Below are 72,089 nucleotides of genomic sequence, written 5' to 3'. Positions count from 1 at the left end.
ACCATACATTATTTATCCAATTGTCTTATTGTTGTTTAATGTTTGTTTCTCCTTTAGACTATAAACTTTCTCAGTGCTGGGACTGTGTCTACTTTATTCACCATTGAATCCTCAGTGGCTAGAAGAGTCAACCAATACATAATCTTGAATGAATAAATTGATGAATCTACTGATATTTAATATATAAAGCACACATTTCATCTAATTCAAAGTCATTTTTTTGTTATTGTTGCTTTTTTGATATTTAAGGTTATATATATATTATAATAATATATATAGATGCTTGTACCTTAGAGAAAAAAAATCTCTCTAAATCTGTCTTTATATTCCCAGAAACTAACAAAATACTTGGAATGTGGTGCTATTATCATGCTCATCATAATCAAGATCAATTGAACCTATTTCTTGTAGAATTTATCTAAAAACTCTTTACCAGCAACCCTACCACATAACCGCATTCTGAGCATGGCTCTGATACTGATGGAGTTCAGTTGCTTGGCAACTGAAAACACACAACTCCCAAGAAAAAACAAAACAAAACAAAACCAGTTTACTGAAGCAAAGGCAGAGTGGACAAGAATGAAAGGATTGGAGTGGGGGAGGAGGTGAATACAGAAGATAGATGTATATACTTGACAATATTGTGCAAATGTTCCCGACCAGAAGCTATATTCTAGGTACACATTTCTACATAAGATAAACTGCTCATCTTACAATTTTACCTTTGTCTTTTGCATGTTCTCTCCCAGATTCTCAAAACCACACTCCTCTCCTCTGTCCATTCTGGCTCTTATTTGACGTTTAGTATATGACATTCATTCCATGGCAAACTGACTTTGTAAAATAGGAGAGGTAAGAGGAAATGTATTTTACTAATGGAAGACCATGTTGAGATGAATAATAAATAATCTATAAAAATAATGACTCATGCTTGGGGAGGCAGCTGGGGCTCTGGAAACACACTGATGTGGGTTCAAATTCTGGTGGTAACTCACTAATTGTGAAAAAAAAATAAGCATATTAATTCTGATCTCCAATTTCCTTCTTTATATGACTGGAGATAATAGCAGATAATACCTATTTCACATGGTGATTAAGAAGAAATAACTATACAGAGTGTCAAATAGATACTCAGTTAAGAGTGTATTGAATTCCTTTGAATTAAAAGAAAAATTGTATGACCTTCCATACTTATCTCATTCCATTCAAGTAATATTCCATTTCAAAATTTTAGGAAACTTAACTTTAAATAAGTAAATTAACCTGTCTGAGGTTGCCAAGTTAATAACTAGTACAATCAGGATTACAATGCAGAAAGAACAAAAGAAAAGGCATTTAAAAAGATATAACAAGTGGCATGCAAAAAAATATTGAGAAGATAGACAATATTACAATATGACATATGAAGAAAAACTTATTTTGCACTCTGTAAATAGTGATTAATAAACAATTAATAAAAATGTCCTGAATAACAAATCATGCTTGATTGAAAACTGAAGACCAACTGCTTTCTGTTTAATCACCTATATTAATATAAATACTGTTTACACTCAAATGGCATTGTCACTGATAAAAGTTTAAGGACCTGGGTGCAATTGCTAATTATGTGCAAAGGGGGAATGCATCTCTTTGAAAGCTCTGTGTGGATTTTGGGGAGGAGAGACTTTTTTAAAATGTATGTATTTTTAAATTATAGATAGTATTACAGATGTCTCCCATTTATCTCTCTTTATCCCCCTCCTCCAAGCCCCTATCCACTTCCTCAGGTCTTTACCACCCTATTGCACATGTCCATGAGCTATGCATATCCTATCTAATAATAGACAAACATGGTAATTGACCATACCTCCGCTATGCCTCCCATTGGCTAATCAGCATGATATGCAAATTAGCCGCCAACAAAGATGGCGGCTAATTTGCATACTGCAGGCGGGGCTGACAGCACGATGCTGCCCACGGGACCTGGAACCCAGATCCCTGACCCGGCAAGGCGGGGCCGGTAGTGCCCGATGTTTCTCGGGGGATCCAGGCCTTGGATCCGTGACCTGGTGAGGGAGCAAAGTGGTGGAGAAGGGAGAGAGCACAGGTGGCAGAGAAGGGAGGGAGCTTAGGGCTAAGTGGGGAAAGGAGGGAGCGAGGCAGCAGAGAAGGGAGCAAAGTCCACCTTGGTGAGCTTCACTCCCTTCTCTGCTTCGCTGTGGTCTCAGGAAGCCCTATTTTTGCAGGAATAGGCCTTAGGAAGCCTGATTCTTGCAGGAATCTTCCTGCAACAGGCCTCTAGTCTGTATATAAAGGGCTAACTGACTGACTGTTCATCCATCCAATCATCTGACCAACTGACCAGCCGGTACATATGACGCACACTCTAGCAATTTAAAAATAAACTTGACTCTCACATGTGCAATACATCGAAAGCTCTCACTGGCACCAATAGAACACGTGTGTTTCTATCTGTCATTGTTGATTGTGAATTTGGTTGTTTGTGTTGACATTCTGAATGTGAGATTCTTTCAATGTGCATGAATCTGTGCACTAGTAAGTATGTAAGTTCTTTTGTTTATCTCTTCTTGGGACCTGGGAGGAGAAACTTGATGAAGCTTTGTGACAATCCTGGATCTAGAAAACTAATTTTTAAGAAAGATGACCTCAAACTGAAGTGAAGGTGGCTTCAGGATTCCATCCCCTCAACAGCAGCTTTTCCCTAATACTCATTAGCAACCTGAACTTTTCAGGGCAGGTAAAATTTTATTCTGGAAAGTGACTCCCACCTCCATTTATTGTGGAACTATTCTCAGGAGCCTGGGTGCTGATGGAGCTGCATTCCTGGAAGATTTTGCAGATGGGACTCTTTTCTCCCCTTCCCTTCTCCAGTAAGGAAAGCCTGAGGCAAAAGCTGCTTCGGGCAATCCTTAAGGGCCTGTCTTTCTGCTGTGAGTACCCAGCTAAGAGGGGGTGCAGTAGGAGGTGGTAAACCTGGAAAAGGTGAAAAGCATGGCCATTGCAGGCCCACTTTATTTTTTTTCTTTATTGATTAAGATATTACAAATGTGTCCTTATCCCCCCACTGTCCTCTCATCCCCCAAATCCTGCCCTCACCCTCACCCCCTGTTGTCCGCATCCATCACTTATGCTTATATGCATGCTTACAAGTCCTTTGGTTGATCTCTCCCTTTCACCCCCACCCTCCCCTACTTTCCCTCTGAGTTTTGAGCATCTGATCGATGCAGGCCTACTTTAGCTCTCATTCAAGCCCCGAACAGCTAGTAAACAACAGTCAGAACACACAGGCCCTATTGTCACCTTGCGATCAGAGGTTCAAGCACTGGTGACCCCTAATGGTACTCAGCCATGGGAAAACTGCACTTGAGGCAGAATCAGCCCACCTTTGTCCAAGCAGAAAAGGCTCTTCCTGTTCTGGGACCTGTCAGGGTGGAACCAGGTACTGAGATCTCAGGACACAGTGATAATCAGCTCATGGATTTACAAATCGGACCTGGCAAGTGTTGAGGGGATTCTCAGCTCACTCTGCTCCCTGCACTTCTGGGGGTGACTTTTATGTGTCCAAGTTCCAGTTTTCAGAGTCTGAATGATAAGCACAATTAAGATCTTTGGTACAAATCACTGCCCCTCAGAACAAAATAAAATAAATGACATTTGAGACACATTGTTCATTTCCAATTACCTAAACTTTTCAGTGCCTGTTATTGATAAAGCCACACCCCAGTTTTCATAAAGAGCCAACTCAGTGCTTGTCTGGATAAGTAGGGGGCCCAGAAAAAAAACATGTAAAATCTCCAGCAATTGTGCTCTTAGAGGCTATGCTGATCTGGGGACAGTAATGCCTAATTATTAAAGTGTAAAAGATAACACGTGAAAAGTATCTAGCTAATAGGGCAATGTCTGGTACATCCTTGGTATTTAATAATAATAACAGAATGTATAGGGTATTTATTTTTTTAATATATTTTATTGATTTTTTTACAGAGAGGAAGGGAGAAGGATAGAGAGTTAGAAACATCAATCAGCTTTCTCCTGCACACCCCCTACTGGGGATGTGCCTGCAACCAAGGTACATGCCCTTAACCGGAATCGAACCTGGGGCCCTTCAGTCCCCAGGCTGATGTTCTATCCACTGAGCCAAACCAGTTAGGGCTAGGGCATTCCTTTTGCAATAGTATTGGTTCCTTTGGCCATGCCTTGTTCTTTCACTGTCCAGGCTGAGAGGACTCTATTACCCCTTTCAAGTGTAACTATTGCAAATGTGCCCTTGTTGAGCCCCTTCCCAGATAAATAGAAATCCAGTTTCTAGGAGTGTCCTTAACCTTCCCCTAATCCCTTCTATGTGGATGCATGTACATACCTCTCTGCATCCCTTTTAAAATTCTGTGGCCTTTTCGTTTTAGGAACCTGAAGTTGCTCAAACAAATAATTACCATAAACATGTGGTGAGATGATTCCTGTTTCACCATCAAATGTACTTATTTTTAATTAAAGTCTAAAGCCTGACAAGCTCTAAAAATATGTATTGAGAGACAAGAACATGAGTATATTATCAAAACTGGCAAACAAAAAATATTTCTGCCACTGAAAAAAAGAAAGTTGTGAAAACATATGTCAGAGGAAGGAGTATTTTTTGCTGAAAGCCTGAGTTAGTCCTGGCTCTTCCATATCCTAGTTAAGTGAAGGAGGGGACAGACTAGCACAATTCATTTCTCAGGCAATGCACCCTCCCCTGTGAAATGAGGTTAACCTCCCAGACCTGAAGGAAGGAGTTATTAGCAAAGATATATTAATGACAAATGTTCAAATTTGTGAGCCTTTAGTGTATACCAGCATGATGAGCACTTTGCATGACACTTGATGAAAGAGAGAATATTTATAAACCCATTTTATGGAGGACAAACTGACACTCAGATGTGGAGCTATATGGATCAATTACTTTTTAATCAAAGAATGCCCTGGGATGTCATTTATAGTTTATTATTATTATTTTCTTTTTAAATGTAAGTGAATACAGGATGCGCAAAAAGCCATGTCTGTTTTCAATCAGGGAGATGAAGCTGTCATTCTGGGCCCACCCCTTTCCTTCCATCGCCAGGCTTTGCAGATATACTGTCTACACTTGCTGACTCTATCTGGTCATTACGCTTTCCCTCTTTATCCTCCCACAATCTCCATCTCCTCCCCATGACTCAGGAAAACAGAATGACAAGAGAAATAATGTTTTCATTAAAACAATAAGGGGACATCATTTCTTAATTAATTGGGAGACATCTCTTTCTCTCCTCCCCTAATTACATGCTTCTTTTTCATTTTTCCACTCATGATATGGAAATCTATCTTCTTAAATCAATAAAAAATAAATTGAGTTGAATGGTTGTATTAATTTCATCCTGGGTGGGAAATGACATTAGTTCATGGCAACAACTCACAAAAGAACTTCAGGTTATGAGAATTAAGTTAGCTTTTTCTTGATTTACTCTGCACATCTTTATTGAGCAATGCTAAGTTCTGGGCATATATCTACACTAATAAAAGACAAACATGCAAATTGACCATACCTTCACTATGCCTTAAGCCACTCCCACCAGTCAATAAGAGCAACTATATGCAAATTAACCCAACCAAGACGGTGCCAGCAGCCATGGAGCTGGAGCAAGCAGGAGGCTTGGTTGTCCCAGTGATGGAGGGAGTCAAGCTTCCTGCCTGCTGCGGCAGGCTCTGAGCTCCATTCAAGGCAACAAAGTTTCAATTATAGAAGATAAATAAACCCTAGATACCTGCTTTCAGCCGGCTGTGGCCATGGAGCTGGAGCGAGCAGGAGGCTTGGGTTGTCCCTGGCAATGGAGGAAGCCCAGCTTCCCACTCGCCCTGGCTAGCTCTGAGCTCCACTCAAGGCTACAAAGTTTCAATTATAGAAGGTAAATAAGTCCCAGAATAAAAAAAAGAAAAAAAGGAGAGGCTGGGAGCTTCCGTTGCCCACGGGCTTGGCCAAGCTGAAATAGGCCCTCAACCCCTCACCCAGACTGGCCAGGCACCCCAGTGGGTACCCCCCACCCTAAAGGGGTGTGGCCAGCCTGAAAACAGCCATCAGCCCCTCACCCAGGATAGCCAAACCTCCATGGGGTGAGGGTCCCCACTTCGGGGGGGGGGGAGGGCTTGGCCAGCCTGCAAACAGCCATTGGCCCCTCACCCAGGCTGGCCAGGCACCCCAGTGGGGACCCCCACCCTGATGTGGGACACCCTTCAGGGCAAACCAGCTGACTCCCACCCGTTTACCAGGCCTCTATCCTATGTAATAAAAGGGTAATATGAAAATTGACCCTAACAGCAGAACGACTGGAAATGACTGGTCACTATGACACACACTGACCACCAGGGGGCAGATGCTCAAGGCAGGAGTTGTCCCCTGGTAGTCAGTGCGCTCCTGCAGGGGAAGCTCTGCTCAGCCACAAGCCAGGCTTATGGCTGCCAGCACAGTGGTGGTGGCGGGAGTCTCTCCCGCCTCCTCAGCAGCACTAAGGATGTCCGACAGCAGCCTAGGTCCACTCCCTGCTGTTAAGTGGACATACCCCAAGGGCTGCCAGGCTGCCAGAGGGATGTCTGACTGTCAGCATGGGTCCGATCCCCCAGGGAGTGGGCCTAAGCCAGCAGGTGGACTTCCCCCGAGTGGTCCCAGACTGCAAGAGGGCATAGGCCGGGCTGAGGGACCACCCGAGTGCACAAATTTTTGTGCACCGGGCCTCTAGTCAGTCAATATGAGAGACACACTTTATGTTCTCCTGGGGTCACATTAGCAGAGGAGATAGAACTTGTCTATGTCATTTAGGGTGGGGATGGAAGTGTGGGTCTGTGTCTTGTTTCACCAACTTGGTAGTAATGATGCATCAAAAGTTGTGGGTGTTACAGTAATAGCTCACCTTTATTGATGCTAACTATATTCCATATATTGTTCTATACACCTCATAGGTATGACCTCATTTAATGACTGTTCTTACCTATAAGACTAGTCATATCCCTTCTCTATTTCACTGGCTCCTTGCAGATTCACATTAATGGGTAATCCAGCAGAGCACAGAAAGAGAATTAGAGTATCTTAAGGCACTAAAACATCAGTGAAAATAAAAGTTGTTAGAGAAGCCGAAACCGGTTTGGCTCAGTGGATAGAGCGTCGGCCTGCGGACTGAAAGGTCCCAGGTTCGATTCCGGTCAAGGGCATGTACCTGGGTTGCGGGCATATCCCCAGTGGGAGATGTGCAGGAGGCGGCTGATCGATGTTTCTCTCTCATCGATGTTTCTAACTCTCTATCTCTCTCCCTTCCTCTCTGTAAAAAATCAATAAAATATATTTTAAAAAAAAATTAAAAAAAAAAAGTTGTTAGAGAAAACCATATTTACCAGAACTCTCTTCAGGCAGCAGGAAAAAAAAAATTTGTTGGAAAAATCAATTCAATAGCTGCTGGGCAGAAGGAAAAGACTCTTCAGTAGGGATGCTCATGTTCCAAGAGCTACTCTCTACAATGCCTCCAAGAGAAGGGGGTCCTGTTAACTTCCACCTTTGTTTCCTTTGTCAGATGGAGTGGGAATGATGGATCAAAAATGGGTTGCTCTCCATAACTGATTAGAGATTGAGTATTGCCATCAGTGTCCTCTATGAGTCCTTCAAGCAATCCTCAGAGCTTCCTCTAAAGGTATGTTAGGCCCTGGCCAAATAGCAAAATTGATTATAGCATCATCCAGATACTACAAGGTTTTGGATTTGATCCCCGATCAGGACACATACTAGAATCATCCAGTGACTATGGAAAGAAATGAAACAACAAGTAGATTCTCTCTCTCTCTCTCTCTCTCTCTCTCTCTCTCTCTCTCTCTCTCTCTCCCTCTCTCTCTCTCACTCTCTCTCTCTCTCAGTAAAAAATAATAAAAATAATAAATAAATGTATGTCCGAGAGAACTCAAAAACTCTGATTCAAACAAGCACAAGTCATTATAACCCTAAGTCATTTTTATTTTTTAGACATGCCCTGAACTTCACAATGATGTCAAAAAAAATTCAGTTTACAAATGCTCCCTATTCTGGCATCTATCTTGGTATCCTGAACTACTATATTTATGGCTCTGTATATATTATATATGCATGCACACCACCCCCATTGCCTCCCCAATTCCTTTCTAAATATTTGCTTATCTGACTCATCTATCAAGTATGAGTTCCATAAACACAATAACTTTCTTAGGTATTTCTGCACTCCATTGCTAGTATTCTGAATATGTAATAAACATTTGCTAAATAATTTTCTACTGAAGAAAAATTTCTAGAGACTTGTTTAGTAAGTTACATCTATTGCATCCAAAAATATCATATGCATAGGTAAGATATCCAATAAATATTTGTTGAATATCTGTGTAATCATCTACTACCTTGTTCCTCTAAATATTTTTTATTTTCTCCAACAAGAGCTAATAATTTCTTTCACTTTCTTTGAATAGGTTTTTGTTTTATAGTTTTTTCTATCTCAGAACACTCAGAAGTGGTTTAGTTTTTCAAATCTCTAAGTATGTTCAACAATGAGTTATTTATAGATTAACTGGCAAAACCATATAATGCAATGACAGCAGCTCAATTTCTGGATACAGCCTTGTTTGGTTCATCATAATTTGATAAGTTGGCATGCTTGAGGGTAATGAGAAAATTTATTTTAACTGACATACTAGACATTTAACAGAGGGACAGTCACACTAATAAGAAATTTCATTTTACACATATTGCATAGTCTTTTCAATTTTTCTTAAAAAATATAAGGAGTGGTTTGCTCTGCTGAACTCTAGATAAGAAGAGAAAGAAATGGCAACACCCAGGACTTTCACAGATTAGCAGCATGTCTTAATAACTTCATGTGGGTGATTGAAGTTCAAGGTGATAGCCCAGGTGGACAAACATGGAACTAGCCTCCTGCCTGGTATGGAAGCACACAGTGAATTGAATGATTGTCCATATTATTCTGAAAATAATTGTTTACAATCATATCAGAAAAATGTCACTAGCCCTTATAAATATCCTTTTAAGTAAGCTAAAAACTCTGAATATTGAGAAGCAACCCTTTCCCCAAAGACAATAAATAGAGATCCAAATAGCATTCAACCAATGATCATCCTATCTAATAAAGAGACAATATGCAAATTGACCATCACTCCAACACACAAGATGGCCACCCCCATATGGTCAAAGATGGCCACCCCTGTGTGGACACAAGATGGCCACCGCAAGATGGAGAGCAGGGGAGGACAGTTGGGGGTGACCAGGCTGGCAGGGGAGCAGTTAGGTGTTGATCAGGCTGGCAGGGGAGTGGTTTGGGGGTGATCAGACTGACAGGCAGGTGAGCGGTTGGGAGCCAGCAGTCCTGGATTGTGAGAGGGATGTCCAACTGCCCGTTTAGGCCCAATCCCACCAGGATCTGGCCTCAACGGGCAGTCGGACATCCCTCAAAGGGTCCCAGACTGGAGAGGGTGCAGACTGGTCTGAGGGACCACCCCCTCCCCATGCACGACTTTTGTGCACCGGGCCTCTAGTTTACTAAATACACATGTGTTGCCATCTATTATATGGCAAGAGCCATACAAGGCTAGGGAAACAGCAGTGAATGGTAGTCCCTCTAGGAGCACACAATCTAGTGGAAAGAGTATACAGTTGTAGTAGTTTTAAGGTTAATACATTCCCAGGTTGGAAACTGTGCAGTCAAGACTACAGTAAAGAAATGTTGTCAAGAAGAGGCAAATATGTTTCTTTCTGAGTAAACTAGCAGTTAAGGAACAACTGAGACACTACCACTACTTTAAGCATTATTTTCCCAATTCCACAAAAGCTTTTCAAAAGCCCAACAATTGTACTTATCATGAATGGTCTTGCTTGCCACTTGCCACTTCTACCTAGAGTGTGTGGACACACTTGGGAAAAAAAAAAGTACTTGTCAGGGGCTTTGAGATCATTGTATTTAAGCATTAAATTTTTAAGCAGTAATAGCAATATCTAACATTTGTATTGCAATTGCTGTTTACAATGTGCTTTGAATAGACATTATCTTAACGGCTCTCAACCCTGGTTGTGCCTCCGAATTGCTTTGTGAAGACTGTTAAAATCACCAGCACCTAGACCGAGCAGCAGATTCGGACTCAGGAGGTCAGGGGGTGGTATTTATAAGCAGCTTTATGGATGATTTTGAATTGCTATCGGGATTGAGAACCATGGTTTCATGAATTTCTTTTTCCACCGTGTCTCCGGAAAACAGGCTTTATTCCTACTGTAGGAGCTTTCAATGCTCTGCGTTTAGAATGATTTTCCTGAGGCACCTTCTCAGGGAAGCTTTCCCTAACTACTCCCCCCTCTCACCCCGTCACCACCCAGGCAGATCTAAATCACAAACAAGTATATGCCTCAGATTTGTCATCCTATTATGTTGCATTTTGGTGGGGTTTTTTTGTTTATTTATTGCTGTTGCTTATCTGGCTCTGTCTCCTACTTTCTGTGACCTCCTTTTTTTAAAATTAAATCTTTATTGTTCAGATTATTACATTTGTTCCTCTTTTTTTCCCCCAATAGCTCCCCTCCACCTAGTTCCCACCCCACCCTCTGCCCTTACCCCCCCCCCCCCACTGTCCTCATCCCTAGGTGCACAATTTCTGTCCAGTCTGTGACCGACTTAAGGACATGGACTTAACTAGTCACCTTTGTCTCTTAAGAATGCATTATCTTACCTAGACACTGTAGGGTTAACATTAATAATGACAGTAATAACATATTGTGTTTGCTATGTGCCAGGCGCTGTCTCCCGCACTGTATATGCATGAATTAATTTAGTTTCCATGACACCTACTTGAGGTAGGTGAGCTCAATACTGTTATTACCCTCATTTTACAGATGAGAAAACCAGGGAGCAAAGAAAGTAATCAACATAAGGTCAGACTGCCTGTTTAATGAAGGTGTTAATCGCATGTCCATATCACAGGACGAGAAAGTTCTTTTCATTTTACAGATGAGGAAATTGAAACATTCAGTCACACCAGTCCTTTAGGTGTGGACGGACCATTGATACTGCAGTTTGGATACTTGCTCTTTATTGCAAAACCATCTGGCATTTGGGGGATCTTTTGGGTTCACTGTATCCTGTACCTGATAAGTCTACACTGTGCTATGTTCTCTTATGTGGTGTGGGCAAGAGACACACCAGAGCCACTGCAGTGCCTGCATTCCCCTGGAAAATAGATGACTGGAAAGAGCCATCTGTTGACATACTGATTTGACACCGAAAAAAATGGAGTGTATTTGCTCCCATTGCCAGATTATTTAAAAATAAGGAGCAATGGGAGTTATTAAGTTGGGCAATCTGAGTTCTAAGTAGCATTTATACTCTTTTTTTTTTCCTGGATGCCTTCTTTAAAATTAAATTTTTAATAACCTTTAAGCCTGCAGCCTTGAGGGAATAATTTCTTTCACAGTAGTTCAAAGGTTTAATTTCACAGTAAAGCGTTTGAAATATGGCATTATCCCTTTTGTTCTAGAAAATTACTGTTTTAAAAAATCATATTTCAAAGTAATGATTGTAATGAGAAAAAGATATGAGACCTAACTTCAAAAGGAAAAAATGATAACCTCGCCTGTGATGTCCTCTAGTGAGCCTTTCCCTCGTGGATTCTAATTTGTAACAGTTCAGAAAAGTCTCTGGAATGGCGCAGTCCCTGCCTGGAAATTCAGCTGGGTCTAAGAGGGTGGAGGAGGGGTTGATAGAGACATAGCGGAGGCAGTTAACTGTCTTCTATAAGTAAAATGCAATACGTCTTCCGTCCTGCTGCACGTGTGTTTCCTGTAATGCTAAAAGATTGATATGAAGGAGACTGGAGGAGATCGCAGAATGCATGCATGTCATTTACGGGCAGTGAAATCTTGAACACATCGCTGTCATTCTCTTAGCCTCAATTTCTGCATCTGAGAAATAGGTGCACAAAGACTTAAAATATTCCCGTTTAGTGATAAAAAAAGATAAGGATAGGAAAAACATTTCTGGAATGTACAAATCTCATGCTAAATACATTCATGGTGATTCACTTTGTGGCTCTGTGAATGTGTATGTGTAATCATTGATATTTAGATGTTCCCAACAGTGTATTTATCATACTTTATTGCATTGATTTTTTAGATACTTTCCCAGAAACACACTCTAAGATCTTCAGTGTATAGATTGTATTCTTTTCATCATTATATTCATGACATATACTCAGCTACTTGTTTGTTAAACTTTAATACCACATTTTTATTTATGCATTCACACATTCATCCAATTAGCATGAATATTTACTAAGTGCAAGATAATCGTTAGAACGGACTTGATTTAATCTAGGAGCTTTCATGAAATATCATGTTGAATGGTTTATGGAAATGTGGGCCATAGATCCTAAATTATAAACTTTATTCCTGTTATTCATTCTGTGCCCTTTAAACTTGGATAAACATTGTAATAATAGCTAACTTTTATTGAATTCATACTATTTGGCATGTTGTATGATGAGTACTCTGCATGCATTATTACACTAAAACTCCCAATAATTAAAAAAGTTAGTGTTATCATTATAAATATTTAGGAAACTGAGACTTGGAAAGTTTGAGTAGTTTGTTCAAGGTCACAGAAATATTGAGGTTAAGGTTTAAAACTAGTTATGATTCATTCATTCAGAAACTTTGTATTCAGTTCTTACCACATGTCACATGCTATGCTAGCAATTGGTAACACATTGGTGAATATATACACAGCAATCACATTTATAGACTTACTGCCTAGCAGTAAAAAATATATATATTAAGCATACAAATATATGATTAATCATTTATAATTCTTATGAGTTTTCTTTCAGTGTTTAACTGGTAGCTACAGAATCCAAGCTCAGAATGTTCTTGTTATGTTCTAAACATATGGAGAAAGTTTCTCCTTTCTGATAGGCACCTTATGGAGATGAGGTGGATGGTGGACTTTTGCTCTCTTCAGGTTCACTAAGTCATTTAGAACAAGTAATCTCACACTTAGTTCTGATATTTTCAGTCAATAATTTAGATTTTCATGTTTTCCTTCAGTTTTATGGTAAATACCACAAACTATAATGTATTGGTTAAAAAATGTGGTCAGTGGACACAATCTCTCCAGTAGCCAAATGGTACTGACATTGGTCTCCAACATGCACTTGTCAGGAATAAGTGTCTGTGCTGGTACAAGCACTTGGTGACCCAAATTGATATATTTCATTCTTGCAACACCTAAACTTAGTTTGTTACATAATTTATTGTCTCTAAAATAAAAGGCCCTATTTGATTTATTTAAACATATAAATGGGAAAAGTTTCCCTGATTCTATTGAAAGAATGGGTGGTTGTAGTTTATATATATATACTAGAGGCCCGATGCACAAAAATTTGTGCACTCGGGGGGGAGGGGGGGTCCCTCAGCCCAGCCTGTGCCCTCTCGCAGTCTGGGACCCCTCGGGAGATAACGCCCTGCTGGCTTAGGCCTGCTCCTGGGTGGCAGAGGGCAGGCCCAATCCCTAGGTACAGCCCCTGGTCGGGCTCAGAGCAGGGCCAATTGGGGAGTTGGGGCGCCGCCCCCTGTCATGCACAGAGCAGGGTGGATTGGGAGGTTGCGGTGCCACCCTCAGTCATGCTTAGGGTAGGGCCGATTGGGGGGTTGTGGCCCCGCCCCCTGTCACACACAGAGCTGCAGGGCAATCAGGGGTTTGGGGATCTCCCCCCTGTCACACTGATCCCGGTGCTGGGAGGCATATTACCCTTTTACTATATAGGATAGAGGCCTGGTGCATGGGTGGGGCTGGCTGGTTTGCCCTGAAGGGTGTCCTGGATCAGGGTAGGGCTCCCCACTGGGGTGCCTGGCCAGCCTAGGTGAGGGGATGATGACTGTTTGCAGCTGGTCACACACCCTTCAAGGGTGGGGGTCCCCACTTGGATGCCTGGCCAGTCTGGGTGAGGGGCTGAGGGCTGTTTTCAGGCTGCCGGGTGACAGAAGCTCCCAACCACTCCTTTTTTTCTTTTTTTTCTTTTTTTATTCTGGGCCAGCTTTAGCTCTGAGGCTCCAGCTCTTAGTCCTCCGCTCCTGAAAGCAGGTATCTGGTTTGTTTCGGTTCTATAATCGAAACAATGTATAACTCCAGCTCTGAGATCCCGGCTCGCTGAAAGCAGGTTTCTAGGGTTTTGTTTAGCTTCTATATTCGTTACAATGTTTCTTAAACTGCAAGCGCAGAGGCCGGCAAGGCAGGCGGGGAACTTTGGAGTCCTCCGTCACTGAAGCAAGCAAGCCTCATGTTAGTTTCAAGCTGCCTGGCTGTCGGCCGCCATCTTGGCTGGAAGTTAATTTGCATATCTCGCTGATTAGCCAATGGGAAGGGTAGCGGTCGTACACTAATTACAATGTTTCTCTTTTATTAGATAGGCCATATATATATAGTCTTTGTACCTGGTTCCTAACACAGAGTTCCTAAAATCCTTGTAATTTTCTGAATGATAAGAGTATCATTTACTTTTCATAAGAAGCTCCTTTTGTTCATATCTGAGTATATGCTATTGAGGTGACTCTTGGTACACCTTGGATAGCTTCAAGATGGGTAATACAGAGGAACCCATCACATGATCAGAGGGTTAGAACTATCAGCTTTACTCCTACTCTCCCAACCTCTAGGGAGGGGATAGGGGCTGGAAATGAAATCCAGACACCAAAGGCCAACAATTTAATCAATCATGCCTATGTAATATAAAACTTTGATAAAAACTCTGAAACAATGAGGTTTGAGGGAGCTTCCAGGTTGAAGAACATTTGGGGATGCTGGGTGAGTGATGTGCTCAGAGAAGGCATGGGAGGTCTGTGTACAATTACCCATAGTTCCTCCCTCTCTCCATCCTTGTCCCATGCATCTCTTCCATTTAGCTGTTTTTTATCCTTTATAATAAAATTGTAATGGAAAGCATAGAATTTGTCTGAGTTCTGAGAGTCACTCTAGCAAATAATCCATCCCCTAAGTTTGTAGTCAGCCAGGCAGAATGTAGGTTGCCTAGGGACCCCATTTGCTGCTGACATCTGAAACACAGGGCAGTCCTCTTAACCTGTGGGTTCTGCACTAAGTCCAAGGAGTTACTGTTGAGTTTTTAAAAAAATTGAATTGTATGACACCCTGTTGGTGTTGAGTAATGGGGAATGGGTTGGTGTTGGAATTATATATTTGAATTGTTTGTTTGGGGGCGGGGGGGGGGTGGTGGGCAGGAACAGACAGTATTAGTAGGAGTTTAATTTAGTTTTACCAAAAGGCCATGACCGGGCTTATATTCTGATTTTGTCAGTTAGAATTTGTGTGACCTTGCACGAATTACTTAATTTCTTGAAGTTTCTATTTCCTCATTCATAAAACTGAAACATTCATAATAGGATTGTTAAAAAGATTGTTAGTTGCTGTAAATATTGGCTTTTTCTCAATAGCTGACATCTAGTAACTGTTTAGTCATCTTTCATTTCACCTTTGCCTCTTTCATGTTCTCAATTTAAGTTCTAGAACAGATTACTTAGAAATAGTTCAGAAATTCACTATGGTTCTAATTATACATGTTATACTCCAGGGATTCCAATATTTCTCTAACTATTAATGTCTCTCAGAATGCCTTGTGCTTACACACAGATTAAAAAAAAAAGTCTTATGTAAATTGTTCATTTCATGTTTATCTTCCTGATTTTCTAGATAAGCCTGTTATCCTAGGAATGAAGCAGTTTAGTTGATGTCATAGGACTAATTAGTGGTTGTTACGGCCTCTGGTTTTAGTCTGACTCAGTCTGCACATTTCTCCTTGCACAGTTTATAGCCCAGGGTGAGACCATGTGTCAAGCAACATGTCCCAATTTGGAGTTTGCAAAATATAGTCACCATCTTAGACTATATGGCAATTAAAATGCAGGAGATAGTACAAGAAATGATACTGAATTCATTAACATTTACAAGATATTAGCTATGGAATTTTTTTTCCAGGGGCAAGAAGCAGGAAAGAAGGGGTAAAGCATTTTCTTCTAATAGGAGGTAAAGGTACCTTTAAAGTTTAACCACTAAAGTTCTAACAAAACCAGCTTCTCTGATAAGGCAGACCAGCCAGCCACTGCGTGTTTTGCAATTTTCAATACACAGTTCCGTTTTCACACTTCAATAATTCATTTTCTAGCACTTAGAATCCAGAAACCTGCTTTCACTGATGTAGCTAAAATGTAAGGGACAGAGTTTGATAATAAACATCTACACTTATCTCACCCCATTCCCTAGTAAATTGTGTTGGGGAAAGCATGCGCACATAGTACCAAGCAAACAGGGCATTTACTATCTTCTTCAAAGTGTGTTCTATTTGAATTCTAGATTTAGTGACTTTTATAGAGGGGAAACATTTTTCACAACAAAACATTACAAAATTTTCTAAAACAAAAATTCTAATACTATCAAAGGATCATACCATCTTCAGACCTAAATGCGAATATGACTAACATACCAAGAATCTAATTTGTCTTTGTAGTGTTCTGAATGGTTTAGATCTCTGTGTGGTGGATATCATCACTTCCCTTTTAATTATTGTTATTTTTATTTTTTTATAATTTTTTTAAATTCATTTTTTAGAGAGAGACATAGAAAGGGAGTGGAGAGGGAGCGAGGGAGGGGAGAGAAGGAGAGAGGGAGAGAGAAGGGGAGAGAGAGAGAGAGAGAGAGAGAGAGAGAGAGAGAGAGAGAGACCGATTCCCCTTTTAGAGACAAGGTACCTTAGAGTAGTAGATGTTAAATTATTTTCCTGAGGTTGGGGTTGAAATAGAGCTTAGAGAAATCCAAATAGGCTTGAATTCTTTGAATACTTGCCATCATGAGAGATCAATTTTTAACTTTACTCTTTAGGAAATTAGTATGAAGGTTACAATTACCATTACATTTTGTAGAAGTTTTTCCACTACAAGGAGATAACATTCTTAGGACTTAGCCACAGTACCCATTTTACATACTTTCTCAAGTCACTTAATATATCAAAGCAAAAAGAAAACAAAACAATTCTCTAAAGAGGTCATCTTTCTAATGATCTTAAATATTAGAAAAAATAAATATCTGAGAGTGTATGAGGTGTTCTTCAAGTTCATGGTGGCAAATACACAATCACAAATATTTTGATTTTTCACAAAAACTGAAGATGATTTACTGAGTAATTTATTTAGTAATATTTAGATACTATAAGCAACAATGACAATTCAGTTTGATTGGTTGCCAACATAGCTCTAAACTAATCCAGGTGGAACCACACTACTGAGTGAAGAAATTAAAACTATCATCTAGAGAAGCTTGAACTCTGAACGCCTATGACAAACCCTTTATCAATGTGCCCTCAATGATTTAAAGCCAACGTTAAGGTGCATGTGCCATTTTATGAATATCAACAATGCTATTCATTATTCAGCCTTTTAAAATCATTACTTACTTGGTATTAATGCAAGTAACAATTGCAATAATAACAGCACCGTTTCTGTGCTAGACCCTCTGATAGCTAATTTGCATATTTTACATATTTTCTGTTCAGAGTTCATATAAATATTGGCAAGGTCTGCGGTATTCTCACAATTTTACAGATGAGGTAACCAGAACTCAGAAAATTCAAGGTACTCAGCTAATAAGAACCTGAGTGAGGACTCGAACCCAAGTCTGTTTGATACCAAAGGCAGGGCTTCATTCCTCACTGCCACTTCTGGGTATTTAAAAAGATCAGAGCAAACTTCAGTATAAGAAAGGAATGTGATTTACCCCTAGCCAAACAGTGCTCTTCATTGGATGATGAACAGATTAAAAACTTAAAATATGGACTGTGGCATCCACAGCAATCTGATCACCAAGATTTATGCTTCCTTTTTATGATGTAGAAATGTCAGTCAGCCAAAACCTGTATTTCGTGAGCCCCTTGGATTTAGATAGAACCATATCTGACTTTTGACCAAGTAATGTGAATAGAAGAAATCTACAACTCTTCTACCCCTGGTCCAACCTCCCGAGTGAGGCTTTCTTGTTTTGTGTGTGTTTGATTTTTCTCTATGCTAGTGGCTGTCAAATCCAAGGTGATTTTAGAAGGCCCATGTTGAAAGGACAGAATCTCTGTTGGCTAGGTCCCTCAAGCACAGTCACCCTTCTCTTTTTCCACCTATTCCTACTGGTCATCCGGCAAATGAGAAATAACATCTATTGTATCAAACCACTGAGACTTGGAAATTTCTCTGTTAGAGTACTTAGTGATAACTAACGCAGATTATTAGTTATGCATATTATTTTAAATAATGTGGTCAATCAAATCTACACAAGTGAAATCAATCATGTAGAACAAAAATAATTAGTATTAATTCCATTTCTCTTTTAGGAAAAAAGAGAATAAAGTTTTGTCAACAAATTAAAGAACAAAGTATCCCAGGATGCTGAATGACTGTGCTTTGGCTAGTGCCTCACAGAATCATTAACAAGAATATGACTAGTTTTCACAGTTCTTGATGACAGAAAGGAGTGTAGTCTCTTTTAGGGGTTGGCAATAAAGTAAAATGTCAAAATTAAATGATAATATGCCACAATAAGACTATGGTATCTTTAACAGCAAAAAAAAAAAAAAAAAAAAAAAAAAAAAAAAAAAAAGAGGCATATTTGAGGAAGACTTAAGAAGTCGAAGTTAACTATACAGTTGAATTGCTCTGTTCCATTTTCTCTCTCACCATCTTGATAGATTAAAAATGTTGACTTCCATAATATCTACCATTTATTATCTTACAAAATGTTGCTATAGACTTTAAATATTAATATCACAGTAACACTCAAAATAGCACCATAAAATAAGCATTATCTTAGTCATTACAGTCATGGAAAGACTCAGAAATATTGCATAAGCTGCCTGCCCCTGGTCAATTGATAGATATGGCTGGGGACCAGGACACATCCTGCCTAATTACCCTCCTTTTCCTATGAATTTCAGGTTTTCATCACCAACAACCTGATGACTCTATTCTCTGTGTTTTCACCTATGACAATTAAATAGTAAAGCTAATATGATTATCTAGTTGCCTTTGCTGACCCAATCTGCAGAATTTGACATTCCCTCTTGCGGTTTGCCTAGCTAGCCCCATCTTCATATCCTCTTCCTAACTGGAGCTAACCCTGGGCTTCCTTCACTCTGCCCTGTTCTAAAAGACTTGATCCACAGCTCTTCTTACTGGGAAATTTTCAGTTTCTCAGTTCCCCACATGATTGCTCAACACTTGGAAATATTTGCTCCAGTATAGTGTCTTTACTGAATTCATGTTCAAGGCTCATATATTCTTGGAGAATAAAACGCTTTTTATTCTTCCTGTAAGTCTGTATTTTATGTTGCACACTTATGCAAAGGACATGTTCCATATAAATCTTAGAAATGGAAATGTGAATGTGAACATGCAAATCTGGTAACAACTGTGAATTGAGATATAAATAGAGGAGTCAAATACATGAAACATTTCTCCAAGGCAGAAAAAATAGATCAAGGAAGACAGAAAAGATTTGCTTCAATACTTGGGACCTTGTTTTCTGCAGAACTCAAGGAATACAAACAACAATATTGACTTTGTAAGGTCAAAGTTACTGAGTTGTATACAAAATGATTGCAGTGGAAGGAATATTTTTTAATGTGCATCAAAAAGCAAAATCATCCTTCAGGAAAAGGCTGAAACTTTCCAGTCATTAGCATTTTAATCCTTAGTCACCTAAAACCACTTATTATTAAAAAGAATTCAGTAGGGTTACAAGAAAAAGGCAACTAGTATTTATTAAGAGCCTATAATATTTCAGGAATTAGAATTGAAGGACAAATAAAGAGCTTCCCAGACAAGAAAAAGCTAAAGGAGTTCCTCACCACCAAACCAGAATTAAATAACATATTAAAGGATATTTTATAAGAAGTTTAAGGAAAAAAGGTGAAAATATGAATAATAAATTGACAATAAATATATATCCACTAATAATTGAATCTAAAAAACAAAATAAACAAACAAGCAGAACAGAAACAGACTCATAGATACAGAAAACATTTTGAAAGTTGCCAGATGGGACAGGGGTTGGTGGAATGGGTGAAAAAGGTGAAGGGATTGAGAAATACCAATTGGTTATTACAGAATAGTCAAAGAAATATAAAATACAGCCTAGGGAATACAGTTAATAATATTCTAGTAACTATGTATGATGTCAGATGGGTATGACATTTATCAGGATGGCCGAAACCGGTTTGGCTCAGTGGATACAGCGTCGGCTTGCAGACTGAAAGGTCCCAGGTTCGATTCCAGTCAGGGGCATGTACCTGGGTTGCAGGCACATCCCCAGTAGGAGATGTGCAGGAGGCAGCTGATTGATGTTTCTCTCTCATCAATGTTTCTGACTCTCTATCTCTCTCCCTTCCTCTCTGTAAAAAATCAATAAAATATATTTTTTTTAAAAAAAGGAAATTTATCAGGATGAACACTTAGTAAGTTACATAATGTCTAATTACTGAGGTGTACACATGAAACTAATATAATATTGTATGTCAACAATAATTGAAAAAATTAAAAAATAACTTTCTAAAATTTAATCATCACAAAAACTCTTCAAATAAACACACACAGGCAGCTCCCCCCCCCCCCCCCCCCCCCACATTTTAAAGTATAGGGATTTGTGGCTGAGAAGTTAGGTGATCTACCTCAAATCTTAAAGTCAGTGAGAGGTAGTGCCATAATTTGAAATTAAGTCAACCTAACATGGTTAAACATAATTTTAGATAAAATCAGTCTTCAACATTCATAGATTAATAACTATACTTATGAAACTGATCATCTCCAAATTTTAAAGTGTACAATTTTAAAATCCTGCTGATGGACACTACATATGCCTAGATTTAAGATCCGTTGGTTTTATCATCCTTTCCTATGACATTTATATTCCCAATACACTTCTGATAACTTCTCCATCCACAGATCTTACCTGACTAAATAATTTAGTTTTCACCACTGATTTGCATCCAATTTGAATTATGATTTCCAAGGGTATATATCACCTTCAACATAATGAGAGAGTAGATCATGGGATTAGAACATGGCATGTGGAGCCAGACTCCTAGGTTAAAATCCTGGTTGAGTCACTTGTTTTAAATGTGATATTGGGCAAATCACTTGGTGCAACATTTGTAAAATGGAGAATAATCACAGTTCCAAACTCATAGAGCTGTTGTGAGAAACTAATGATAATATAAACTATATGTTTAGAACATTGGTCTTTTTGTAGCACGAATTAAGTAAAGGTTAATTATTCTTAGTACCTCATCTAGCCCTTTCTAATACCTCCCCCATGCTCAAACAGTATACTCCTGATCTACAAAATTACCTGTGGATTACTATAGACCCTGAGGTCTATAATACCTCTATGCCCTTGCAAAAGTTGTTTTCTCTGCCTTAAAATTTTCTCCACACTTTGGAGGCCTCAGAAGACTCTTACTTTTCTATCAGAATCAAGACCTGTCCTCAACTCATCTCAGAAGATTTCGTTTGTCATGTTTAGTTGCTCTAACTCCCACAGTACCCAGGTACTTCTCTACCATAATATTTGGCATTGTTAAAATGCTCAATTACAGATCTTTTTTCACTCCTAAGCAATGTGTTTTTAGAGGGCAGGAATAAAATTATTGTATCAACTTCTAGACCTTTGAGAAGTAGTCTCCCCATGGTAGATATCTAATAAATGCATATTGCGTGAATGAATGAATGAATGAATGAAAGAATGGAGATGGCAGTTTCTTTAAAAACAATGTAAGTACTGCTTTCATGCCAGGTTGTATCTTAACTATAATGTTTTGCTAAAGTTCTTTCAATGACTTAGCCTTTCATGTGATATAACATGATTAATTAGGTCCTTTTAATATGTTAGAAATTAACACTTTGGGTATAGTGGGGATCCTATTGTGCAATGAAGCATACTATAATGAGGTTTCAGGGTATCTGAAACAGGGTTGTGAAATATAAATCACATATTTTGTGAAGAATCAAATTCTCATTTTTGTGAAAGAATAGGAAAAGAGAAGGGAAAAAGCCAAGATTGACTGCTTCATAGATTATTAAATGTCATACTTGCTCCCAGGACCTTCACATTGGTTTTATCAATTTTCGTTTTAATCTTAGGTGAGGTTCAGTTATCTCCAACATCACAATGCAATAGGGATGTTTTTCCAATTTTACTTCTCCAATATTTTGCAAACATTATGCCTGTGTGTTTATGTGTGTGTGTGTGTGTGTGTGTGTGTGTGTGTGTATCTGTGTGTGTGTGTGTGTGTGTGTGTGTGTGTGTGTGTGTGTGTGTGTGTGTGTTTAGTCAGGCTTTTTGAGGTATAATTTACATGCTATAAAATGTTCCCCATCAATAGGATGGCCATACAACTCAGTTTGCCTAGTGTTTCAGGTAGGTTTCCCTGAGCAGCAGACTTGAAGATGAACAATGGAAGTTAGAGAGAAAGAAGTTAATTTAGAGAATACCCTGGGGATTTACATTGGAGGAAGGAGAGGGAAAGAAAGGATAGGGCTGAAATGCAGTCTCAGTATATGAGCTCTAGGCAATCCTACTAGGAGTTCTGAAGGTGAAGTGACTATACAGAATAGCCCTGAGTAGAGTTGAATGGGTCAAGCACTTATACCACCTTCCACATACACAGACAGGGCTGGTCACTGGGATAACATTTGCTCTGCTAAAGAGGCACCATTGAGTAAGTAAACCCTCCTCAGCTGATTCCATCTTCCCAAAGGGGTATATGGGTGGCACATCAAAATATCCATCATGCCTGGTTGTCCCTGGTTTACACCAGTTTTTTTTTTCAATGTAATTATGAATAATGCCCCCATTCTCACTCAAAATTATCCTAATTTGAACAACAAACCATACTATGACCCTATCCTTAAATCATGTCCCCTGGCCATTGTATAGCTAGAGAAAAGAAGGATACAAAGGAAGAGGAATATTCCAACATGAAAAGAAGTTTTAAATCTAACTCATTTCAAACATGGGGTAGAACTGGCAATAAAAAACAGACAGTGAAAGGTCAAAGAAAAGTGTGTCCCAACTTTCTCCCTCTTAGGGTGGAACCTAGGGGAGCAGAGAGTAATAGATACATTCAGAGAGGTATGGGGTCTGGGTATACCTGAGAATATCAGAGGTACAGAGACCCACTTTTCTATGTAATTTGCAGCATCAAGCCTCTAGGCTTCCAGTCTTCAGAATTTCAGTGTGTGGCATCATGGAGATGGCATGGGGCTATAGCATGAAGCAACAGCAATGTGGTATGTGTCTAGATAGGTGGACTGTGGTAGCTCTATTGCATCCCACAATGTGGAGTGAAGTGTGCAGAAAAAATGGGAATCCTTGCATATCCTGGTATAGGTATACCAGAATGCTATTAGACCCATAAAGACCCCCTGTGGAAGCAGGGGGACTTCCTAGGCTCCCATTCCATCATATTGAGGAAGCAGGCCAGATAAGCCGCTTTGCAGTAGAGACTAAGAAGATTCAGAGAATACAGAGTACAGTCATGAATCTCTTTTAACCTGCTCACCCAAAGGCAATATTAAATATGCTGCACTCAGTATCCACACAATGTTGTGGGGCAATCATTCTTCCCCATTCCTGTTGGATGGCTCTGTCCACATCCTCCCTTTGTGGCTTAGCTGATCTATTAATTTAAAAGTAGAAACTGGCTTGTGTAGCAGAGTCTTTTCTTCTTGCTATTGGCAGTGAGTTACTTGCCGGGCACATGCATGTCCAGACCAGGGACTCTGTGTGAGTAGCTCAGACCGTCTCTGTGTAGTATTGGAAAGATTACTTGCTCATAGGTATTAATCACATTCTTAAAAATATACTTCCTCAGTGGTAATTATGATGCCATATTTCAGTGATTCTAAGACTCACATCCTTTCAGAATTTTAAAATTTCTGAAATTGTTACAACCGATAGCTTCTGGGGCACTGTTGGCCCAGTGGCAGGCATTTCCTGCACAGTTGCTAATATCAAATGAGCCTGTGTCAAAACTTGCCGAATGAATATCAGAGACACTGGAGCCTTAGAAACCATATAGTGAGGAGCTAGATCACATATGTTTATAAACATCCTTGAAGCAGGAGTTAAAATTAGGCTAATTCTAAATTATTATAAAAAGTCCAGTACTAATGGTTTCCAGATGTTTTCTAATGGACTATTTTAATAATGCAGTGCCACTAAGACTTCTGATGGAACAAAGCACAACAAAATGCAGAAAAAGCTCATAAATTGACCCATCTGAGTGAAAAAAAATCAATCTCCCAATACAAAGAAGCGGTAGAAAAACTACCAGTTTAGTGGGTTCATATTTTTCTTATATTTGCATAAGGCTGCTGCCTGATAAAAATATATGAACGGTTAAGTGTAAATTTTCTTTTAATAAGTGTTAAAAATAAATTATAACAAAGTTCATTGTCAGTTACTAATTAGCAGTGTTTTGATCTTTCTAAAATATATAAAATAATGGTATGTCTTAAAGTAATGGTGCATTGCCTTGGTGGATTCAAAGAAATCGAGTATTTTGGTCATTTTATTTACTCCTTTGCTTTATTTCTTAATTGGTTCAAAGATTGACTGGTGCAAAAAGGTACTACTTATACCCTCTTCTTTAAGAGAAAGAGATGAAGATTTAACTCTAAGAGGCTGATCTTTTACACAGAAGCTAAAGTGACTTTTAAGTAAAAGGAGACCTTTGAAACCTAAAGAGACTGGGAGTTATGTTTAATTAACAAGGTTAAGCTGTCATAGTACCCAACAGCTTAAGTAGGTTCACGTAAGAAACATTCGATTATTATAGGATATGAGAAGCAATGCTTAATTCATGAATTTTAATCATACTCAGTAAATATACAGCCTGATTATACTAACAATGTTAGGAGATAAGGATGAAGTGCCCTAAAGTGTTTGAGTAACCTGCCGAAGATCACACAGGTAGTGTGATGAGACTCAGAGTTGAACCCCTAGGCCATTCCATTCCAAAGCCCTTTATCTTTATAACATACCAAACTGTTTTTCATTTCTACACACTATGCTATTATAGTGTGGAGTTTAATCCTGTCTCAACTTGGCAATTTTTATTTTTGGCTGCCTGAATTAGGTAAGGGTCTGGAAAGGACCAATGGAAGCAAGATGTCCTGAAAGGCATTTTTTTTTAATCAGTAATTTAAACTTTTCAGGTATAAGTGAATGTGTACATCTGAAACTATAAAGAAAACGTGAAAACGGAAAGTTCCTCTATACATGTTTGAAATAAATCCATGGTTAACAAAGCTCAGGTTTGAAATTAATGAATATTTAATTAAATGTTTGACTTTATCAAGGAGACTTAGTAAATTACTGTCAAAGTCCTTTGCTTATTAACATCCTTTCCAGCTCACAAATGTACCTAGAGCTCAAGTACAGACAAGATGATCAAGATTCAAAGGATGCTGAGCTGCCAAGGTCTTTAGAGATCACTCATCTGGTGCTTTCCAACAGGTGTTCTGCTAAACACAGTTCCTAGATATCATCTAAGAATAGGGGACCCTTTCATCAAATGAGCTGAAGGTAATCACCTGGGAGATTCACATTGCTCATCAACCTAGAAAAAACTTTTAAAAATCTTACAATTGCAAAACAACAACAAAATAAATAAATCCACTTAATTCCCAGCCTTTTCTAAAACTGATTTGGGCATTTAAAAATTGTCTTTGGGTATTTTAACACACATCCACAGCCCAAGGACCAGGTGATTCTAGTAACACATTTTAGGAAATGCTGATTTGATATGAATAACACCCCATTTCGGGTTCAAATAAGGAAAACAGGACCCAAAGAAGTTAATAACTTAGTCCAGGTTATCATCCAAATAATGATAGAGACACTGGTTCCACTAACCCAGGCCCACTTTTTACAAAGACCTGAGAACCTAATATTTGAGCAGGCTTCTTAAGTGTACCATCAGATTTAATGGTCTTTAGTGAGCTCACAAGTTTTATATTTTCCCTTCTTGTTTTAACATATACCTAAGAGACCAGGGGACTCTTCTACAATTATGAAAAGCCTCAGCCTCACTTCAACCTGTAATCAAATCTTGCTTAGTATTCCTCCCTCATCCACTCCTCAGAGGTGTTAATTGCTTTATATACATCTCTACCCTGAATATTTTTAATTGTGAAAGAGTTTGGATGGATACAGGATTTAAATTTGATTTAAAAAATCTCCTAAGTGGTCTTCATTGCCCTCAGTGGAAAGTATTTTTATTATTATTTTTTTTTGTTTGAAGAGGTGTTAATTAAATACTTTGAGTTAATTTAAAATTAACAGTGGATTTAATTTGATGTATATTGCATCAGCAAGTTCTAAATGAAAACTCTCAGGTCAACAGAGGTGTTTTAGGTGTGGTTAATCGAAGTGAATGGACCATTTTTGAGAATAAATCTCCTGTTCTATAATGATATTATGTGCAAAGGAAATTTAGTACAGAATTCATTCCAATTTGAAATGGAAAGAAAACTGGGTGTCTAGACTTAGGGGACATATACAAAAGAATAGGGTGGCCACTGGCTTTCTTTGGAGCTTGTCTTCTCATAGGACACCTGACAACTTCATAAAATTGTCTGAAATGAAAAATCCCTGCAGATCAAGTCATCCATTCCCTCCTGCGAAGACAAGAGCACTGATCCTTGTAGAAGGCAGTGATGAACCCATGGTCACCCAGGACATTAGCACCAGCGTTTGAAGTCTGAAAAGTTACCCTTAAATTATATCCCATGGAGACGTATGCAAGTGTCACAAACTTATAGGTCAAACAATTTTTTGTTGAATTGGTCTTGTGGAGGCAACCTTCATTGCAGCTCTGTGAATTTCAAAGGGTGGAATACCTAACTCCTCTTGCTCCTGATTCACTGATGTATTGTTTTTCTACTGCTGCATCACAAACTTAACAGGGTAAAACAACACATTTATTATTTCACAGTTTCTATGGGCGAGGAGTCCAGACACAGCTTTTTTGGGGTCTTGTGCACAGTCTCACAGAACTGCAATCTGTTAGCCACGTTGTTTCCTTCCATTCCAAACTCACATGGTGATGTACAGAATTCAATCTCTTGATGTTATATGGCTGAGTTCCCTATTTCCTGGCTGGATGTCAGCTCTTAATTCCTAGAATCTATTCACAGTTCATTGCTATATGGCCCTCTCACAATATGGCAGCTTGCTTCTTCAAGGCCAGCAGAAAAACCTTTCTGATACCTCTTTATGAGATCACCCTTATAATCTTCCTTTTGATGAACTCAAAGTCAACGTACTGGCTACTTTATTACATACGCAAAACCCTTCCACCTTTGCCACATACTATAATCTAATCATCTCTGACATCCATTGTGTTCATACACTGCATTCAAGGGGAAGGAGTACATGGAGCATGCTCACTGGGCAGGTGGGACCATCCTAGACTCCTATCTACATTCCAGACTAGCTTCACCTCCTTCCAGAGACAGATTTAAGATGAAGTTTATGTCAGTTACTTTTTCAGGTCATTTCACTTGCATGGGCCACTGAGTATGGAAAATGACTTAGAGTATTATAGGTTTATGGAAATATTTATGCATTTCCATCATAAATAGAAATAAGAAAACATTTCTATTTATGCATTTCTATATAAGAATTTCTGTTTCAGGAAGAAAGAGACCTAAATCTCCAAGAATCCACTTATTTATTATAATTTCTTTTCCCATTTTTAATAAATATGCACCAACTTACCTCATGTATATGTTTTTCTAAAAGAAGGCTCCTCAACTTTTGTAAGCTTCAGGTCTCAAAGTACGTGACCCTCCCACTTCCTCTTGCCACTCACCATAATTTCAATACAAATACTTGAAACTGTCCTAGAAGTCACCAGGATTTATCAGTTATACAGTTTTTAATAAGTTATTTATATCCATTAGAAGTCTTAATTTCTAATTACTCGTATCTGCTTAGTTGTCTCATACTATCTCCAAGAATCACCAATCACCTCTCACCTGGTTTGGGGGCTCACCTTAGTGATTACCCCTGTCATACCACATTTGTTTGTTTTACCTATATATCCCTTTCTATCCAGCCTCCTCATCTGAAACATTTCAACCTTCACTCTCCACCTAACCCAAGTTTGTCTTTAAAGATAGACAAGCAGGTTTCCCTTCCTAGTTCCTCAGGGCTTAGCCCCATTGAACATGTGACTGATATTTTTTAAATAAATAAAAATAAATGATTACAGTGGATGGTTAAATTTCAAATTATGATAGAAAGAATGAGGAAGAAGTTAATGAAATTATTTTTGGTCACAAAATATTCAATTTTGCTCAAAATTAACTTTCTCCTTTATACTATTATTTCAATGATTAATATTTTCTTTAACATTTTAATTCTTAGAACCATAAAATGTGAGGGCTCTGGGCTTAGTGAATAGACCTTACAGGTTGGAGTAAGATAAACCTTGGCTTGGGTTATAACTGAATTGGCTTGGGAAAACGTCTGGGTCTCCTTGAGATTTTGTGTTCTCATCTGTAAAATGGACTTAATTTCAAGTTTGGGGTTGTTATAAGAACTTAGTGAAGTGATATATTTTCAAGGATCTAAAAGACTTCCAGGCATACAGTTGGTGCCCTTAAATGTTAAAATCAAAAGCACAACAATGAAAACAACAAATAAACAAATAAAAAACTTTCCTAGGTATCAGATGAAACAGTTGCAATTAGTTTATGTTATAGCTGAGACTCAGAGACATTAAGTAATGGAGGAGAAATGTCACAGGTATATGAATTTAAACTATTCAATCTCTCTAAGGTTCAATGTTCCCATTACGAAAGTGGGCATAGCAAAAGAGAATGATTCTTAGATTACTGTGAGGATAAACTGTAATAGCATATGTGATAGTTATTAGGCAGTGCATAGCACAGAGAGAAAAAAAAATAATAAAAGCAACACAAGAAAAGGAAACAAAACCAAAAAGATAAGGGAAAGCCTGGCCAGTGTGGCTCAGGGGTTGAGAGTCGACCCATGAACCCAGAGGTTACAGTTCGATTATTCCTGGTCAGGGCACATGCCCAGGTTGCAGGCTCAATCCCCAGTAGGGGGTGTGCAGGAGGAGCCAATCAAGAGGAGAACACTTCTCTTTAGGGACTGGAGAAGTACTTACGTTTTTCATTTTACAATTGCAAAATCTAAGGCCCAAGATTCACAATGACCATGTCCAGCACCACACAACTTGCTGCTGACAAAATGGAACTACATTCAATTCTCCTCATGCAAAGTCTAGGCTCTTCCTATTGCTGAGCTCATCGGTGGCTCCTTACCAAATGCATATCCCATGAGACATCAATTCCCAGCTGCTCTGCAAAGGGCATGTCAGTGTTAGGAGCAAATCTGCATTCTAGGCGCACAGAGTGACTTGGTTCACAAATCCCATATTCAAATTCCAGATTGAGGGGATGTCAGGGTGTGCAGAGAGGCCAGTAGAGGTCACTTTCAGCTAATAATTGCTCTTAAACTATACCCATGTATATAATTTAATAAAAAATGAATAAAGACTCTGGCATATTAACTAAGAGGTCAATTTCTGAAGTCAGACTGACAAGGGCATGGGTCTGAGTCTACCTCTACCTCAGGCAGATCAAGTTAATTCCTTTTCTGTACAATGGAGATAATTTCCAACTCTGGAGATTGTTGCACAGGTTAAATGACATAATGCACGTCAAGGTCTCATGACAGTGTCTGGAAGAGCTCTTCATTAATGTTAACTATTGAGTGTCCCAAGCACCCCTGTGTCAAGTCTTCATTCCTATGCAACCTCATACAGGTGCTCCCTGGGTTGTGTAACACTCCACCTCAGCTCACACCTAAAATGAACAAGAATCTGTGCTGAAGTATTGTATTTGTAACTGTACTTATTGGAAGCATTAGGTTATATATCACAATGTACAAGTTGATACATTTTCACACCTAAACATACACATGTAACTAACATGCCAAAACAAGGCACGGAACCTTATCCCTGGTGTTCTCGTCCAGTCCACTATCCAGCCCCTTACCCAAGAGTAACTTTTATACTGAATTCCAGTAACATATGTTACTAGGTATGCCTGCTGTTAATCTATATATATGAAAGGCTAAGTGACCTACCATATATCTGTCGAACCATCTGACTGACCGGTACATATGACATGCACTGGCAATTTAAAAATGAACCTTGACTCACACATGCACGATACGTAAAATCTCTCGCTGGCACCAATCGCACAAGTGTGTTTCGATCTGTCATTGTCAATTGTGAATTTGGTTGTTTTTGTTGACATTCTGAAGCTGAAAATAAGTGACATCATTGACAGAATATGTCTGAAGTCCAACTACTGGCACAATGTACCTCTGAAGCCAAAAGAAGCTGGCGTCATTGACAGAATGTATTAAGAGTATTTTTACTCTTAATGTATATACAGGGAGATATTAGAATAAGTTTAATCAATTTATCAGTCATTGTTTTAATCAATGTTTTTATATCATGCTTTTGTTTTTATATAATTTTTTTTCATATCATGTCTTTGTTGTTGTTATATCATGTTATTATTGCTTATTTATTAACCAATTTATATATTATCGTCATATGTACTTTACTAATTTTCTTTCATCTATGACACTTCTATTATAAAGAAAGGGCTAATAGCAATATTAAAATATTTCTTCTAATTAATTTCCTTTCAATGTGTACGAATCTGTGCACTGGGGTCAGTAGTTTAATATAAAATGGATCTTCAGGGCTGGCAAGGCTGGGACCCTTACCCACACAGTTTTCCCAGACTTGTTTGGATGGCGATTATCAGTAGAATGGGAGTAACATTTGTAGAATGAGAACAGCCTTTCATAGCTTGCCCAGAAGTCTATAACTATTTACTGAGATATGCTGTACTGAGAACTTGTCCTTCTGCTATGTCTCTCCCTTAGAGATTAAGAGGAACAAAGAATACGTTCCTCTTGACAGACCTCCTATTCAGTGTGTTGTGTATAAATAGGATTGTATAGCTAATAAACTCGCTTCAGTTCATCAAGAGAACTGGGGTCCTCCCGAAAAAAAAAAATAAAAAAAATAAAATAAAATGGATCTTCACAGCATGTACTCTTGTCTTAGTTATCCCTCAATATTCTTTGTGAGATTTATCTATATTTGTGAATATAGTTGTAGAATATCCAATTCTCATTGCTTTACAATATCCCTATTTGTGTATATAGAATAATGGATTTATTCATTTTATAGCTGATTTGCATTTGTGTAGTTCCCAATTAAGGAATGTTATGAACAAAGTTGTGATAAATATTCTAGGATTGTGGGTTCTTGTTAACACATATAGGCATTCTGTTGAGTACATAACGAGGAATAGATTGGCGAGGTTATGCATATGTGCAGCTTTAGCAGATATTTTCAAATAGTTTCCAAGTATGTGTACCAAATTACAGTACCACTGGCAGTATAGGAGTGTCCTGGTTCATCCACATATTTGCCAACATTCAGTATTTTCCAGGTTGTTTATTTTAGCTGTTCTGGTGGGTATATAGTTATATGTCAGTATGCTTTTAATTTACATGCCCTGATATCTAATAAACTTGAATATTTTTTCCTGAATTTCAGAAGTAATTTGTATATCCTCTTTTGCAAAGTACCCAGTCCTATGCTAATTTTTTTGGGGGGGATTATCCACATTTTTCTATTGACTTATAAAGTTTTTTACATATTCTGGATAAAAGTTTTTTTGTCAGCTAAATGAACAACAGATATTTCATTTTCTACTCTGTGAGTTTCTTTTTTTTAATGTTCTAATGAATGTATTCTTTAAATATATATTGATTTGAGAGAGGAAGGGAGAAGGAGAGAGAGATGGAAACATCAAAATCTCAATGATGAGAGAGAATTATTGATTGGCTGCCTCTTGCATACCCACTATGGGGGGCTCAAGTCAGCAACCAGGGCATGTGCCCTAACTAGGAATTGAACCTTGACTTCCTGGTTCATAGGTCGACACTCAACCACTGAGCCACGCTGGTTGGGTATGAGTTTCTTTTTTAATTTTCTGGGTAACTAGATTTTTTAAAAACTGATAACATATTGTGATTTTTATCAAATTTTAAAAATACATTTTATGGGTTCTGTTAGCTCTATTAAAAACAACTTCCTCCCCTCTTCCCCCAAATGATAGGAGTCGAGTGAAATTCAAACAGTATAATTAACCAAAGAATCTTCAATGCTTCCATCCAAGGCCTGTGTTCCCCTTTGATATCCTGGAGGCCCAAGTTAATCGGTCATTCCTTATTTTCCCATTTTGTTTTTCAAAAATTACTTCTAGGCATTGACATTTATAACAGAATCATCAGCATTAGAAGGGCAAAATAGCATTGTTCAGCCATTTAGGAAGAGAGTAGGGCAAAAATCAAGGCAGGTTGTAGAAAATGACCTTATATTTGGGAAGTAGTATAAGGTTGCAAACAAGACTTGTGTAAATATAATGGGAGTTAAGTAGCAAATTTGGGACCTTGACCTCTATATAAGTCAGTGATTACATTACTGAGGTCATTCATTTATTTATTAACTACCTATTGTTTTGTACTGTTCTTATAGTTTTTTCTATATTTATTTTATACTGAATTAAATTTGTGTTTGTCCAAAGAAAGGACTGGCACCTAGTTCAATCTCTAAAAGCCTTTCCCATGCCTTTCTACAATAGAGGGACATGGTCTCTGCTCCCTAGGATCTCAAAATTGTGTGAGGCATACCTCTACAGCTCTGACAAGAGTATATTGCAAAATTATCAAAGATAGTATTTGCCAGAATTTTCCACTGTACAGTTATTTTTCCCCTTTCCATAGTGTACTCTTTGTAAGCAAGTCACTAAGCATATCCATAATTAAGGAGTAGCTGAGCTAGTATTTACATTCATTACTTGAAATTCCTCTCTATTGGAGAGTTATCTCTTCTCCTCTGTATATCTTTTATTCTATCATTTATTTAGTCAGAATGGGCTATATTTTGTACTCGGGGCTATAGATCAAGAATATATTATTTATTTTGTTACTCAAATTAATCCCACTTTGGCCATTGAACACTTTCAGCTGGCGTCTGTGTCCTTTTCGCATAGCCTCATCATTTTGTGTTTTGAGCGGTACTTTAGTTGCTGGCGCTACAAGCTGCTATAGTTTTTCGTGTATATGCCCTAGCTCTAAAAAAAGTCATTTATCAAAGAGTTGTGATCTCTTCTTTTGGAGAATGGTATTAGAAACTGAGATCTGAACACCGGGCTGGGCTCTATTGTCTTTTCATGGAAGAGGTCTTTTCTCTTCTATGAATATATAGACTACTGTACAACTTGATGAATTTGACATTTCAGGTTGAACTTTCTGATTTGATACCTTTAAGGCCTATACCTTTGGAACCCCATCTCTCACTTCCTCAGCTGTGGGCTGAGAAAGACTAGCTTTATATTAGTCTTTCACACTGAACACCTCTTTGTTCAAATAAAGATTGCCAGGCCTTTTCATGTTGCATTAACACATAACTGAAGACCTCTCTGAAGCAATCAGAAGAATTGAAAACTGAGAGCTTTATACAGGATATTTTTCATCAAAACATCTTTTCATAGATTTAGCTATTCTTGTAAATTGGCTGTTTGTTGGACTGTTTTGCTTGAATTTGGAAAGAACTGACTGCGGAGACCTACACAACCACACAGCATCCACCACCACATCCACATAGTATTCAGTGTGACTTGTCAGAGCTGGGCTAATTAATCTGTACCACAACCCCATTTAACCCTTTAAACAGCCTCTTGCATAAATGCTATTTGCTATCCCTATAATTTCTACTTTACAGTTGAGGAAACTGAACCTGAAAGACCAGCTTGCCCAGGGCCACACAGCTAGAAACTGGGGTGGAGCTCTGCTCATCTCTCTGACCTCAATTAGCCTCATTGATATAACCTCGCTTACCCACTGTCCTATGTGGCCTATATTAGAGCCAGTTGTCTCAGACTGTTCTGCTTCATATACATTTTCCCCAGGTGAATTTCTTTTTATTGTTGACACTATTTTTTTTAATTATCTTTATTGTTGAAAGTATTACAGATGTTCCATTTTTTTTCTTCCCATTGATCCCTTCCACCCCTCACCTGCCCCTCCCAGACCTTCCTCATACTATTAGCTGTGTCCATGGGCTATGCCTAATGCATATAAATTCCCTAGTTAATCTCTCCCCCCGCCCCAACTACTCCCCTTGCTTCATATACTTTTAAAGAGGATTCTAACTATCTGTGCTTAATGTATAAAGCTTCACATGTAATTTTAAGAAGGATTATTTATTTTTAGAATAGTCTCTTAAATTTTGGCTTAGCAAGTGCAATCACCATAAGCATGGCTGGAAAGTTCAGCCAAAACTCATCTATATAAAGGCTTATGAGAAGAAAGGGCACATTCAGTGGGAAATTCTCTGGAAAAGCATGTTGTTGAATAAGAAAATTTACATTTATTTTAACAATTTGATTTTATGTGTGGATACTGATATAAATATAGAGATTTGATTAGTAATAGAACCGTACCACAGGATTTTCATTAATCAATAAATATTTTTTATGGCATTTGTGTCTTTTATATTTTAACTCAGAAAGCAGCACTGCTGAGTGAAAAATACATAGGTTTGGGAACCAGAAGAAACTTGATTCAAGTCCTGACTTTGTCACTTATTAAATACTAGTAAATGATTTTAAGAAAGTTTTTTAAATGTCTGTCCCTCAGTTTCCTCACTGGTAAAATGAAAATAATAGAAATATGTTTATGAAGGCTAAGTGAGATAGCATATGCAAAGTACTTGACCCACAGATAATCCCACTATACTGCAATGATATATGCACCTATTCCAGGACATGTTGCAATGTACAATGGCAATGTAGACAGTGCACATTGCTGAATTAAAGTGGTTTGGGTGCATGATGTCAGGTAATGCTCACTGAAATTCTTGAAGTATGCATTGCTGTATAGTTCATTACAAATAAGAAAAAAAATCTACTTAGGAATGTAAAGAAGTTTATCAGAGGCAGTGTGAGGAAAGTCAGAACTTGAACCTAGTATTTCCTAAGACATGCATTTTAATCCCTCTGCTCTGTTAATTTCCACTACGAGCACCACAAACAACAGGACAGAGTCTAATCTGTTCACAGGGTAACCTTGCTGTTCTGCTTAATGCACATTAAGTTCAATAAATAACCGAATGAGAACTAATGAGTGAATGAAAACTAATCTTGCTTTCCTCTCTCTCTAAACCTAAATAAAATTTAGCAAAATTAGAGACCCATTCCTTAATCCTCAGGCCCACTGTTTTTGCTGTTGTTGTTAATCCTCACCTGAGGATATTTTTTTCCATTGATTTTTTTTTTTTTTTTTTTTTAGAAAGAGTGGAGAGAGTGGAAGGGAGGGGAAGATAAAGAGAAAGAAACATTGATGTAAGAGAGAGACATTGATTGGTTGCCTACTGCATGCACCCCAACCAGGATGGGGATCCAGCCTGCAACTGGGGTATCTGCCCTTGACTGGAATTGACCCCAGGGCACTCAGTTGCTGTGCCAATACTCTATCCACTGAGCCAAACTGACTAGGGCCTAATGTCTACTTTTATTTCCTTTTCTTCCTTGTCTGCAAAAATATGATTATATAACAAGTCTAAAACACTTATTGCTCATTCTTTTGTGTGAAAACTGCATAAGTAGTCTTCAGACCCATCCAACTTATAAAAAAAGGGGGGGGGGAGTAAATGACAAGTCTATTATTAAAGTTTTGATTACTATTATTAGCCAAGGTCCAAAGAGGGTTTTTGTTGAACAGTTTTGAAAAGCCAAACACACAAATTCCATGTAGGTTTCTATGCATTTGCCATAGAATGACTGACTGATACTTCAGCTTGTCAAAATGTCAAATTCCTTCAAAGACTTCCAAACAGGCTGAAATAGGAGTAACTGCTTTTCATGTTTCCTGGGAGACCGCTTATTTTAGTTTTAACCTCTCCTTTGCTAAATTGAGTTTGGCACTCTTGCTTCCTACTCTCTTTACACTAACAGCGTCCCTGACCAACAACCTCATCTGGGTTGGATTAGAGATGCTATTCTTGAACCAACATGGAGTGCTGTGCCCACATCAGCCTCCAAGACTCCTAAATTCACTACCCTTAAGTAAGACAGTGAATGGCCATTTGAATCACTTTCAATCTGTGTGGCTATGGGGATGATCATGGAATCCAACTCACAGTTTCAAATGAAGAGGTGTACAGGCCATCCATGAGCAGCTCAGCATGCCTCAGTGGTGTGCGTGCAAGCAAGCACAGCCTGTTCAGCTTCCACTAAGAGCCATCACAGCAGGCCCTGACATCACATAGCATCTTGTCCACATTCTGATTTGAGGAAAATCCTGAAAAATTATCCTTTGATTACATGAGTCCTCATCACCACTAGGCTTTGGGATGAGATTTGCTCCCAGGTGTGGGAAGTTTGTATAGAGAAAAGAGAAATGGGCTTTCAAATCAGAAAGCCATAGTTTTAAATCATTGCTCTGCCACTCACTAACTTGTATGTCCACCGGGGGCAAACTGTTTGAATGGCTACAAAATAAGTCCCTAACCCCACCAGCACCTCTTCAAATGTATACGAATTGGTTTCACTGGAAATCCTATGTGGCCTATGTGGCCTATATTAGAGCCAGTTGTCTCAGACTGTTCTGCTTCATATACATTTTCCCCAGGTGAATTTCTTTTTATTGTTGACACTATTTTTGGAATACGTGTTGTAATCCATTATTGGATTATTGGAATACGTGTTGTAATCCATTATTGGATTATTTGGAATACGTGTTGTAATCCATTACCATATTTAAAAAAAAAACAAAAAACTGTGTGGGCGTCCTCTCCCTTTACTGCCATCAGTCAAAATGCAAATCATCTCACTGCCCCAGAACATTCTTCAAGGGCTCTAGGCTGCCTGAAGAGCAGGGCCAAAGCCCCTGAGCACTCTGGGGAGTCTTGTACACCACCCACTCTGTCTCCTACCATTGCCTGTCTCAATCTCTATTTTTCAGCTCTTACAAACATCTGTATAATTTGATAATTTGATAATCCTTAACATATGTAGTACTCATGAAACCTTCACCTGCATTAAGATAATGAATATATTCATCACCCAAATTAAAAGGTCCTCTTGCCCCTTTTAATTCCACTCTCCTGCTCACTTCCCATCCCCCAGGTAACTTCTGATTTGTTTTCAGCTGTTATTGATTGTTTTGCACATTCTAGAATTTTCTATAAATGAAAACCAGATTGTATGTGCTCTTTTGTTTTTTAATTTGGCTTCTTTATCTCAGAATCATTATTATGAGATTCTTCTGTATTCCTTTTTTGTCTTTTATTGTATAATTCTGTTGTATGGCTATTCCATAATTGGTATATCCATTAACCTGTTGATAGATATTTGGGGTTTTATAAATAATGTTGTTATGAACATTCAACTCTAGTCTTCACATATATGTGAACTTTCATTTCTCTTTGGTAAATACTTAAGTATGCAATGACTCTGTTAATGGAAGGTGTGTTTAACTTTTAAGAAATTGCCAAAATATTTTCCCAAGGTTTTCTACCATTTTATATGCCTACTAGTAGTACATGAGATTTCTGATTGCTTCATGCCGGGAGCCGGTCCATGCTTGCTGTTTCAAGGGACCTGGCATATATGGCATACTGTTCTTAATATGTTTGCTCACCTTCTTGGCACTATGTGTTTTAACCAAGGTCTCTGAGAAAGGTTGTTTCCCCAGGTAGGGATTTTCCCCTGAAGTTAGGGAGGGAATAAAACCTCTTAACTAAGTGCCAGGTGGGTAATTAATCACTTTAACTACGAACAATCATGATTAAGCTACATAATCTTTACTTCCTGGAATGGAGATGAGAAACGCCCTAACCTTTGTAATAGAGATTGATAGGATTGAATCAACTGGTATAAATACAGATGTAATAAGACAGTAAGACACAGAACTTAGAATACAGAGCTTAGAACACAGAACTAAGAAGACAGAACCTACAGACAGAAGAACTTCGCTGGAGAGAACATGGCAAAAGATCCTGGACTGAACCTGACTACAGAAATTGGCAAGAGAACCTAACTAGAACCTGATGACTGAACCTGGCTGGAGAACCTAGCGAGGGAACATGGCTACAGAACCTGCCTGGAGAACCTAGCAAGAGAACATGGACACAGAACCTGGCTGGAGATCCGAACCAGAACCTCTCTGGAGATCCAGACCAGAACTTGGCTGGAGATCTGGGCTAGAGATCCTGCCAGGCTGCTGATCAACTGAACACTGCCTCCATGTCATTCCTTCTTTGCCGACTCCGTCCACACCTTTGGGGACCCCTGGACCCGCTGGGGTTGGACCCCGGCAGCTTCACATTCTCACAAGTTGCCATTCTTTTTAACTCTAGACATTCTAATAGGTGGTTAGTGGCATCTATTGTGTTATAATTTATATTTTCCTAATGATTAATGACAAATGGTCATTGACCACACATATGTATTCTTTGACAAAGTATCTGTAAAAATATTTTGCCTGTTTATTATTGGTTCATTCAATCTCTTACATGACATTTGGAGAGTTCTTTATACATTCTGCTACAAAATCTGTTACTAGGTATTTGATTTGCAAACACTTTTCTCAAGTCCGTGGCTTTTTATTTATTAATTGATTTTAGAGAGAAACAGGAAGGGAGAGAGAAGTGTTATGTTTTGTTTCCCTTATTTATGCATTTATTGGTTAATCCTTGTATGTGTTCTAATCAGGGATCAAACACACAACCTTGGTTTATTGGGCAACACTTTAACTAACTGAGTTACCTGGCCAGGGCCAAGTGCATAGATTTTAAAATATTCTCTTTAAGCCCTTGCTTGTGTGGCTCAGTTGGTTGGTCATCATCCCATGCAACTGTGGAGGTTGCCAATTGGATTCCTGGTCAAAGGTACATGCCCCGGGTGCAGGCTCATTCCCTGGTGGGGGTGTGTAGGAAGCAGTGGACTGATGTTGTGCTCACACATGATGTTTCCCTCTCTCTCTTCCTCTCCATTCTTCTCCCTCTACATATCAATAAAATATTCTTTAAAAATAAAATAAATAAGTGTTCTTTTAGCAGTGTCTTTCTCAACGAGCAAAACTATTTAATTGTGCTGTTCAATTTATAAATAATTTCTTTTATAGATTTTGTTTTCAGTGTCATATCCAAGAAACCTTTGCCTAACCCAAGGCCAGAATATTTTTTCCTATCTTTTCTTATAGAAATCTTATGGTTTTACATTTTAAAGTTAGATCTATGATCCATTTTCTGGGTTTTATATATAGTAAGAGGTATGAATCCAAGGAATATCCAATTGTTCCAAAACCATTTGTGGAAAAGACTATCATTTGTACATTGAATTGCTTTTGTCAAAAATCAATTGTTCATAAATGTATGGATCTCATTCTATGAATCTCTATTCTTTTCCATTGATCCATATGTCTATCTTTATGCCACTACCACACTGTCTTGTTCCTGTGTTGTATTGTAATAAGTCTTAAAGTTAGGTAATGTAATTCTTCCAAATTTACTCTTCATTTTTTTAATGTTTTTGTTGTTGTTGTCTATTGTAGGCACTTTGTATTGTCCTATAAATTTTAGAATCAGCTTCTCAATTTTACAAGAAAATCTGATGGGAGTTTTATGGGAATTGAAATGAATCTATAGAAAAAATTAGGGGCAATTAAAAATCTTTATATTGAACCTTATAATTAAGGAACACATTATCTCTTCTGTTATTTAGGTATTTAAAATTTTCAGTAATTTTTTTTCTTGTTTGTTTTTAGAGAACAAATCTTACACATCTTCTGTCAGTTTCATTCCTAAGCGTTTCACTTTTTTTTTTTTTTTTTTTTTTTTTTTTTTTTTGGTTTATCTTCCCCTGAGGATATTTTTCCCATTGATTTTTAGGGAGAGTGGAAGAGAGAGAGAAAGACAGAGAGACACATCGATGTGAGAGAAACATACCAACTGGTTGCCTCCTGCAGGAATCCTGACCAAGGGTCCAGGCTACGTACCCAGGCCTGCAACCAAGGTACGTGCCCCTTGACAGGAATCAAACCTGGGACCCTCTGGTCCACAGGCCAATGCTCTATTCACTGAGCGAAACCAGCTAAGGTGCTTTTCACATGTTTGATAGTATTTTAAATGCTTTGTTAAAATTAAATTTCAATGTTCAATTTTATCTTTCAACCTTACTAAACTTACTTAGTTCTAGTAACTTTTTGTAGCTTCTATAGGATTGTCAAGATAGGCAATCACGTCACCTGCAAATAAATAAAGTTTTGATTTTTTTCTTTCAATTTGAATATTTTTCTCTCTTCCTTTCTTTTTAGTTGCCTATACTAGAACCTTCAGCAATATGTTGAATACAAATGGAGAGGGAAGATATCATGTATTATGCATTTTTATAATGTTGAATTACATTTGCTAAATATTTAAGAATTTTTGCATCTATTTTCATGAAGGATATCATTTCTATAGTAATGTTTTTCTCTATTTTAGTATTCAGGTAATGCTTGCCTCAAGTAATTAGCTGAGAAACACAGCTCTTCAATTTTCTGTAAGATTTTTGTATAGAACTGACAGTATTTCTCCTTGAAAAATTGGGTGGTATTTACAAGTCAAGCCATCTTATTCTGGAAACTCCATTGTGGAACCCCACCCCGGAATGACCTTTCCTCCCCTAGCATGTCAGTAGTCATGATATTTAGACCCCCTTAGAGGAGGAACAAGGAGACTGGAGAATAGCTTCATATCACTCCCACACAAGCCCTTGCACAACCACTTTCTTAAGCCTTAAGCCTTCAGGATAAAGAGGTTCTGATCAGCATCAAATAATCTTAGGAACAAATCCTTGGGTCTGTTGACCACAGAGACAGAGTTTTGGTCAAAGTAGAGATTATATCTAGGCCTCCATTGTGTTTCAGCTCCAGGCCCAGAAACGCAGCAAAACTAGATGAAGTGACACTATGACTGACATCAGTACAAGATGCAGTGAATAGTGATACTCTCCCCTAGTGTGACTAATCAAGTAAAGACAGAAAACTGGTAAAAGCCCTCGAGGCAAAGGGCCTAGCACAAGCCTGCCCCCTTTCTCTCTCAGGTATGTACCTTTACTTTCTTTTCCCCCTGAGTTCCAAGGGTCTTTCTTTTGCCTCTGTAATTTGTTTCCTGAGTCCATAAAGCCCAGCTGGTTCACTTCTATCTCTGTGACTTTCTAAATAAACCTCTTTCATTAGAATTCTTGGCTCTGAATTCTTTCTTAGCCAAACTCAAGAACTGAAGTTTAACTCTGCTGTTAATATTACCACAAAATGGATGGCTTAAAACAACATATATTTATTTTCTCACAACTTTTGTGGTCAGAAGTATGGAATCAAAGTTTCAGCAGGGCTAAATAACCTTTGAAAACTCTAGAGAGAACGCTTTCTTGTCTCTTCAAACTGCAGTGGCTCCTTGCATTTCTTGGTTTGTGACAGCGTAACTTCATATTCTGCCTGTGTCTTCACCTGGCCCTCTTCCCTATAGCGTTCTGTGGGTACATTGGGTTTAGGGTTCGCAATAAAACCAGGAATATTTCATCTCAAAATTCTTAACTAATTACATCTGAAAGACTCTAATTTGTGATACATTATTTAACCCAATACATTGAACTTTGATACTTTGTGTCTTTCAAGAGATTTGTCCACTTTAAGTTGTCAAACTTATTGTTATAATGTTGTTCATAATATTTACCTTTCACATTCTGGAGATGGTAGTGGGTGTCTATTATGTTTTTATTCTAGGTAAATCTAGCTAGATGTTTATCAACTTTATTGATCTCTTCAAAGAGAAAAATTTTGGTTTTTCCTCTATTGTTTTTCTGTCTTCTATTTAATTGAGGGAGGCTGCATTAAATATTTATTTTTTTAAAATTTATCTTTATTGATGAAAGTATTACAGATGTATTTTTTCCCATTGCCCCCTTCATCCCTCACCCACCCTTCCCAGGCATTCACCACACTATTGGCCATATCCATGGGCTATGTATCTATGAATACACGAGTACATTCCCTGGTTAATCTCTACTCACTCTCCCACCCCTGCCTTCCCTCTGAGATTTGTCAGTCTGTTCCATGCTTCTATGTCTTTGGATCTAGTTTGTTCATCAGTTTATTTTGTTCATTAGATTCTACATATGAGTGAGATCATGTGATACTTACCTTTCTCTGACTGGCTTATTTTGCTTAGCATAATGCTCTCCATGTCCATCCATGCTATCTCAAAGGGTGAGAGGTCATTTTTTTACATCTGCATAGTATTCTATGGTGTACATGTATCACAGCTTTTTTATCCACTTTATGTATATCTTTTGCTTATCTTGCATCTAATTTATTCTTCTTTTATTACTTTTTTAAGTTAGAAGGTAAGGTTACTCATTTTACTTTTCTTATTTTTTAATATAGGCATTTAGTGCTATAAAATTTCCTCTAAGTTCTACCGTAGCTAAATCCCACACATTTTGTTATATTATATTTTTACTTTCATTCAGTTCAAAAATACTTCCGAATTGCCCTCTTGATTTCTTACTTGGGCCATAGGTTATGTAGAAGGGTGGTATTTAGTTTTCAAAATTTGGAAAATTTTCAGATATCTTTTGTTATGAAGTTCAAATTCAATTTCATTATGGTTATAGAAAATATGAATGTGGCTTGAATTATTTTATAAAATACTGAATGCCAACTTTATTTGAAAAAAATTACATTAAAATTAAAAAATATTGAAACATATGTTATGGCCAGAATGTGGTCTATGTTGCTAAATTTTCTATGTGTACTGGAAATGTATATCCTGCTCCAGTTGAGTGTAGTAGTCTATAATGTTAAGCTAAGTTGAATTTAGTGTTGTTCAAGTCTTCTATAACCTTACCAATTTTCTTGTTTGAGTTTTTTTTTTTTTTATTTCTTCCTCCTGGCCTTTTGCTATTATTTTGACATATTTTCTTTCTATTTATTTTATTAAATTCATAATATACTGTTAATATTTTTGCTTTAAACAATTAATTATCTTTCAAATATATTTAAATAGAAGATTTTTTTATATTTACCCATGTAGTTACCATTTCTAGTATTTTGCATTACTTTTTGTGGGTGTATGTGTATTAACAGTTTTTGATCCTTCGGTGCATATCCTCTGTTCACTGTGAATTAATACCTATAGAGTCTAAAAGAGAAAAGGGCAATGGAGAAAGCTTTCTATGCAGAATGTACCTTAAAAGGCATATCACCCAGTGGAGGAGAAAGTGGACAGTATTGAGTTGCAGAGAGAGCAGACCTGAGAGAATCACCAGGTAAGGATGTAGAAGCACGCAGGGATGATAGCTTGCAGAGTCTTGTAGATAATGCTAAGAACTTTAATATGTTTCCTAAAACCAATGGAAGTGATTGGAGGATTAATCTCTTTGACTGTAATATGGAAAACAGATTGTGGAGAGAATAAGTGGCAGTGAGGCGACTAGTTAGGTGGCAATTGCAGTCATTCAGGCAAAAGATAATGGTGGCATGGAGTATGGTAATAACACTGGATATACAGAGAAGAAAAGAAATTGGAGAGACATTTACTCAGAAAAATGAGTAGAGGTGGGCCTTGGAAAGAATAGTGAGTGGCAGGTGATTGACTGTTATCTTTGTCCTAGAAAAAAGGAAGTGTCCTCAGAGCCCTGAGTCTTAAACTTAGCTAATCTGGTTCTCAGACATTTAGTTGCTTCTAATAAAACTGAGTATATGAACTTCCTGCTTTTTCTAATAAAATTGAGTAAATGAACTTTCTGCTTTGTTCTGCTTCTGGATATGATCTCATTAACTTCTGACTTCTGGTCTTTTCTACTCTATATTATTATTCAGATACAATATTCAATACACATTCTCAAATACTAGGATTGTACTAGGATTCTTTGTTAAACTCTGTATATTTATTTACATAGATGATATTTCTTTTGTCAGCCATTAGTGCAACCTGTCCAATCAAGTTCAATCTTCCAGAACTTTTCCAGGTACTAGATTATATGGCTAATATACTTATAGTTAGTAAGCTAGAAAGTGGACCAGGCAAGGGGGATTTTCCTCCCTGGCCATTGAAAACCATTCTCAGGTAGAGATCAGAAAGGCCTGTAAATGACCCATAATCTTAATAGCTCTAGAACTGAGAAGCTTGCACAATAGAAACATCCATCAAGTTCACAATCCTCCTCATCCTCCATTCCCCTAATCAGACCACACATTCACCATACCTTCTGCAGAACACAATAAGATATATAATGTTTCTTTCAGATATCAAATTGATGAGTTTCTCCTAGATGTTCAAACTGTAGAAAACAAGATATATAATTACCTTCTCTTATAATTCCCTGTATTACAGTTCCAAAGTTTGCAGTGCATATCCCTGTAATTACTTCTATATGTAATTACATTTACATAATACGTATATGATTTTATTTACATAATATCTAAGGTGATGATTCATTTTCAGAAACTTTTTAGATGCCCCAAAAGAAGACACATTGGAGCTATATTTATGTATTACTTAAAATGCTAGGGTGGGCACAAGTAGGTTTACAGTTGTGAGTACACAAAACACAGACTTTATTCTTATATTGTTATTTATTAATTCCTGTATTATTTACTTGTATTACAACTGTAAACTTGCTTTTGCCCTCTACTGCATATTTTAGCTTCTCATAGTCAGGAAAGTATAAAAAAATGTGGGTGTTAATTGTCAAATAAATGTAGAATGAAAAATAGAAAAGAGAGAGTCACGTCAGAGTAACAAATAATTGTTTTCATGTAACATCATGAGAGAGGTATATTAGATCCCAATTATAATCAATACCAAAGCACTCCATAATGACAATGAACAACAAATGCATGGATTTACCTCTGGAGTTAAAGACATTCCCCCCAAGCTCTATGTGCAGCCTAGTAGTTTTCCATTCATAAGGAAAAGATTTAAAGCTTTGGAGTCAAATACATATGGGCTCAAACACTAACTCAGCAAATTCCAGCTGAATGATCTTAGATAAGTTATATATTCTGAGTCTAATTTTCCCATCAAAGTTCAGATAATAATACATGCTTCAGAGTATTGCTATAAGGGTTAAATAAGACAACTAATAAAAATCAAAGACTGCTTGGTATATGGTAGGTAATCAGCAAATTTTAGTTTTATTCTTCTCTCTCTAGTCTCTTCTTTATAGTATTTTATATATCTTCATAATGGCTTTTGCCCATTAGTAGCTAAGGTATGTAATTAAAATTATTTTACAGATGGAGTTAATTCTCAAAGAATTTCTTTAATGCAGAGGTTTTCAAACATAACAAATGTCAGAATCCCCTGGTGGCATTTTTTTTTTAATTTTACTTTATTGTTTAAAGTATTACATATAGTATTACATGTGTCTCATTTTCCCCCCATTGATTTCCCCCAGGCCACCCCCAACCCCCAGCAAATGCCCTCACCTCCCTAGTGTCTATGTCCATTGGTTATGCTTATATGCATGCATACAAGTCCTTTGGTTGATCTCTTACCCCCATCCCCTACCCGTCTCCTGCCTTTCCACTGAAGTTTGACAGTCTGTTTGATGCTTCTTTGTCTCTGTATCTGTTTTTGTTCATCAGTTTATAATGCTCATTATACCTCATGGGCTTTTAATGCATAAGTTTCTGGGCCTTGCTTGGCACCCGAGTTTTTAATTCAGATGGTTTGGGTAGGCCCAAGAATTTCTATTTCTAGAAAGTTATGCTGATGCTAGTGGATGGGAACCATACTTTGAGAACTGCTGCTCAAATCATGTGCAACCACAAAAGGTTATGAGTAGCAAAAAAGGAGGGAAGAGCACATTTCCCATAGCCATATTGCAGGGCTAAACTTTAAATATATCCTGTAGAAGAGTCAACATGATCCAATGTATGGGAATCAGCATACCTAGATTTGTCCTTCTGTCATTGTGTGACCTTATTCATGTCAATTCACTAATCTTGGCTTTAGTTTCTTCATCCTAAATTTAAAGGACTGTAGTGGGTCAGTGTTTTTCAAATTGTGTTTTGTAAGCATTGGGTGCAGGGGTGGGGGGGTGGGCGCTCCTCAGAGTAAACCCAGGGATGGTGTTTGTGGGAGAGCTGTACAGATAAGAATTTGAGACTTGCCTATCCCCAAATAAATCAGTTCCATATACATTGTAATTCCACATAGGAAACCAAATAAAATAAAATAAAATAAAATAAAAAAACCCAAACAAACAATGTAGTCATTCACATTCTTTGACTAGATGACAACCATGTCCCTTTTACAATGGCTTTCTCAGACATTGAGCTCCATATATAGCACATTTTGTACTCCTAGCTCTCTATATTTACTATGATGAACAATCCAAGACACTGCAAATCTTTAAACGTCAAGCTTTCGTCAGTGCATTTTAGTGTTAAGACTTTTGTATTTCAATTATTTGTAAACAGAGGAACCATTCTTATTCCATGTTATGACTATCTTTCTCTCTATATGATATATATCACTGATTAATAATCAAAGCAATTCCATGAAACATTTAACATTTTTGAATGCTTTCTCTGTGGTACCCATATACTAAGTGTTTGCAAATCCTTGGGGGTGGGCGTGGTTAGATAATATTGTTTCCCACTTGCAGATGTAGTAACTATAAGCAAAAAGAAGATAACTTTAGTTCTCATGAATCACAGCTAGTGAAAGATGAGGGTGGAATGTGATTTTAAAACATCTATTTGTCTCTAAATTGTATGCTCAATTTTACGCTGTAAAAAAAAATCAAATATCCAAATGTTTATCAGATAGGACAATATAAATATATTTAGATATATCTCTTTGTCTGATACCAAAAAATAAAAAAAGAAAACACAAATACACTACATCCTGCTGTGAGAAGAGGCAGCTTTCCTTCAACAGAGGATTTTTATCCAGTGAGTAGAAAGGAGGAGGGTTTAAGAGATGTGACTAGAGTCATGGAGGAAGTCTTACGGACTCTGAAACACTTTATTTTATCATTTACTTGAATTTTCAAATGTGAGCTTGGCTGAAAGCTTTTAGCCTAAGTTAGGGAAATTAAAACAAACAAGTGTCTACATTAAGTAAATAACTTGGTCAAAAACAGTGATAAATGTGTGGGGGCCAGGGGAAAGATGTGACATAAGGAAGGCCTTGTGAAACACAGAAGTCTCACTATAGTGCTAACTTCTCTACCAGGAAGAGTAATGACTTCTTAATAATGGATATTAATTCTAAAGATCTTCATTTTGAATATCCTTACTCGATGTGATTAAAGCTTAAGGTGCAGATTAGACCCATGGCCCATATCTAAAGGGACCTAGATAGTGATTTTATGCAAAAATTTGAGCAGGTCAGTAATCAGAGGAACCATTCCAATCCAGAGGCACTGCTCCATCTTCTTAACAAAGAAAAAGAAGGGTTTTTTTTTTTGTTTGTTTTTTTTTTTCCTAATCTGCCTGATGATTGAGACTGTTGTTGTCAGAAAATCATATAATAGCACTCTTGAAGTGTTGATAACTTGCATTGTAAAGACAGGTTTTAAGGTTGACCCTGATGGTCTTCTTTGGGAGAGTAGCTATCTAGGTACCCACCCCCAGTCTGGCTTATTCATCTGTATTCTGCAACTTTATTCATTACCTATTCTCAGCAAGTGTTCGTGGAAGTTGAAGAGAAGGGACTACTACAAAATTTATTTAAATAAAACATATGAATTATAATATTCTTTTACAAACAAACAGAAACCAGGAAATCATGTTGGCCTCCATTCTCTTTTCAGCTGTGAATTAAATAACGGTTCATTGACACATACATTATATTTAAAAATTTTCTCATGAATTCATAAATTAGGAATGCCAATGAAAAATACTAAGTAAGGAACATGAAGAAACAAATGATACACATATGACCAATATGAGAGAAGTCAGTTATCTCCTATAAAATCTTTATATTTTGATAGCTGTCATAAACAATTGATTGTATAGCATTTCCAGGCAACAAACAGTGAAATCTCTAATGTTAATAAGAATAATGAATGTCTAGTGATAATCCAGTCATAGGCTCTTCTAATCCATCTGTTAATATATCAATGCACTGATGTACCTGGCATGAAAATCTGATTGTTTAGTTTTCCTTTGCCATGTTTCTCCCAGTCTCTATCAAAATCGCCATCCATAAAGGCAAATGATATTTTATTTCACCAATACATTACAGTTCTGTATCTATTCTCCAAAGTGGACAGTGTAGCTATTTCTAAATATCATCTATTTTGCAGCCCTTTATAAGTTAGCTAGTACCTGATATCCAATTCACAGAGATGTGTATCCCATCATCTTGAAAAATGCATGCAAAGACTGAGTATTCAATTTAATTTGTGGTTTTAACCCTTCCGTTTTCACATTCAAGGGAAACATCTGCCCTGCTAATCATTGTTACTTTCATTCCAACAGACAATGCATTCAAATACTAATTAGAGTAAGATGCTGTGAGCTTCCAGTGCATATCAAACAGAAGAACAATGAACACCCAGATTACATTAGAAGGACTGTGACTAAAGACATTTAGACAGAATATGTGTTGATGGGGTAATTATTAGGTGGAGTGAATTGCAATGTAGAAGCTTTAACAAGTGCTTATATAAATAGTTTCTTTTCCACAAAAGAGATCTTGCAGTCAGAGAAAAAAATGGTCCCTTACTTCTAGTAATTTCTAAAATCAATTGCCTACAGTTCTATTGTAAGAATACCTTTAAAGTTTCACTCTGACATGCATTATAGTATGTGTTTAATTTTGAGGAGGTACCTTTGAAAACTAGAAGACATACCTGATCTGGTGGTGTCTTCTTCACCCCGTGCAGTGAGAATCAATAAGATGGATGCTGTGAGACAGCTACCTGAGGTGATCTAAAATGAAAAAGACATTTTGAAATTAGGAAAAGAAACTTCCAAACTTGAGTAATGATGACCTCCTAATAGCATGTTTTTCAGTCAATCAATATTTACAGTGTGTGCTCTGTGTACTGAGCCCAGTTATAGGTAGGTATGGAAATACAAAAGAGAGTAAAAGAACCTAGCTTAATGTTGCTAAATATTTCTGAAATGATTGAATGAGCAAATGAAAATGGGATAAATATAGTCCTTTCCTGGATTAGTTTATAAAGTACTTACAAAGGAAAAATATCATATGAAAAACGTATACTAATTATAGTATATCAAATACATAAAATCTCAACTATTTTATATAAGATTTCTACAAATAATTTTGGTATTAAAGATGAAATAAAAATGAGATTTTTGAAGGGAATAAAGAGAAGGGTTCCCATAAGATGGAACATTTCTAGAGAACCTACTAAAACCACCTAAGTCACAAATACTTATGGTCCCTGGAAGATAATACAGTAAAGTTGATTTTAAAAACACATACATATTTACACATATGTGTATACGTATATAATTTAAAATTAATGGTGTGATAACATGAGTGTGTTAGTTTCAGATGTACATCTCAGTTATCTAATCAAAAAAACACATCCCGTGGTGTTCACTTGGCATTATATCAGAAAGACCATCTTCCAGAGTCAACTACAAGGACCTCTTTTATGCATCTCTCTGTCATTACTTGAGGCTTTGGAAATTAATCTGTTGAACTTCAAACATGAATTTGCAGTGATTGAAACTAGGGGCTTATTAATTAGCATAATAGCTATTAAAAGTAAGTTCTCATTGATGAAATTGGAAGTATTTAGATATGTGGATTTTCACATGTACTTTAGTAAGGTTCCTCTCTCCTTTCATAATCACAATATAAGAATTGAGTGAGTCCTATAAGCTATATCATCAAGCAGAGTAGATATAGCCTGATTCTAAAGCAATGTATGCTTTGCCTAGAGCAGTGGTTCTCAACCTTGGCTGCACATTAGAATCACCTGGGAATCTTTTTAAAATCCTGATTTCTGGGCCTCATCCTCCGGAAATTCTGTTTCTTTGTTATGGGCTGGGGCTACAACATTAGAAACAAAGAAACAGAATTTCCGGAGGATGAGGCCCAGAAATCAGGATTTTACAAAGATTCCCAGGTGATTCTAATGTGCAGCCAAGGTTGAGAACCACTGGCCTAGAGTGTAGGAGAATGAGTAATTGTCCAATGACCACTACAAGAGTTAGCTATGCTTACATCCAACTTTTCCTACCAGGTAGAGGTCAGAAGAACTAAGAGCACCCCATGACTTTATTGAGGTTAAAATATAAATCACATAAACTGTTTTGTGTTTTATTGATAATCAATGTCTGTATTTAATATAACTATGTGTGCGTGGCAGAATTTGATTTGACTTTTTTACAAATTGTAACTTGATATCAAAATTGCAGTTGCAGCTGACCCTCTCCTGAAACTTCTTTGATAGCTAACATGACCTACCAGAAAAAGAACCTAGGAGTTGGGTGTGACCAAATTGGCATCAACACTCTGAGGACAGCCCTCCTAATCTCCAAGTCCTCTCCACTGATTCTTTATCTAGAGAATGATTCTTCAAAAATCAATCATTTCAGTCCAGAGTCATTTATTGAACAAATCCTCTGTGCTAGGCTCTGAGATTAGCACTAGTTATACATGAAAGTTAAAATCATTTGTTGGAGCTCACAGTCTAAATAAAGGAGCCAGAGAGTCCATAAGATAATTATGATTCAGTATGGTAAGTAGAGACTAATATAGGCTAATAACAGATAGATATAGGAATGTTATATGCATTGATAGTTAATCATTCAACACATATTTTAATTTTTATCACTTACTATATACCAGGCAGAGAGAATGAATGAGATACATAGTCTCTGAAATTTTAGAACTTTTTGAGGTGTATATGCACTGTGGAAGCAGAGAGAATCTCAATTTTCTGAGATCTCATTTTGCCAGATGCATGACTTTAAGCTTATACAGGAAATCATTCTTATCTCTCAAAAATCTATTCCAATACTGCTAGCTCCATGGCAACTGGTATTAAGTTAATGAACACCATTTATTGTAGTGTCAAATCCAGGTCTTCTGCTGTTATAAATTTATCTTGACCATTATCAGCGGACAAGTACAAGACAATTCACTAAAGGTGAGAGTCAAACCAAAAATATGGATGGACAAGGGCTAATGTAGATCAGAAAAGCTATGAGCCAATAAATTCAAGATTATATATTTTAGTTTTCTTTATTGGATTTGCAATTAACAAAATGCCTGGTAAGTAGTAAGTACTTAAGCAAACCAAGTTAATAAGTGATGAATACCAACAAGTAAAATGTTATTCAGATATTCACATCAAACATTGAAGACATGTGGCATCATCTTTGAATTATTTATAACAATCTTTACATAAGTTATAGCATTATGTTTATAATTGGGGGGAAAAACACATCATTTTGCCATCTACAGCCACAGCCATTTTCAACTGACTCAGAAATTGCTTCAGTAAAGGCCGGTGCTCTGATGTGCTTTGGTGTATTTTTTTTTCCAAGATTGATAACTGAATTTGTAAAACAAACAAACAAAAAAGAAGTGTTCTGCATAATAAAGAGAAAAGGATTTTCGGATCTCAGGATATCTAGAGGTAGGGAACAAGCAGAGGGGTGGGGAAGGTAGAAGTGAGAAAAGGAAAGAAAGCATCAATAGGATAGATAGCCATCCCCCCAAACTTCTAAATTTTTAACAAAATAGGCAAAACTCACAACTGATATGACAGATCTATTTTGTAGAAATCAGTAAAAGGAATGCATTTCAGATGGGATTGGCACAGTAGAATGTGAGCCTCCTAGAAATGAGTATACAGTTTAAGGAGAGCTTTTAAGTTTCATAGTCTTAAAATCCAGAGATGTGTTCAAGAAAATTTCATACAAGTGAAGAATCTAATTAAACATAAAAAATAGACTAACATAATATCATTCATGCAATATACCATATTAATATGAACCTCAGTATAGTAGGCTGGATGACAACACCTTCCCTAAAGATGTCCACATCCTAATCCCCAGAACCTGTGTGTGTACCCTTAATGGCAAAAGGGATTTTGTAGATATGATTAAGGATTTTGAGATGGAGATATTATCTTGGATTACCTGGGTGGGCCCAAATGTAACCATAAGTCATTATAATGAATGACAGAGGCAAGAGTCACAGAGTCCAATAAAGATTTTAGGATGATATGCTGCTGGTTTTGAAGATGAAGAAAGGGGCCATGAGCAAAGGATGCAGTTACTCTCAGAAATCTTATCAAAAGGCAAAAAAAAATTAGTTACTGCTGCCCAGCTGGCATGGTTTAGTAGTTGAGCATCAACCTATAAACCAGTAGGTCACAGTTCCATTCCCTGTCAGGACACATGCTGGGTTGTGGGCTCAATCCCCAATGTGGAGCATGCAGGAGCCAGCCAATCAATGATTCTCTGTCATCATTGATGTTTCTATTTTTCTTACCCTCTCCTTTCCTCTCTGAAATCAATAAAATATACATGTAATAATAATTCCTCCTAAATTTTACAGAAGAAATGCAGACCTGCTAACACTTTGATTTTAGTTTTAGTAAGACTTCCCAAACTACAAGGTATAATTTTGTTGTTTTATGCCACTAAACTTGGCATAATTTGTTATAGCAACATTAAGAAACTAACACATTCACATTAATAAATCTTGATTAAATCAGAGTCAGATCTGCATGTTTTCAAGACGTAGTCAGAAAATAAGAAAATAATCAGATTGCTAACACATGAGGTAGAAAGGGAGAATGAGAATCACTGATTTGTACTTTAAAATGGTGAATTTAATGATATGTGAAATTTTGTTATAAGAATTATATCTCAATAAAATCAATCAATTAATAATCTGCCGAGTAAAGATTATACATTAGTAACTAAGTTCTACTTTAATCTATTATTAGACTATTTCAATGTAACACTAATATATTTTCCTATATTTCTGAAGACATGGTTATGATGATTGTGATGGTAAGATGATGATAACAATTTTAATGAATACAACAGCCACACTGCTTATTGTCCAGCCAAATCCAGTTCCCTTAAGAGTCTGTTCTGATCCTAAAGAAACATAATAAATAAGACAAATATAATACCCATTATTCATTGACTTGATTCTGATCCACTAGCCTTGCTTTATCCCTCACTACTTTTATTAACCATCTCCTTCCTTATTGATTTATGCCCAATTTAATTTCAGGGCCAGATGCTTTTCATCAACCAGCCTGAATACTGTTCTCACATCTTTCAGAGTGACACTGTGATCTGCCTTCCAGGAGGGGTCTTCCTCTATATTGAGAGATGGCTGGCCAGTCCACCTCCAAATTCAGAGCAGGACTTTACAAATGTCTTCCACTGCATCATCATTACCAGAGAATTGGGGGTGATTAGAAAGAAAAACAGAATCAAGAAAAAAGAGGTAAGTCAAGTCAGTGTCAGGAAGGGAGGACTTTTGCAGTGAGAGCCTTGAAGAAAGTAAGGAGCCTGTCTATATGACAGGGAGGTGGGAGCTAGGCGTAGAGACAGAGTGCTAACAAAGATAGTTTAGAAAATTCAGCTGGACTCTACTGTGCCCTTCAGCTAAGAGCACTGACTGAGATATTGGAAAAAATGAGAGAGAAAGAATACAATTTGGGTAAGGGTAGCAGCTTATTGTTTAACAATACTAAATGCAATCTATCAATAAACAGTCCCTTGCCTAGCTGGCATGGCTCAGTGGTTGAGCATTAAACTATGAACCAGGAGTGTGCAGGCTTGATCCCCAGTGGTGGTTGTGCAGGAGGCAGACAATCAGTGATTCTCTCTCATCACTGATGTTTCTATCTCTCTCTCCCTCTCCCTTCCTCTCTGAAATCAATTATATATATATATATATATATATATATATATATATATATATATATATTCCCTCAATTATCCATTATGAACTCTTCACAGTGGAACAAGAACATCTGAGTGTTCATTAAAATCAGCTGTAAAGATTTTATCAAGTTTACTTCTTGGATTTACTTTTAAGATGAAGGGCTCAATAGAAAGCCTGGGCAGATTGTATGAAGTATTAAGCATGCATGTAAGTTGACTCTTAATGATTGTGATGGGCCAACATTGTGATAATCACAATAGTCTAATCATAAAAAATTTAAAAAACTTGGGATTTTTGTTTCCATTTTATAAATTAGGAAACTAAAGATTAAAAAAAGTAAATAACTTTACCCACTGGCAAACATTGATATCCCAATTCAGTTTTGTATTTGTCTCACTTTAAACTTGTGTATTAAACTCCTTTGAAATAGAAATTCTTTTTTAAAAAATATAATAGTGCATTGAATCTAATAAAGCCATAATTCCAGCTAAAAAACAACATTTGGGTCTTATTATTTTCTTTCTTTTATTTTTAAGGCAGACTATGTGATTCACAAGACATAATACCTTGTAACTACATTTAATTTATTTGATACCTTGTCACTTCATTTGTAGACATACACCCTATAGAAAATGGCTGAATTTTCTGATGGAGAGGGTTCTTTCTCCCATCATTTTGCTACAATTACAAACAGATTTCCCTAATTTCAAAGGACAAATGTGAGGACTAATGGAAAATCAATAACAGAAACTTTTTTCAGACAGTAACTAATCAAGACTTGAAATATATTGCCCAATGTCATTCTAGAACAGCAGTTTTCAAACTTTTTCAACTGGTGGCATAGAAACTAATTACGAAAATTCTGCAGCACACCAAAAAATATATTATAGTGTTTGCCAATCTGAGAAAAATAGGTATAATTTTAATCAATTTACAAATAATAATAGTAATTACCTACCCTTTTTACTCAAAAGTGACTTAAAAAATCAGCTGCCTATACTTGTATATAGGATTTCTGGTATCAGGAATTAAACAGTCATATGTAATCTTATTATTGTATGTGAGTAGTAAGATGTAGTTCTGATATATGACTTACATATTTATGGTTCAAGACAGGCATTCACACCAAAGGACTATTGTGTTGGCTGTTGTCAATTGTTTTATTGGACAATCTAAGGGAAAAGAAGTCAGTGTCCCTAACTACATAGTCAGGTATTGCATGTTTTAAAAATTCTTGTCACACACTAGTTGAAAATCACTGCTGTAGAAAATAGAATTACCCAACATTATACAAAGCCACGCCTAATATTTTAGCTTGACTGTAAACTAGTAAAGTGATGCAAGGTGAAAAGAAAACACATCAGGTCCAGAGATCTATAATTAATCTTGTCAGCAGATACAGCAGGACAGATTCCTATTTAAATTTGCATCTCAATGAGACTTCCCCTTCCTTTACAATACCAGTACAGAGCACACTGGGAACTCAAGGGATCTAAACGTATTCTAGTGCTTTAACAGTCAAGTTCATGCTCATTGCATGCACTGCCTTGTGCTTGGTGGCATTAAATATTTAATTAACCATGACCATGATGTTGTTGAGAAAGAGGCATTTTTTAGTGTATTTTTTTTATACAGTTAAAGAACAAATAGAAAATTAAAAAGTCTGTGTGCAAGGCTTAAAGAAAAATAAATGGTCATGGACAACACAATCTGTGTTTAGTCCCTGTAATTGAATTACATTACAAAGCTTTCTTCATATATGGATGCATTATATTTTATAGTAGACAAAACACAATGTGAAGAACCATAAGCAATAATTCCATCATTAAATTTTAATGTGCAAGCGCAACTTGAATAAGAAAGCATACACTTAAACCTTGAAACAACACCAGAGGAGATAAATTATTTTGAAACCTGAGAAATGGATTAAATTATTATCCTTTAATAACATTGAAAACAGATGAAGCAATTGTTGATTGAGAAAAATGGAGATCTCTTTAGTAAACAAGTGCATGGTGGAGTTTTATTTTGATAGACTTATTCTCTCTCACTTAATTTGCCTCTAGAATTTGTCTACTTTTCTGTGGCTCCCAGCAGCCTCTTTTATTCCTATGAGGTGCTTCTCTATAACTCTAAGCTCCACATACTTTCTTGTTATGAGAAGCATCTGAGGGATAAACACATGCTTGTGTCACAAATCACACCTCATGTGCAAGGGGAGCTACTTGTTGTAAATCACAATTAATGTGTGGCAGGGATTACATCTAAAATGACAGGTAACCACAGCGACAATACTAGACTTGTGAGCTGACATCTATGAATTATTATGTGGAGACCAGGAGCATTTTCTGATTTGATGTTCACTAATTGTGTTTATATCACATTTATAGATGACTAGTCTTTGAAAGCATGGGATTTTGATCAGAGATAATCAATCAGCTGTGACTCAACATCTTGATGAGGAAAGCATCTTACTGGTCTCTGGGGCAGGCACCAAAGTGGGAGGAACCACTTCTTTTGAATAGCTACAAAGTGCCAAATACTGTGAGACGCTTGTTGACATGCATTACTGAGACAAGACAGGTATCACTGTCTCAGTTTTTTACATGTGGAGATTGAGGTTCAAGTTAGGTCACAGAGTGACCAGAAAAGGCATCTGGAATTTGAACCCAGTTATGTCCAGGGAGCTGAGGATCAATAATGCTGCCAAAACTATAATTAAGGATCTGGGTTCACCCTAGTCTCTGTATTGACATCTCCTAGGGACACCCACAAAGGGGCTGATGAAAGTAACAGATGTTCTTCCTGGAAAATAAAGATAGTCATTTTTGCATATTCTTTTAGATAATGCATGCACTCTTTGAAACTCATCCACAGACACCTGGATTTTAGAATAAACACTCTTAATCTAGAGGGAATAAACCCAGGTGTATTAACCTCTACTATCTCCTCATTGCATAGAATCCCTGTCAGGCACAGAATTGGTGATAAAGGTAATTGAATAGAAAAAATGAATTAAAGAATGAATTAACAAAGAAATTCATTCTCTACTCCTCATTACTAACTCCAGTTATGCCTCTGTGGATGTTTGGCTTACTTGAATGCCATTGAATCACATGTTCTAATAGCTATTTAACAGATACTATATACTAGTGTCCCAGTGCATGGATTTGTGCACATTGAAAGGAAATTAATTAGAAGAAATATTCTAATATCGCTATTCACCCTTTCTCTATAATTTCCCTTAAAATGTATGCCCAGTGTTATTCAATTGTTACACAATCTCATAATGAAAAACTTTTCAACATTACAAATACATCTATTGTTGCATTATTCTTTATTGCTAAAACACCATTTTGAGATAAAACCAACTATTCAGAAAATAATTAGGCATTTGAAAGTCACAACTTGCATCAACCATCTCCCTTTAAAAAATTGTTGAGTCAGTGAAAAGCAAAGTGTAGGAGACATAGTAATATAATGGAAAGGGAAAGGAACTTATCCATCAACCTAAGTTCAAATCCTGGTGACCCTGATCAATTAATTCGCTAACTCTCTGAGAGACTTTTTTTTTCCTCAACTCTAAAATGGAAATAAAATGGAAATAAAAATAAAACAGGGGTTCTTGCTAAAATCATATTTTTGAGATCAAAAGGCATCTTGGTACATTATAAATGCCATAAGTGCTATGAAGAGATGGCTTTGTACTCGAGGTGAGAAGACAACCACAAAAGTATGCTTAGGTTATCAAAAGTCCCTGTAAGCAGCAGGTAGGTACAAGAGAAGATATCCGTGGATTCCTTTAATAAAGCACTTTGGAAACAATTTAAAAAATAAGTGCGTACATAGCTTTGAATATTTAAAGCTAAAAGTCTGTTATGTATGTGGCTCATATGCTTGCAATGAATTTATTTCATCACAATGAAACCTGGGCCCAATATTTTGTTCACTTAAATCTACTGAACCCAATGCTTTCTCCTATGAAGAATACGAGGATGGACTGTTAAGATTATGATCAATTTGAATAGTTTGGCAACAGTTGGAATTTACAACAGAGATTTAATAAGCACTGTTATTTGAGTTTATTAAAATTTATAAGAAAGTAACACAAAATGAATTGTATAGAAAATTAGGGGGTGGTTGATCAACATTATAAATCATGTTTTTGTGACCCATTCAGTCATTTTCCACTTCACTGCAAATATAATATAAAAGGCAGCTGTCATCTCTTATCGTGCTACATATAAAAATCATTATTGACTATTGCTACCTTTCTGAATTTTATAAAAGTATTTGCTTTAAGTTCCAAGTGCATTTTTAAAAAGTAGAACTGAACTATAGAGAATGAAAAAAAAATAGCTTCATAAATTATGTTGCTGCTTACATTTCTACCCACAGTCAAATCATTTCTTTATATACAACCTCCTGTTTTTATTGAACAAGTTAGGAATACGTTAAGAAACTTACGCAAATAAAAGTTCCTTCTGATTCCACATTATCATGCCATCTGTCACTAAAGTATACCAATTGTCTGCTTCACTTACTTCCTGTTTTTGGTGTCCACCAGCTTCCTGAAGTGGTATTCAAATGCTTCGGAAATATTCATACTCATTCTCCATTACAAGAGTTGCTCCCCTACAGTTATCCTGGGCTTCTACCTAGTCTCCCCTCTGCCTGCGGACCCTCTCCTTCCTGATCTTTCTTGAATCATATGATCTGCTGTTAATAAATACCACCTGTGTGTTTGCCTCCTGACTGGTTGATATTATGCAGGTGGCCCATCCGTGGCCTTTGGGTATAGGCTTGCACTGAGCCTTAAGGTCTTGCAGCTCTCCAGGTACCAAATGGACCTGTTGAAGCTCTAACTTCTGAAGCTTCACCCCAACTAAAGCAGCTACATGCCTTCTCTAACCTCACAAGTGGGATGGAGTATGTGAAATCTACCTTCCACACCATCACCAAATATCTTTCTGAGAATACTGACTCAGCTGCACGGCTCCTTAATGATGTAACATGTAACCATGTAGTGGCAAATATATATTTCCATCTCCTATCCTTTGCCTCACTCTATAGTTTTGTGCGTGCTGTGTCCTCTCTGTAAAATGGGTTTTTGACTATCCCCTGTGTAGAAAAACTGATTATCTCTCAAACCCCACTTGAAAAAACATCTCCCACCTGAATCTTTTATTAACCCAACTCACCTGCTTCCTAACAAAGAGCGTGACTGCTCCAAACTTAGTGCTCATATAGCATTTTGATTTTATAAAGTCCTCCCCTATTAAACGTCTCACACTATATTTAAGTTATATATGTTTATCTCTGTCTCCCTGCAAATTCCCTGAAAGAAATCCTCATGCTATAGCTCCAATGAATGCTCACATGAGTATGACACAATAAAGTCTTATTTGAGTTACCGAATTCCTATTGTAAAGATGTCCTTTAACTAAAATGAAACAAACGGAAGACATATTGGAGTAGAGATTGACAGAGAGCAAAGAGAGAGAAAATAGGACTTGCTGTTCCATCATAAATTGATAATGTTAAGGAAGGCCAGTGATCTGAAGTGAGATACTAGTCATGAGTGGAACAAGTGGTTCATATAACCTCTGGACATAGTAAGAATCAAGGGAAGAAAACTATCATTTATTAAGCACTAGTGTATCCTAGTCAGTGTGCTAGGTCCTTTAATAGTTTTAACTCATTTAATCTCTACAACCTTCTGAGTTACATATAATTCCAAAAGTACTAGCGAGGAAACTGATGATCAGTAAGATGAAAGGATAGCCTAGCTGTTATTGGTAAAACTAAGGTTTCAAACCAAATTCCTGCAACTTTAGAGTTAAACTTCCCCCTGCCGCTTTCCCCAGCAAATGCCCATTTCAAAGTAGCATGCAATAGGAACTAAATGGGTGTTCATAACAGTATCAACAGTAAAAATTCCTAACACTTACTGAGCACTGAGGACACAGAGTGAATTAGACACACCTTTCGCTCAATGGTTTCAAACTGTAGTTGAATCGAATTGAATTCATCCGAAAGCTTAGTGTAGTCAACCTTAAAGTAATTCTGGGCTTTATAAAAAACAGAGAGTGCTTAGTTTTGTTTGGCTTTCTTTTGCTTCTGTGACTATTTAAAGAGGAAAAGTGTGGAGGCAAAAGTCTCTCTTCCATGCCCGGTGAGTGACTTCAATAATTACCAAAGGAGCTGGAGACATCAGCTCCTTCCAATTAACCTCTGTTACCCAGTGCTGTTGACTGCTTGCCTGACAGCCTCACACAGATGGGGGAGAGGATGCACACAAGATTTCTTTGCATTTCATAGTTCACAGATTAAAGGCTGTGTCAAAAGCAAGTCAGAGTTGAAGAATTGATTTATTTGACAGTGGGGAAGGACTGCTTCTGCATCATTACAAACAAGGCTGAGGCACTTTCATATTATGCTCTACTTCTTCCTACACAAATCAAGCATTGTTTTCCCATTTTGATGCATTTACTCAGAGTTTCACTGACAGGAAGCATGGCTCAATCCAGCTTTCTTAAATCCCAGCAGCTACAACCTTAGTTGTAGCTGTTATAACCACTCTGGCCCTAGCTCAAATGCTTGCTGGGAACTGCTGATGGACAGTGAAAACAAGTCACCACTAGACAGGTTAGAGAAGATTCTAGAGAGCCTGATCTAAGCCAAAGAGAAAGCAGTTTAGAATGACAGACCCAAAAGGACATAATACGTTAATCATAAAGCTAGTCATGCAATAATAGCAACCACTCAAACAGCATCTATATGTGCTAGGCTTTTCTAGGTGTGTGTGTACATATGTATAGATATATGCACATATATGCATGTACACATGTATATATAGACATATGCAGAGCCCATGAATACGTATATGTATATATGTGATAAACAGACTGTGCAAATATTTTGTACCCAAATCAAAATTTCTCTCTGGATTAGCATCCTCTGATGAGTCCTTTCTGGAACAGTCTTTAATATGACGATGCAAAACTTAATGTTTTAACTTTTACACTTCTATAGTAAACAATGGGCTCTTGGCATTTTAACATAAGCAATAACCCTCCATTCTCCCCCAGTGATTGATTAATTGATTCAATCTATTTGTTATTGGATATAACCATTTTTTTTTATTTTTCAAAGGTTTAGAATTCTTTATTGTGCATAATTATTTTTGTGTTCAAATTGTTTTAGCTTTGTCCAATAGGAACCCTGTCAAGCTACCTCCTGTGTTCTTATGACATGACCCTATCATTTTTATAGAGCATTCCTTGTCTTTCTAGAATAACTTTATGTTTCAGGATCATCTTGTACTGACCTTGCCCAGTCCTAAAATCAGACACTTCTCAGAGGGTCTTTGATTCATGATAGTGAGGGATGGTATTAGATACCAAGATCTAGGAACTAGGTTTACTTACTGTTGTTGGGTATCATTGATTATTGATCCTTTCAACAGATAAAGTTAGGAAACATGTGTCTGCATGCATGCATATATAGATAAAATATATATACATATATGTAAAATGTGCATACACATACACATGCATATAAAATACACAGTGCAGAGATACAGGCTTATATACACTGGAAATAATAAATTCTCAGTGATAGCTCAATTTTTTATCCCCAAAGGATTTTTTAAAATTTGTTTTTTGCCTTATATCATTCAATATTTGTATACTTCAATCACAGTGAAAATGCTATCTACCTTTAATATCAACATATTTATTCAGTGCCTCAATCCTATAACACACCTAAAATAGTTTCAGGATTATGTTCCCATACTATTACCCCAAAACAGCAAAACACAAAACCAAATATATTAAAAATAAGTTTGGTATTTGTTGGCATTTATTTCCTCCTCCTACTCATGCTGCTATGACTGAGATAGCTATAGTCAAATACTATGAAAATGTTTTCTTGAATTAATCCTTCCTTCCTTTTCCTTCAGCTTAGTCTGTTAATAGTATTTGCCCAATTTTCTGCAGGGCAAATGTAATTTCCTTCTCAATTTTTAGGTATTCTTTAAAAATTAAGGATATTAGTCTTTTATTTCTGATATGTATTATAAATTTCATCAATTGCTCATTTTTCTTTTGAACTTTGCTATTCAAAATCTGTTCTTTCTTTTCATTTTTATGTAGTCAAATTGATCCATTTTTTTAAAAAAATGTTTATGGATTTTTACTCATAGTTTTAAAATTTTCCTTCCTGTTTATGGAAGAATTCAGCTATGTTTTCCTTTTCTTCTAGTACTTGTATGTTTTTATAGTTAGAATTCCTAGTTGTTCTGGATTTTCTATAACTGTGGTTGCCAAGCAATTCTTCAAAACCCTATGCCTTCACAAATGTGATTTAAGAGGACTGAAAATGACTAATTGAAAATATATTTGTCAATTAGCATCTGTAATTAAAAACAGCACAGCCACTTAGTCATGTCACATATAATTTTTAACACATTAAGATAATTAATACACTAACATTTGCTGCCAAGCAAAATCATTTTGGTAAAGCTATCACAATATAGTTTTTCCTTCCATATATGGATATATGTTGAACTTTTGAGAATAGGTTATTGATTAGTAAGTGTGGAGTCCTTCCCTGATTGTTTTTTTTGTTTTTTTTTTTTTTTTTTTTTTTTTTTTTTTTTTTTTTTTTTTAATTCTGGCCTATACATGTCAGCTAAAAACAAAACAAGTAAATCTCAATAAAACAGCGCATCAGATGTGCCATGCCTAATTAGACTATGAAAAGCTCAGGTACATCTGGTTGGTGCATGAATGCCCTTCATATATTGCAACAATGATATGTGTGCAGGAGCAAGTAAACACTTAAAACATTATAATGTGAGATGCCAGTGTACTGGTATTTGTGGAAGTTAATGTGATTTTTACTGTAAAATGAGTTTTAAATTCTTGTATTAGTCATATTAATTATTTTCAAAAGCATTTGTTAAAAACCTACTATACTGGTTATATTTAGATATAAACCAATAAACCAAGAGTCTATGATTTCTGCAACTTCATGGACTCCAGGCAGGATATATTAAACAATAAATTTTAATCAAAAGTGGTAAGAGTTATAATAGACGTACTAGAGATCATAGGATTATATTTAAGAGGATATATGGCTGATAAGATTTATAGAATGTCACCCTAAAAAAAAACATTTCTTAAAATAAGACCTGAGAAATGAGAATGGCTAAGTAAAATGCCCCTTAATTTGTTTTTATATTTTGAGATTGTGTTTCATCCTATATAATAAAAGCCTAATATGCTAAGTGTCAGTTGTCCAGTCATCCCTTCAACCAATCCAAGTGTAATAGGCTAATGATATGCTAAGGCCTCTCAACCACTCACTATGACCTAAACTGACCACCAGGGGGAAGACACTCTGACTGGTAGGTTAGCTTGCTGCTGGGGTCTGGTTGATCAGGACTAAGTGAGACCAGCTAGACCAGCTGTGGGCAAACTACGGCCCGCAGGCCGGATCCGGCCCATTTGAAAAGACTAAAACTAAAAAAAAAAAGACCGTACCCTTTTATGTAATGACGTTTACTTTGAATTTATATTAGTTCACACAAACACTCCATCCATGCTTTTGTTCCGGCCCTCCGGTCCATTTTAAGAACCCATTGTGGCCCTCGAGTCAAAAAGTTTGCCCACCCCTGAGCTAGACACACCCTGGAGCCCTCCAGCAGTCCCTCCCCACATGAAAAACCTCCCACTTCCCTCCCTGGCCCTGATTGTGAACCAAGGGGGCCCCTCAGCCTGGCCTGTGCCCTCTCACAATCTGAGCTGAGGTAAACCCTCCCAAGTCCACAAATTCCATGCACCAGACCTCTAGTTTTATTATAAAGTAGATTATTTTATTTTAATTGTTTTGCTGTTAGTGTATAGAATATGTATCAAATCATTATGTTGTACATCTTAAACTTACACAATTCTTTATGTCAATGGTATCTCAATATAACTATAAAACAAACAAAAGCATAACAGATAAAACTCCACAATCTTCAATGCCTCATCATCAACTTCCCCTGTTCATTACCTTTACCCATGCCTACACCTGGCTAACATATTGCTTAAGACTTGATCTAGGCATTGCCTTTAAGAGGATACTTTGCCTGGCCTGTGTGGCTCAGTTGGTTGGGTGTCCTCCTGTGCACCAAAAGGTTGCCAGTTCATTTCCAAGTCAGATATACCTGGGTTGTGGGCTTGATCCCAATAGGGGGCATGCAGCTGGCAGCCAATCTTCTCTCTCCCTCTCTCTTCCTCTCTCTATAAAGTATCAATAAACTATTCTTTAAAAAAAAGCATACTTTCCCTCCCCATATCTACTCAATGTGTTCACCTGCACTCCTCATACCTGCCCTTGGTTTTCTTACTATAGACTGTATATTTTTCTCTCTGCTGTAGCATTTATCATACTCCACTCTCTCTGGCTCAATGCCACCAGCACAAGATGCCCAGGTCCTCCAGCTCAGGACCAAGCTTTATTTCTTAGCACAATTGCTAACACTCTGTAGTCAACCTATATCAATGCATGAAGATATTTAACAAGATAAAAAAGAAAAATATTCTGCAGGTGATGATGGCATGTCACAAAAAAAGGATAAAATATGAATGAATGCTTTGTGTTTTAAAAAATGAGAAACAGAGTATGTTTTTTGGGGAAAAAAAACTTATTGGGGATACAGAAAATTAAATTAAGAACCTTGAGCTCGAGAGATCATCCTGGATCATTCAGAATGGCCCTACTGTCAATCACATGTATCCTTATAGGCATGAAGGAGAGGGAGGCTTGCACACACTCAGAAGAATAGCTGACGTGAAGACAGAGCAGAGAGATGTTTAAAGATGCTGGCCTTGAAAACTAGAGTGACTACAAGCCAAGGACCGCTAGCAGCCAGCAGAAGCTGGAAGGATGAAGGACAGATTCTCCTGTGGAGCCACAAAAGGGATTGCAAATCTGCTCTCACCTTTCATTCTTCCCAGTGATACTGATTTAGGGCTTTGGGCGGACAGAACTGTGAGAGAGTAAATTACTGTTGTTTTAAGACACTGAGTTTGTGGTTATTTGTTACGGCAGCCACAGGAAACTCATACAACTTTAATAGGGGAGAGGTAGAAATTTATTTGTAACAGGAGAACTCTGGCATTAGTAAGAAAGGGAGACTGAGGAGGGAAATGAAGGAGCAGAGCAGGAAGCCAATTGAGAGAATGATATCAGTGCAGGTGAGTCATCACGGGGCCTAGAAAAATGTGGTGGCACTAGGAATGGTGAGCAGGGAATGAAAATTCACTTATAAAGTAACCCTAGCTGCAGTTATTGATTTGTATGGAAAGGGAAGTTTTACAAGATTGAAATGGATGTAAATATATAGTTTTATAGTCTTATGGTGGTTAAAAAATAGAACATCTGAAATGCATATCTTTTAATCTTGTAAATAGAAAAATAATTGTTATAATACTATGTACTGGGTTGCATCAAAATTAAACTTTCCTCCAGCTCAGAAAGCAGTGGCATTTCCTGCATACAGAAATAATTCCAATTTCTTTGGATCATAGAAGGAATCTCAGAGGGTCTGACAACCTTTACAGCAGTGGTTCTCAACCTTCTAGCCCTTTAAATACAGTTCCTCATGTTGTGACCCAACCTTAAAATTATTTTCCTTACTACTTCATAACTGTAATGTTGCTACTGTTATGAATCATAATGTAAATATCTGATATGCAGGTTGGTCTTAGGCGACCCCTGTGAAAGGGTTGTTCGACTGCCAAAGGGGTCGTGACCCACAGGTTGAGAACCGCTGCTTTACAGCCTTCTTGCCAGCATTCTAGATGAGTGGTCATTTGATTTCAGCCTTTCCAGCAAGCAACTCTCTACCACCACCACCAGCAGGCAGTCGACACGTGCAGTCTGCCTGTTATGCACGCATATGACAAATATTTAGCAAATGCCTGTCCTATGTATATTGAGTGTCTTTCTAGTCCTAGAGATCCAGGAGTCCATAAGAAAGATTCATGAAGCTTCCATTCAAGTAGGAGATTGATAATAACTGAGGAACCACATACACTAACAAAATAATAACCAGACACTGACCATATGTTCTAGGAATAATATGAAATACAATAATAAGGTGTTAGATATTAAAATTTGGTGATCAGGAAAGACATTGTTGAGAAGCTAACATTGGAGCTGAAATATGAAAGATGGGTTCAGAGCACTCCAGGAAGAGGTAACAGAAGTGCAAATGCCTGAGAGCACCAATGAGCCTTGGGAAACAGAGCGTGGTCAGCATTGCTGCCACGTAATGAGGGGGTAGAATATCGAAAAGTTACAGCTCCGGGATGCTCCAGAACATACAACTGAGAGCAAGGGGAGGGTGACTGTGTGTTAGAGTGAGAAAAACACTGGTTAGAAATTATGTGATCTGAGTTTTAAGTTTTGTCCCTCACATGACAGCTGTGTGCTCTACATTTATTTATTTATTTTTGCCTAACTAGAGTGTCATCTTCCGATATTTCTGATAAGCGATGTGGTCACCCAGGGTCACTGGTTTTTACACTGCACTCCATGAGGCCCACGAAGGGGCCTAGCTCAAGGGGCTCGGCTTTCAACACTAGCTTCATCCAGAGTAGCTCTATGCCTGTTTTTTGTATTTTCAAAACAATTTTACTTAAAGTATTTTGCAGGTCAAAAAATGTTTATAAACCATTAGCTAAACTTATCTATTTAAATATTTAAAACTTTGGAATCCAGTGATTCTAAGCTATAGACAATCTGTGCTCAACAAAATGGAATAATGTGCAGTCTGAATGTGAGGTGATTGCCTTGTAAACTAGAAAGCCTCCCATCAGAGGAGTTTTACAAAAACAAAAACAAACCATAAAGGAAAACAAAATCCGACATTTAATGTACAATGTGTTACACAAATTTAAAGCATTGGTTTGCTGCAACTACTTTAATGAGCTGATATTCTTTTTTTTTAATTTTTTTTAAAATATATTTTATTGATTTTTTACAGAGAGGAAGGGAGAGAGATAGAGAGTTAGAAACATCGATGAGAGAGAAACATCAATCAGCTGCCTCCTGCACATCTCCTACTGGGGATGTGCCCACAACCCAGGTACATGCCCTTGACCGGAATCGAACCTGGGACCTTTCAGTCCGCAGGCCGACACTCTATCCACTGAGCCAAACCGGTTTCGGCTGATATTCTTTATTAATTCCGTGTGTGTGTGTATTGGGGGGTGGGGTGATGAGGGGGAGAGTAGTATGAAGCATACCCCAAACTTGCTTAGGACCTTTGTTTTGTGTAAAATATTATAAACTTAGTGTCTCATGAAACCCTTTATTAAAATTATTTCTTAATCATTATGTGATAGTAGGATACTATGCCTTTATTATAAACTCTAAGAGAAATTGAGTCTTTTCTCTTCTGGTCACATCTATATTTGCAGTGGTTTGTATATTGCTGGGAGGGCATTATTCTATGAATAGATCTTGAATGGCTCATTGAAAGAATGAGTGGAAAGTACATAGAAAATTTAACTTTGCTGCTGAGGGGAGTAGAACACTATAGGTGCCCTCTGATGTCACCAAAATCACACCAAAACCAGTGACATAGTCAAGAACCCGTTATTATGATAGTACAACCCTAAGCCTATTTCAGAATATTTTCATTTTTGGCTTCCACCTTCTCTTGCAGGTTTCATTTATTCATCTGATAATATTGATTTAATATCTTATATTCCAGATACTCTAATAGCTTTGGAAAATCAATGATGAACTTAAAGGGTGATATAGATGGTAATCATATATTGAAATATATCATTACAAAGTTGATATGTACTATGAAGAAAATATACAGAGAGCTAAGATCTGATGTTGCATTGAGATTCATGGAAGGGTTCATTGAGAATAACTGGGGAGATTCGAGATCTGAAAAGGATAACTCCACACAGCAGGTAGAGTACCATTGTTAACAGGCAAAAGAAAAGCAGGAGCAGGACCCTGTGATGGAGTTAAAGGGGTGCATGAGTAAAAGAGATGAAGTCACAGTCATAGAGGTTAGAAAGAAGGAAGTAAAACAGCTGTTACTGAGGTGGGGGATCTGGGCAGTCCATATGAAGGATGTTTTTTAATACAAATAATGAGAAGCAACAAAAGGAATAAGAAAAGGAGTATTATTTTAGTTACCTATATTTTTTAAGGAAAACTTCACTATGGCTGTAGAAGACACAGGAAAGGAGAGAGAAAGAGAGAGAGAGAGAGAGAGAGAGAGAGAGAGAGAGAGAGAGAGAGAGAGAGAGAGAGAGAAAGAGAGAGAGGGAGAAAGAGAGAAAGAGAGAGAGAGAGAAGGAAGGGGAGAGAAAAAGAAAAGGAGGAAGAGAGGGAGAAGGAGGAGGAAAAGAAGAAGAGAGGCAGAAAAAATGAGATGGAATAAGATAAGGGAAGGGAAGAGAAAGAAATGGAAGAGATAAGAGAGAAAGAGGAAAAAGAGAAGAGACAGGAGAGATTAATTAATACCAATAATCAGTGTTGTGATTGCCATTGTGCTAATAATGGTGCCATTCAAAGGAAGCTAGGAAAGTAACCCACTTGCGATGGGGAAAAAAAAAAAATATATATTTCGTCCATTTTGAATTTACTGTGGCTGTAGTTTCTTTGGGATATCCAATCAGAAGTGTTGAAAGTAAGACTGGAGCTCAGAATAGAAGTCTATACCAGACATATAAAATCATACATTTCAATATTTAAAAGATACCTAAATCTTTGAGCATGAATAGCACCTTTCTGAGATAGGAAATATAGCATGTAAGGGGAACTATGACATACTTTAAATGATACAAATTAGAAAATAACAAAGTATTTATTGAGCCTTTTCTAAGTCTCAGGTACTGTCTGAAGCAATTAAATAAATTATTTCTCTTAAAAGAACATTTTGATGAAGTTAATAACGTCATCAGCATTTTTACAGAGAGGTTATCTATACTGACTTACTGGTGCTATAAGTTGCAGCCAGGATTTGAACCTGAACAGGATGTCTCTAGAGCAGTGATGGCGAACCTTTTGAGCTCGGCGTGTCAGCATTTTGAAAAACCCTACCTTAACTCTGGTGCCGTGTCACACATAGACATTTTTTGATATTTTCAATCATAGTAAAACAAAGACTTATATTTTTGATATTTATTTTATATATTTAAATGTCATTTAACAAAGAAAAATAAACCAAAAAAATGAGTTCGCGTGTCACCTCTGATACGTGCGCGTGTCATAGGTTCGCCATCACTGCCTAGACTAGAGTCTAAGCTCATGAGTATGAGGTTATAGGATGGGCCAACAAAGAAGCACAGGGTAAAAATAGAAAAGGAGGGGGAAAGCAGTACATGGGCTATCACAAAAGGGAAGGAGGTTTAAGAAAGAAATAGGCACCAGGCTGCAGGTTGTTGGGCAGCAAAACAAGACGAGTAAGATAAATTGCATTTGGCAATGTGGTGATCATTGGTGACCCCTGTTGATTGAGGGATGGAAGTAGAAGGCACTTTGAAATGAAAAAAAAAAAAAAAAAAAATGGGACTACATCAAAATAAAAAAGCTCTGTTCAGCAAAAACAAAATGAAACAAACAAAAAAAGCCATCAAAAAAATGAAAAGGGATCCCACTGTATGGGAGAACATATTTGCTAATGAATATCTGATAATGGGTTAATTTCCAAAATGCATAAAGAACTCATATGACGCCAAAACCGGTTTGGCTCAGTGGATAGAGCGTCGGCCTGCGGACTGAAAGGTCCCAGGTTCGATTCCGGTCAAGGGCATGTACCTGGGTTGCGGGCATATCCCTAGTAGGAGATGTGCAGGAGGCAGCTGATCGATGTTTCTCTCTCATCGATGTTTCTAACTCTCTATCTCTCTCCCTTCCTCTCTGTAAAAAATCAATAAAATATATTTTTTAAAAAAAAGAACTCATATGACTTAACAAAAGGAAGAGATATTATGTATTTTTCTCTGTCCATCATCTTGCATATCTACCCACAGTAAGCCATTATCCTTTCTAAAAGGATATACCTCCTGATTTTTTTTTACTATTGTCATTTCTCCCTTCCACATGCAAGCATGACTTCTGTATGATGAGGTTCCAGGTCACATAATGTATTACAATAAAATATAGACTTCGTGGACACATATAATTACCTGACTTGCCATTGATATGATCATAGAAAAATTCCCTAACTTCTATGAACTTAAGATCAATCATTGGTGAATAGGAGGTATAGCCTGTAAACCACAGGGCTGTTATCATTATGCTTTGATGAAAGGTAAAAGTGAATTGATCATAGAAAACAAATAACTTAAAAGTAAATAAGTAGTAGGCCAAAGGATATTTTTTTTTTAAATAACCTTTCTTTCCATAGATACCTATGTATTAGATAAAATGCAGAATCACTAGTAATTTAGGATTGATATTTATATAGTTGTAATATCATCCTATCTAATAAAGAGGGGATATGCTAATTGACCCTCACACCATTGCAAAGATGGTGGTGCCCACAGCAATAAGGAGGGGATATGCTAAATGACTGCCATGCCCTCAAAAATGGCAGCACCCACAGCCACAAGATGGCGGTGCCCAGTCCCCTCAGCCCTACCAGGGCGGCAAGCTCGTGGCAAGGCCGTGCCTGAGGGTGGCTCCGGCCGCTTCGCACACCTGCCTCTGGAGTCCCTCAGGCCCCTCAGCCCCCAAGTCGCCCGGGACTGGTCCCGAGGCACAGGCAAGCCTCAGATGGTGGCTGCACAGCCACCCAGGGACACCCTAGGCTCAGGTAACCAGGGCCGGCTGAGGCTTGCACTGCCAGCAGTGGCAGCAGCAGAGGTATGATGGGGCATTGCCTTCCCCTGATCACCACGTCACCTCCCACCCCTGAGGGCTCCTGGACTGTGAGGGGAGCAGGCCGGGCTGAGGGACCCCCCTTCCAGTGCATGAATTTTCATGTATGGGGCCTCTAGTTAAGATTAAAAAAGATATCTTTTTCTACCATGTGTTATGAATACGAGTAGGTAGATTGTTAACTAATCCCATTTTTACAAGTGTGGAAACTAAGGTTGGAAAGTTTGAATAATTCACCCAAGGCCAAGTAGACAGTGGCAAAGTCAGTATTTGAACTGGATCTATCCAACAACAAAGCTATTGTTCTTTCCATTACAATGCATTGCCTCTGAGAAAGAATACAAATTAACAATTTAAAAATGAAACATCATTTCATGTTGATTGAACCTAATTTATGTCGATTTCTTTTTTGTGTGTCCGGTATATAAGCAAACAAAATTCAGTCTTCTATTTCATCACTGACTTCCCTTATAGTTATGTTTTAGATGAAAAGCAGAGTAGAAACATACCCTTCAAATCATCTTTGTACTCCCAGCATGCTCATGATCTTCTGTTGTCCCTCTAGAACAGTGGTTCTCAACCTTTCTAATGCCATGACCCTTTAATACAGTTCCTCATGTGGTGACCCCAAATTTCATTGTTACAAATTGAACATAATTAAAGCATAGTGATTAATCACAAAAATAATATGTAATTATATATGTGTTTTCCGATGGTCTTAGGCCACCCCTGTGAAAGGGTCGTTCGACCCCTAAAGGGGTCACGACCCACAGGTTAAGAACCGCTGTTCTAGAACCATTCACTTAAGCCCTGCCTTGCTTCTGAGAAGGGGAGCTGACCTGCAAGTCTCTGTATCAAGGGGATGTCCTGCCTTCTGGCTTCTTGTTGGATTCAAGCAATGGGAAGCCCTGGTAGGAGATGGTGTGGGGGACAGGAGATGGAGGGTGAATAAATGTGGGGTCCTC

Source organism: Myotis myotis, unplaced genomic scaffold, assembly GCF_014108235.1.
Source record: "Myotis myotis isolate mMyoMyo1 unplaced genomic scaffold, mMyoMyo1.p scaffold_m19_p_10, whole genome shotgun sequence".
Lineage (NCBI taxonomy): Eukaryota > Metazoa > Chordata > Mammalia > Chiroptera > Vespertilionidae > Myotis > Myotis myotis.
The sequence above is the reverse complement of the archived record's forward strand: the minus strand, read 5'-3'. Positions refer to the sequence as shown.